The sequence below is a fragment of the Narcine bancroftii genome, chromosome 13, assembly GCF_036971445.1.
Source record: "Narcine bancroftii isolate sNarBan1 chromosome 13, sNarBan1.hap1, whole genome shotgun sequence".
In the NCBI taxonomy this organism is placed as follows: domain Eukaryota; kingdom Metazoa; phylum Chordata; class Chondrichthyes; order Torpediniformes; family Narcinidae; genus Narcine; species Narcine bancroftii.
Window position 1 is genome coordinate 34,036,984 of NC_091481.1, and position 72,089 is coordinate 34,109,072.

A 72,089-nucleotide genomic window follows, 5' to 3' on the forward strand; every position below is an offset into this window, starting at 1 on the left:
GATAGCTGTGGCAGAGTCCCTTCTGTCATTTAAGAGAAGGTTGGATGTGTACATGGAGGTGAGGGGGTTGGAGGGTTATTGGTGCAGAGCGGGAGGTTTGAGCTTTTGGAGTTGTTCTAGTGAACTGGCGCAGTCTCGAAAGGCCAACATGGCCTGTTTCCCTCCTTAAATGGTTATATGGTTATTGTATCAGAAGGCCATTTCATGTAGGGCCTCCAACTGGAAGCCAGCTACAAGAGCCCATCGAAAACTTAAAACTTACCTTTCAGACAGCAGCCATAAAAGGCTGCTCCAGCATCCCATTCATATCCAGAGGCACCTCCGGAGCCGTTGGAGGCGGGACGATTGGTGCCACCCGTCATAAATACACAGCAGAGCAATGTCCATCTTCCCTACCCATAATCCCCCACACAGCTGGAATCGCTCTGTGGATCCCAGACAGTTCCAGCTGTGTGGGGGTTTATGGGTGAGGAAGGCGGCCATTGCTCTGCCGCCTTTTGAGCCGCAGAGAGTGGCCCCGAAGGCCAAAGCGGCCCGGTGTGGCTGTCACAGCCTAGACCGGCTGCCCCCTGATGGCTCCAACTGGCTCCCGCCGCCCCACTGGTTCCCGTTGCCCCACTGACGGTTCCTGCTGCCCCGAGGGTTCCCGCCTGTTACCTCTGCCTTGAGAGGGTCATGGAGGGAGAGGGGTGAGTGGGGAGATGGGTTGCAGGCTGACGCCATCATTAGCCCGTCCCTAACCAGCCGCTTGCAGCAGCTGTATATTCAGGTCAAGCGGTGGAACGCAGCGCTCCACCGATTATCCTTCCCCAAGGAGGGTTGGAATCGGCGCCTTGGAGCCAGCTGGCGCATCCAGAGAGGTACATCTTTAGCCGTAAGGGGGGGGAAAGAACCTCCACCTTTACAGACGGGTATTTTCCTTGCTTGAAAGTGCCTATAGTCAACCACAACCCTCAGTAGGTGAAAATGTCAGTTATGTAACTCATACCTTGGTGAAGGGCTCAAGCCTGAAACGTCGGTGATGTATCTTTACCTTTGCTACATAAAGGACACTGTTGGACCTGCTGAGTTTCTCCAGAATTTTGTGTTTTTGACCCTCTGTAAGAGGATAAAAGATTTTTTTTTTAATTTTTAATTTTTCACACTAAAAACCATATTGACCAAGATACATACAGACATTTTTCTTCTTAAATATATACAGTGTCATTTTCTCCCCTTTTCCCCCCTCCCTTCCCTCCCTCCCTCACTCCTTTTCCCATTTATTTAAAGTTCAATCTATAAGATACATTTAACCTGTTAAAAACAATGTCGTCACTTAATAAAAATAAACAAGAAATTTTACTGAGTCAGTTCTTTTCGTTGTCTTCTCCTTCTGTCATTTTAGGTGGTGGAAGTCCATGGTAGGATTTCTCTATTGTATTTCATGTATGGCTCCCATATTTGTTTGAATATTGTAATGTTATTTCTTAAATTATATGTTATTTTTTCTAATGGAATATATTTATTCATTTCTATGTACCATTGTTGTATTCTCAAGTTGTCTTCTAATTTCCAGGTTGACATAATACATTTTTTTGCTACAGCTAGGGCTATCATAACAAATCTTTTTTGAGCTCCATCCAAATCGAGTCCAAATTCTTTATTTCTTATATTACTTAGGAGGAAGATCTCTGGGTTTTTTGGTATATTGCTTTTTGTGATTTTATTTAATATCTGGTTTAGATCTTCCCAAAATTTTTTCCACTTTCTCACATGTCCAAATTGCATGAATTGATGTTCCTGTTTCCTTTTTACAGCGAAAACATGTCAGATACTGTTGGGTCCCATTTATTTAACTTTTGAGGTGTGATGTATAGCCTGTGTATCCAGTTATATTGTATCATATGTAACCTCGTGTTTATTGTATTTCTCATAGTTCCGGAGCATAGCTTCTCCCATGTTTCATTCTTTATCTTTATGTTTAGATCTTGTTCCCATTTTTGTTTAGTTTTACCATTTGTTTCCTCGTTTTCCTTTTCCTGCAGTTTGATGTACATGTTTGTTACAAATTTTTTGATTATCATTGTGTCTGTAATCACATATTCAAAATTGCTTCCTTCTGGTAACCTCAGGCTGTTTCCCAATTTGTCCTTCAAGTAGGTTTTCAGTTGGTAGTATGCAAACATTGTATCGTGAGTTATATTATATTTATCCTTCATTTGTTCAAAGGATAATAATTTATTTCCCGAAAAACAATTTTCTATTCTTTTGATCCCTTTTCTCTCCCATTCTCTAAAGGAAAGGTTATCTATTGTAAAAGGGATTAGCTGATTTTTCATCAATATTAGTTTTGGTAGTGGGTAATTTGTTTATTCCTTTCTACATGAATCTTCTTCCAAATGTTGAGCAGATGATGCAATACTGGTGAATTCCTACGTTGTACCAATTTTTCATCCCATTTATATAGTATATGTTCAGGTATCTTCTCCCCTATTTTATCTAGATCTAATCTGGTCCAATCTGGTTTTTCCCTTGTTTGATAAAAATCTGATAGGTATCTTAATTGTGCGGCTCTATAATAATTTTTAAAGTTTGGTAGTTGTAAGCCTCCTTGTTTGTACCATTCTGTTAATTTATCTAGTGCTATCCTCGGTTTCCCCCCTTTCCATAAAAATTTCCTTATTATTTTCTTTAACTCCTTGAAGAATTTCTCTGTTATGCGTATTGGTAATGACTGAAATAGGTATTATATCCTTGGGAAAATGTTCATTTTAATACAGTTTATCCTTCCTATCAGTGTCAGTGGTAAGTCTTTCCAATGCTCTAAGTCATCTTGTAATTTTTTCATTAATGGATGGTAACTGAGTTTATATAGATGGCCGAGGTTTTTATTTATTTGTATACCTTGGTATCGCATTGCTTGCATTTGCCATCGAAATGGCGATTCTTTCTTAAACTTTGAGAAATCCGCATTATTCATTGGTATTGCTTCACTTTGATTTGCGTTCATCTTGTACCCCGACACTTCTCCATATTCCTTCAATTTCCTATGTAATTCTTTTATTGATATTTCTGGTTCTGTTAAGTATATTATAACGTCATCTGCAAATAGACTGATTTTATATTCCTTCTCTTTTATTTTTATCTCTTTTATTTTATTTTCTGTTCTTATCAGTTCTGCTAGTGGTTCTATAGCTAACGCGAACAGCAAGGGAGATAGTGGACATCCCTGTCTTGTTGATCTGCTTAAGTTAAATTGTTTTGATATATATCCATTTACTGTCACTTTCGCCAATGGCCCCTTATATAATGCTTTAATCCAATTAATATATTTCTCTGGTAGGCTGAATTTTTGTAGTACTTTGAATAAATAATTCCATTCTACTCTGTCAAAGGTCTTCTCTGCGTCTAAAGCAACTGCTACTGTTGGAGTTTTATTTCCTTCTACTGCATGAATTAAGTTAATAAATTTACAGATATTGTCTGTTGTTCGTATTTTTTTAATAAATCCAGTTTGGTCTAGATTTACTATTTTTGGTACATAGTCGGCTAATCTGTTTGCTAATATTTTAGCTACTATCTTATAATCTGTGTTAAGTAAAGATATTGGTCTATATGACGCTGGTGCAAGTGGATCTTTCCCTGTCTTTGGTATTACTGTAATTATTGCTGTTTTGCATGAATCTGGTATACTTTGTGTTTTATCAATCTGGTTGATTATTTCCAGAAGGGGAGGAATTAATAAGTCTTTAAATGTTTTATAGAATTCTATTGGGAATCCATCCTCTCCAGGTGTTTTATTGTTCGGTAGTTTTTTTATTCAGTTCACCCTGTGCCTGCAAGCTCACACCAAGAGAAACTTGTCCGTGAACTACTCTTTGCAGATGATGCCGCTTTAGTTGCCCATTCAGAGCCAGCTCTTCAGCGCTTGACGTCCTGCTTTGCGGAAACTGCCAAAATGTTTGGCCTGGAAGTCAGCCTGAAGAAAACTGAGGTCCTCCATCAGCCAGCTCCCCACCATGACTACCAGCCCCCCCACATCTCCATCGGGCACACAAAACTCAAAACGGTCAACCAGTTTACCTATCTCGGCTGCACCATTTCATCAGATGCAAGGATCGACAATGAGATAGACAACAGACTCGCCAAGGCAAGTAGCGCCTTTGGAAGACTACACAAAAGAGTCTGGAAAAACAACCAACTGAAAAACCTCACAAAGATAAGCGTATACAGAGCCGTTGTCATACCCACACTCCTGTTCGGCTCCGAATCATGGGTCCTCTACCGGCACCACCTACGGCTCCTAGAACGCTTCCACCAGCGTTGTCTCCGCTCCATCCTCAACATCCATTGGAGCGCTCACACCCCTAACGTCGAGGTACTCGAGATGGCAGAGGTCGACAGCATCGAGTCCACGCTGCTGAAGATCCAGCTGCGCTGGATGGGTCACGTCTCCAGAATGGAGGACCATCGCCTTCCCAAGATCGTATTATATGGCGAGCTCTCCACTGGCCACCGTGACAGAGGTGCACCAAAGAAAAGGTACAAGGACTGCCTAAAGAAATCTCTTGGTGCCTGCCACATTGACCACCGCCAGTGGGCTGATAACGCCTCAAACCGTGCATCTTGGCGCCTCACAGTTTGGCGGGCAGCAACCTCCTTTGAAGAAGACCGCAGAGCCCACCTCACTGACAAAAGGCAAAGGAGGAAAAACCCAACACCCAACCCCAACCAACCAATTTTCCCTTGCAACCGCTGCAATCGTGTCTGCCTGTCCCGCATCGGACTGGTCAGCCACAAACGAGCCTGCAGCTGACGTGGACTTTTTACCCCCTCCATAAATCTTCGTCCGCGAAGCCAAGCCAAAGAAAAAGTTTTTTTATTATCTCCTGTAATTCTTCTATTTCAAATGGTTTTATTAATTTAATTTGCTCCTCTGTTTGTAATTTCGGTAGTTCAATTTTAGTTAGAAATTCATCTATTTTGTCTTCTTTCCCTTCGTTTTCAGTTTGATATAGTTGCTTGTAGAATTCCCTGAAGTTTTCATTGATCTCCGTTGGATTATATGTAATTTGCTTGTCCTTTTTCCTTCATGCCAATACCATTCTTTTAGTTTGTTCTGTCTTAAGCTGCCACGCTAGAATTTTGTGCGTTTTTTCTCCTAGTTCATAATATTTCTGTTTTGTCTTCATTATGTTCTTCTCCTCCTTATATGTTTGTAGTGTTTCATATTTTATTTTTTTATCTGCCAATTCTCTTCTTTTAGTTGTATCTTCCTTTATTGCTAATTCTTTTTCTATATTTGTTATTTTCCTTTCCAACTGTTCTGTTTACCGATTGTAGTCCTTCTTCATCTTAGTTACATAACTTATTATTTGCCCTCTGATGAACGCTTTCATTGCGTCCCATAGTATAAACTTATCTTTCACTGATTCCGTATTTATTTCAAAGTACATTTTAATTTGTCGTTCAATGAATTCTCTACAATCCTGTCTTTTAAGTAACATGGAGTTTAATCTCCATCTATATATTCTTGGTGGGATGTCCTCTAGCTCTATTGTCAATAACAGGGGTGAGTGGTCCGATAATAGTCTAGCTTTATATTCCGTTTTCCTAACTCTCCCTTGAATGTGGGCTGATAACAGGAATAGGTCTATCCTTGAGTATGTTTTATGTCTGCCCGAATAATATGAATATTCCTTTTCCTTTGGGTGTTGTTTCCTCCATATATCCAAAAGTTGCATTTCTTCCATCGATTTAATTATAAATTTGGTTACTTTGTTCTTTCTGTTAGTTTTTTTTCCAGTTTTATCCATGTTTGAATCCAAATTAAGGTTAAAATCCCATCCTATTAGTATGTTCCCTTGCGTGTCTGCTATCTTCAAAAAGATATCTTGCATAAATTTTTGATCTTCTTCATTAGGTGAATATACATTGAGTAAATTCCAAAATTCTGAATATATCTGACATTTTATCATTACATATCTCCCTGCTGAATCTATTATTTCCTCTTCTATTTTGATTGGTACATTTTTATTGATTAATAAAGCTACTCCTCTGGCTTTTGAATTATATGATGCTGCTGTTACATGACCTATCCAATCTCTCTTTAATTTCTTGTGTTCCACTTCAGTTAGATGTGTTTCTTGTACGAATGCTATATCAATTTTTAATTTTTTCAGTAAATTTAACAGTTTGTTCCTTTTGATTTGGTTATGTATTCCATTAATATTTAAAGTCATATAGTTCAACATAGTCATTTCATACTTTGTTTATCTTTCCTTTCCGTTTCCTCATCACCACCTTCCCTTCTTATCCATTTCTGCTTTCTTTTTATGAACACATTATAAGACAATATTTCTAAAACATAAAATATTTCCACTATTCTCATATCTAAAATTCCTTTAACCCCAATAGTTCCTCTCCTTCCTGAGTTGCCCTTTGACCCTTGTCGGGCAACCACATCTCCCCTCTCCATTTGGATTTGCGAATTCACTCGCAAGCGTCAACTGATTTTGCAGTGACTGTAATTCTTCCCCACCCAGCACCCCCCAGAAAATATTTTAATCTTCATATATAACAAAGGCCACTCTCTTAATTCCCTCCTTACTTCCCTTTCTTTCCCTTCTTAGTTCTTACCTATACTCTATTTTTTATATATATACATACACACATATACATATATTATATATATATATATATATATATATATACACCTACATACACGCATACATATAGTTTGTTGTCTTTTTTGTTCTTGTTACATCTCTTCATCTCTCTGTCTGTTTTGTAGTTGTTCTGCAAATTTTCGTGCTTCTTCCGGATCCGAGAATAGTCTGTTTTGCTGCCCCGGAATAACTATTTTAAGTACTGCTGGGTATTTTAACATAAATTTATAACCTTTTTTCCATAAGGTCGTTTTTGCTGCATTAAACTCCTTCCTCTTCTTCAGGAGTTCAAAACTTATATCTGGATAGAAAAAAATGTTTTGACCCTTGTATTCCAGCGGTTTTTTGTCTTCTCTTATTTTCTTCATTGTCTTCTCCAATATATTTTCTCTTGTTGTATATCTTAGGAATTTTACTAGTATGGATCTTGGTTTTTGTTGTGGTTGTGGTTTAGGGGCTAATGTTCTGTGTGCCCTTTCTATTTCCATTTCTTCCTGTAATTCTGGTCTTCCTAGGACCCTGGGGATCCATTCTTTTATAAATTCTCTCATATTCTTGCCTTCTTCATCTTCCTTAAGGCTCACTATGTTTATATTGTTTCTTCTATTATAATTTTCCATTATATCTATCTTCTGAGCTAACAGCTCTTGTGTCTCTTTAACTTTTTTATCAGATTCTTCTAATTTCTTTTTTAAGTCATCTACTTCCATTTCTATGGCTGTTTCTCATTCTTCCACCTTGTCTACTCTTTTTCCTATATCTGTCATGATCATCTCTAATCTATTCACTTTTTCCTCTGTACTTTTTATTCTTCTTTTTATTTCACTGAATTCTTGTGACTGCCATTCTTTTACTGTTTCCATATATTCTTTAAAAAAAAATCCATGTTCTTGCCCTTCCCTTCATCTTCCATTTCTCTGTGTTCTTCCTCTTCTTCTTCTGAGTCCACTCCAGGATCTGTGTCCTTTACCTCTGTCTCTTCTGGTTTTCTTGTTGGGTTGTTTGTTTTATTTTGTGGGTATTTTTGGTCTTCTTATTTTTATTAGAAGTGTCTTGCCAGATGATAGCTCTCAGAAAACCCCTCCCCCCCTTCAACAGGACCCCACCACAGAATATCAAGCCACCTCCAACCATCTCTAACCTCTTCACTTCTGGTTACCCATAGCTTCCAAACTCATTATTTCCCATGTTTCCTGGATCTGCCCTCCTACCCAAGAAACGCAAACCTACGTATCCCAAGTCGACCCATTGTTTCCACATGCTCCTCCCCCTCTGAACCTCTACCATGAAACAGAGCATGGAACACTACAGCACAGTACAGGCCCTTTGGTCCTCGATGTAGTGCCGACCTACATATTCCTACCAAAAAAAGAAGCCCTTCCTACCTTGTAACCTTCTAATTTTCTTTCATCCACATGCCTGTCGGGGAGTCTCTTAAATGCCCCAAACATTTCAACCTCCACCACCATTCCTGGCAAAGCATTTCAAGCACCCACAGCTCCCTTTGTAGAAAACATACCTCTGATGTCTCCCTCAACTTCCCTCCCTTTACTTTGTACTGATGTCCTCTGGCATTTGCTACTCCCGTACTTATCTATACCGCTCAGCATCTTGTAGTCACTTTGCATCCTTCTTTGTTCCAAATAAAAAGCCTGAGGTCTGCAAACCTTGCCTCATAAGACTTATTTTCCATTCCAGGCCACATCCCTGGTAAATCTCCTCTGCACCCTCTCCATAGCTTCTACATCCTTCCTATAAAGAGGTGACCAGAACTGAACACAATACTCTGTGCGTTCTCACCAGAGATTTGTAGAGTTGCAACATGACCTCTCAACTCTTGAACTCAGTCCCCCGACTAATGAAACCCAGCATCCCATAGGCCTTCTTAACTCTCCTATCAACCTGTGCAGCGACCTTGAGAGATGCATGGATTTGGACCCCAAGGTCCCTCTGTTCCTCCACACTGTTAAGAATCCAACCATTTACTTGGTACTCAGCCTTCAGGTTTGACCTTCTAAAATGCATCACCTTACACTTCCCAGATTGAACTCCATCTGGCACTTTCCCACCCAACTCCACATCGAGTCCATATCCTTTTGTAACCTACTACAAACTTTAACTCTATCCATGACTCCTCCAACCTTTGTATCATCCACAAACTTACTGACCCATCCTTCCACTTCTTCATCTAGGTAATTTATAAAAATCACTAAGAGCAGGGTCCCAGAACCAATCCTTGTGGAACACCACTAGACACTGACCTCCAGGCAGAACACTTCCTGTCTAAGTCGAGTCTCTGCTTTCCACAGGCAAGCCAATTCTGAATCCACACATCCAAGGTTCCATGGTTCTCATACCTCATGACTTTCTGAACGAGTGTCTCATGTGGAACATTGTCAAATGCCTTATTAAAATCCATATGCACCACATCTACCACCCTATATTTATCTATTTATTTTGTTACCTCCTCAAAAAACCCAGGCTTGTGAGGCACAGTCTTCCCCTCACAAAACCACACTGACTATCCCTGAGAAGACTGCACTTTTCGAAATGCTCTGAAATCCTTTCCCTAAAATATCCTCTCCAATAGTCCTCACACCACTGACTTGAGACTCACCGGTCTATAATCTCCAGGATTCTCCCTGTTACCTTTTTTAAACGAGGGGACTGCTTTTGCCATTCTCCATTCCTCCGGCACCTCCCCTGTGGTCAAGGAGGATACAAAGATCATTGACAATGCCCCAGCGATCTCTTCCCTCCCATCCCACACAACCTGGGGCATATCATGTCCAAAGTTTTTTTAAGACTATCTGTCACTTCCTCTTTCTGAATCTCAAAATGCTCCAGCACACAAGCTTGTTCTATTCTGGCCTCACCTTGACCAAGGTCCTTTTCTCTGATGAATACTGAAGCAAAGAATTCATTTAGGACCTCCTCCACCTTCAGGTAAATATTTTATCCTTTATCCTTTAGCAAACATACTTTCATTCTCGTCCTATTTCTGTTCTTCATATATGCAGAGAATGCCTTGGGTTATCTTTAATCCTACTTGTCAAGGCCTTCTCATGACACCTTTGAGCTCTCCTAATGCTTTTATTCAGTTCCTTCCTGGCTACCATATAATTCTTGTGAGCCCTTCCTGGTTTTTGCTTCCTAAATCCAATGTACGCTTCCTTCTTCCTCTTAACCAGCTGCCTTACCTGTTTTGTCAACCACAGATCTCTTTTGCTACCATCCATTCCCTGTCTCACTGAGAGAAACCTATCCAGAACCCCACGCAAGTGGTCCCTAAACATCCTCCACATTACTTCTGTGCGTTCTTCGGTGAACATTTGTTGCCAATATACTCTCCCTGGTACCTTTGTAATTTACGCTTCCCCAATTAAACACTTACCAATTTTGTCAATTCCCATCCTTGTTCTGGGAACCACAGAGTGGTTCCAGCTGGTGGGGGATTATGGGTAGGGAAGATGGCCACTGCTCTGCCGCTAAAGCTCAGGTGGTTGCGATCACTATCACCAAAATGCTCCCCACCAAGAGGTCTGTCACCTGACCAGGTTCCTTACCTAGTGCTAGATCCAGTATGGCCTCTCCTCTCAGCTGGTCCACATACTATGTCAGGAACCCTTCTTGGACACACCTGACAAATTCTGCCTGATCTAGCCCTCTTGCAGTCAGAGCATGCCAGTCAACATTAGCGAAGTTGAAGTCTCCCATAGCAACAACCCAGTAATTTCTACACCATTCCAAAATCGTCCTACTTATCTGTTCCTTGGGGTCCAAAGGGCTATTTAGGGGCTGATAGATTACACCCAGTAGAGTGATTGGTCCCTTCCTATTTCTGACTTCCACCCACATCAATTCAGTGGACACTCTCTCAGGCGCCCTCATTTTGCTCATACCTTGATGAAGGGCTCAGGCCCAAAATGTTGATTGTGAATCTTTATCTTTGCTTTATGAAGCACTCTGTTTGACCTGCTAACTTTCTCCAGCATTGGGTTTTTAACTACAATCACGGCACCTGCAGACTTTCGTGTTTTACTCAAGGGAATTTGGGACTGTTGCAGAACTTTGTAATTTTCATCTGATGAGAAGATATCACATGCTCCATTTTATCATTTGCCTTCCTCAAACTTTAAATAATATTTCACGTTTAGCTGAGGTATTCAAATCTGCACTTGGGAGTACTGTGTCCAGTTCGGGTTGCCTCATTATCGGAAAGACGTGGAAGCAGGTGCAGAGGCAGGATGCAACCTGGTTTGGAGAGTATGCATTATGAGCAGAGATTAAAGGAGCTGGGGCTTTACTCTTTGGAGAGGAGGAGGATGAGAGGAGACATGATAGAGTTATACAAGATATTGAGAGGAAGAGATAGAGTGGACGGCCAGAGCCTCCTTCCCAGGGCACCGCTGCTCAATACAAAAGGGCATGGCTTTAAGGTAAGGGTTGGAAAGTTCAAGGGAGATATTACCCAGAGAGTGGTTGATGCATGGACTGCACGACCAGGGTCAGTGGTGGAGGCAGGTACATTGGGGAATTTCAAAAGATGACTAGACAAACATATGGAAGAGTTTAAAGTGGAGGGTGATGTGGGAGGCAGGGTCTAAAGGTCAGCACAGCATTGTGGGCCGAAAGGCCTGTACTGTGTGGTCCTGTTCTATTCTCTAAAGGATTTTTTTTTAATTGATCTGGGTAGAATCTCCATTGTAGTGCTGAATGAATTGCTCATTTCAGACAAAAATCAAATTTCCAGCCCTCCTCTAAGGTGATATTAAACAATCTCAAAGAATATAATTGAACTTTACCCTGTATGATATTTAACTCATAATCAGGTTCACTAAATTAGATTATATCTGGCTATTACAATGCCAGCAACCCGGGTTTTGAATCCTGAGCTGTCCGTAAGGAGTTTGTACGTTGTCTCCACGACATGTATGGGCTTCCTCCGGGAACTCCAGTTTCCTCCCACCCTCCAAAGAGCACAGGGTCGGTAATTTAATGAGAGTGTAATTGAGCAGCATGGCTACCACGGGCCAGAAGGCCTGCTACCGTGCTGTATCATTAAAATTATAGAAAGAAAACTCTTTAACAAGATTATTATGTTGTTGCTTGAAGTTAATTGTGGTGGAAATTGGCTGGTGCTGGTTTTAAAACAAAATATTTATTGGCTGTAAATATGCTTTGGGACATCAGGATGTAGAAACACTTTATAAGTGGAAGCTCTTTCTGGGCTTTGGGGCAACCCAATACCAACAAGTGATTATCCAGAAATCCACTGAGATTTGGGATCATTCCATATCATTACATGTTTCAATGAAGTTCAGTGATCTGAAAGGTCAAAACACCAACGTAGGTCTGAGGAGAACAGCAATCAGCATGGTTAGTGCTCATGGACTGTGATTGTTTTGTTAAGAAAATTGTGCATATCACAAATTTGGCTCTTGCAAACATGATGTTATCCAGATTTTATGTCACGGACTCCTGGGATTGCACGAGAACTGTTTGTTCAGTTTGAAGCAAGAATGTTTCAACAGCTGGAGCGGCTAAAATTTTTCCACTTTCTCCAGTAGTTCTCTCCTCGAGAAGCCACCATCTGATATATTCAGGCAATGTGAATTATCCAAGGGTGCCAGTGATTCAGCAATGTATAAACAACTTAAAAAAACTATCTGGAGTGCAGAAAATGCCTGGGGGTGACTGCTGAATGAACCCCTCAACAGGGGTTTGCTTGGTGATAATTGATCTCCCTTCCCCTTGTAAATCTATTCCCTGAAAATTGTGCTTTTTACTCAGCTGTATGAATGTTAGAGAATCTTCTCTAGCCAGTTGGCAGAGCACTAGATACATTAAAGAACCGCTGAAGAAATACAGCAGTACCTGGGTAGACATTCAGTGCTACGGGGTCAAACCCTTCATGAAATCTATAGGTGAAAGTATGTATGCAGGGGGAAGGTTAGGGGAGGGGTCCGGAGGGAGAATAAGGACAGGAGGTGGTAAGGAAGGGATGGGAGCTGTGAAGCTTACTGAACTATTTTCTGACAAATTAACAGACTGTTGAGGGCTAAGTAAAATGTTGGTTTTGTCTTGTTATTGCTCTAAATATAAAGAAAAATTAAGGCTGCAATGAATGAATTGACAGAGCACAGTATATTGCTAATTTTAATGGGTGCATAAATGAAGGCAAAATGTCATCCAACTCCATTCCATGTGACCTTTCTGATTTAAAGTCCCATTTAACGTGCCCTACCTCGTTCAGGCAGACGCAGCATATATTTCCTTCCTGTCTGTTCATAGTCCCGTACCTCTGTCAACAACCCTTCCACCTGGCAAAGACATTCATTATACCACGCTGGTTCAAGAAAGCAGCAACTTCTTTATCAGCGGAGATAGTGCAATTAGAACAACCCGTAAGAAAGCCATGTATGCGCTTGGCCTGAATCTGGACCACTTTTTTTTTTATTGTGACTAACTATGGAAGATTCTCATGGAATTTTTAACAGTTTGCCAAGAGTTTAAATTGTTGTCACGAGTAATGTTTGAGCCTTTGTCCTGCATATGCGTTCACAGATGTGCATCTCCAATCACTTCATTTTACCCTTTCACTGCCAAACTCCCAATAAGGGCGAAGGATTCACGTCACCTCTTGTCAAAATACAAGCTATGAAATTACTGTTGTCAGTGCTGGCAGCAAACATTCTCCACAGATGTTAACCAGTTTAATCTGAATGAGTTAATTGCTCTGCCAAAACAATAGGCAAGGAGGGAACTCCTTGCCAATACACCAGGCTTACATCCACTAATAGTTTTGGATATGTAGAGAAATAGATATAAAACTCTGAATATTACAAATATCCATGGCAGTCACAACATTTTTATATGCAAATTGCCACTGAATCACCCGAATGGCTCATAAACGCAACAAATAGTGGGGTAGGGAATGCACAAATCACCCACTTGGAAAGCAGGCTTTGTTATTTTTCATATAAGCCTTAACTATAAAGACCTAAGGAGCTATAATTAATGGCCCATAATTTGCTTTTGACGGAACAGTAAGGGTAATAACATTTGCAGTTATCGATGTACAAATGAGAAGAAAAGCAACAGACAGAGGGAGATTGGATGGTTAAAGTCCAAAGGTTCTCTAAAATAAGAGACCTTTCTGAAAATTATACCTTGTTGATTGGCACGGTACTGCACGCACTGAATGTTGTGATACTTCTGCATTTTCTCAGCGGATGTAAACGAAGCTCTCCGCAGGAAATCTTCTCCAATTAGTATTTTTTTAAACTGTACGATAAGTAGTAATTACTGCAAATCAATCTCTCTGGCACTCTACAATTGTGGAACAGAGGCAGAAAATGTTTGAAAAAACCAGCAGGCCAGGCAATATCTGTGGAAGGAGAAGCAGCATCTCTTCACAAAGAAGAGAGAACAAGATAAAAGCAAGTTCTTTCGGTTGTTACGAGCCCAGACGACCCCAAAACCCAGCAGCAATAGATATTCACCAAGACAAATGGTTACTTAAACAAAAGTTGCTTTCAATTATCTTTAAATATGAAAATATAAATTTTAACTTATCACTATTGACTTCCTTAACCTAACAACCCCCTTCTAATTCTAAGTGCACGTGTATGTAATGTGTGTGTAAGTTCAGAAAAGTTCTTTGTTTCACAGTCCAATCTCACTTCTCATTCCTTCAAGTTCATTGGTTGCAGGTAATTCTTATGCTGTGCACAGAATTTAAAATTTATCAAGTTCACCAGGCTTTGGTGCTTAAAAGGTAAATGGTTACCACTCAGGAAGGTTCTCAGTTTTCAGAGAGAGATTTGTTGTTCCAGGACATCCACAACTGATGTACGTCTGTCAGCCACTCCGTGTCTTGCTGATGAAACCTGCCCCTTCAGGGTTCTCCAGATGATAACCTCTTCCTTTCAGGTCACCATCTTTTTGTTTTTCTTATTCCAAGTGCAACATTAGAGAGTCAGTCTTCTCCTCTTGCATGAATGACAAAGATTTTGACAAGTCCGTCTTCCAAATGGAGCTTTCTACAAGCTTGCCAGATTGTCCTGTTCCAGTCCCATCTGCTTCTGCTGGCTGTAACACTGTCCAAGAAGTCTCCCCTTCTCTCTCTCTCTCTCTCTTTCTCTCTCTCTCTCTCTCTCTCACACACACACACACACACACACACACACACACACACACATACCTCTTTCTTTCTTTCTTTGGCTTGGCTTTGCGGACGAAGATTTATGGAGGGGTAATGTCCACGCCAGCTGCAGGCTCGTTTGTGGCTGACAAGTCCGATGCGGGACAGGCAGACACAGTTGCAGCGGTTGTAAGGGAAAATTGCTTGGTTGGGGTTGGGTGTTGGGTTTTTCCTCCTTTGTCTTTTGTCAGTGAGGTGGGCTCTGCGGTCTTCTTCAAAGGAGGTTGCTGCCCGCCGAACTGTGAGGCGCCAAGATGCACGGTTTGAGGCGATATGAGCCCACTGGTGATGGTCAATGGGGCAGGCACCAAGAGTTTCTTTAGGCAGTCCTTGTACCTCTTCTTTGGTGCACCTCTGTCTCGGTGGCCAGTGGAGAGCTCGCCATATAACACGATCTTGGGAAGGAGATGGTCCTCCATTCTGGAGACGTGACCCACCCAGCGCAGCTGGATCTTCAGCAGCGTGGACTCGATGCTGTCGGCCTCTGCCATCTTGAGTACTTCGATGTTAGGGATGAAGGCGCTCCAATGAATGTTGAGGATGGAGCGGAGACAACGCTGGTGGAAGCTTTCTAGGAGCCGTAGGTGATGCCGGTAAAGGACCCATGATTCGGAGCCGAACAGGAGTGTGGGTATGACAACGGCTCTGTATACGCTAATCCAACTGTACGAAAACCAACAAGGTCGGGTCAGATACAGCAATGAGCTCTCTGACAATGGCGTGAAGCAAGGCTGCGTTCTCGCACCAACCCTCTTTTCAATTTTCTTCAGCATGATGCTGAAACAAGCCATGAAAGACCTCAACAATGAAGACGCTGTTTACATCCGGTACTGCACAGATGGCAGTCTTTTCAATCTGAGGCACCTGCAAGCTCACACCAAGACACAAGAGCAACTTGTCCGTGAATTACTCTTTGCAGATGACGCTGCTTTAGTTGCCCATTCAGAGCCAGCTCTTCAGCGCTTGACATCCTGTTTTGCGGAAACTGCCAAAATGTTTGGCCTGGAAGTCAGCCTGAAGAAAACTGAGGTCCTCCATCAGCCAGCTCCCCACCATGAATCCCAGCAACCCACATCTCCATCAGGCACACAAAACTCAAAATGGTCAACCAGTTTACCTATCTTGGCTGCACCATTTCATCGGATGCAAGGATCGACAACGAGATAGACAACAGACTCACCAAGGCAAATAGCGCCTTTGGAAGACTACACAAAAGAGTCTGGAAAAACAACCAACTGAAAAACATCACACACACACAGAGAAAGCCTGTTTGACTCTCTCTGCTTGCAAAACCACATGACCCTCTTAGAACAGCGTCCTCTTGCAGACAATCTGCAGCTCCTAGAGGATCTTTCATCTGTTGCCTTTTATAAACAACAATCCATTAGTGAAGTCTCTTAAGCACTCTTCAAAGTTCTTTCAAAAGCTGTGAAGTCAATATGTCTAGCATTAGCAGAGCTCCAGTATTTCAAATAAGATCTGTTTTAAAGTGTTTGTATGTAAACCTACTCTAACAAACCTTTCCCAATTTAACTCCCAAAAACATATCTATATACTCTGTCACACTGGGTAGTAGAGAAGGTGGGGGAGAGACTGTCTAACAGCGAGAATTACCAAACATGGCCATTAAGTAGATACTTAAGCTCCTTTGACCCCTACAATTAAGAAGTTTTGCTTCTTCAGGCTTAGTTTAATATTTAATTTAGACATACTGCATGGTAACAGGCCATTTCAGCCCATGAGACTGTGCCGCCCAAGCAAAGCTCGAGGATGCAAACTGCCTCACGGACACGTCTCCTGAAACCCTCTGGGATCAGCTGAAAATGGCCATACTGCAATCCACTGAAGAGGTACTGGGCTTCGCCTCCAGGAAAAACAAGGACTGGTTTGACGAAAACAACCAGGAAATCCAGGAGCTGCTGGCAAAGAAGCGATCTGCCCACCAGGCTCACCTTGCAAAGCCTTCCTGGCCAGAGAAAAAACGATCCTTCCATCTCACATGCAGCCATCTTCAGCGGAAACTCTGGGAGATCCAAAATGAGTGGTGGACTAGCCTCGTCAAACGAACCCAGCTTAGCACCGACATTGGCGACTTCAGGGGTTTTTACGAGGGTCTAAAGGCAGTGTACGGCCCCTCACCCCAAGTCCAAAGCCCGCTGCGCAGCTCAGACAGCGAAGTCCTCCTCAGCGACAAGATCTCCATCCTCAATCGATGGTCAGAACACTTCCAATCTCTTTTCAGTGCCAACCGCTCAGTCCAAGAATCCGCCCTGCTCCAGCTCCCTCAACAGCCCTTGAGTCTAGAGCTGGATGAGGTCCTCACCCGGGAAGAGACATATAAGGCAATTGAACAACTGAAAAGTGGCAAAGCAGCAGATATGGATGGAATCCCCCCAGAGGTCTGGAAGGCTGGCGGCAAAACTCTGCATACCAAACTGTATGAGTTTTTCATGCTCTGCTGGGACCAAGGAAAGCTGCCTCAGGACCTTCGTGATGCCATCATCATAACCCTGTACAAAAACAAAGGCGAGAAATCAGACTGCTCAAACTACAGGGGAATCACTCTGCTCTCCATTGCAGGCAAAATCTTCGCTAGGATTCTCCTTAATAGACTAATACCTAGTGTCACCGAAAATGTCCTCCCAGCATTACAGTGTGGCTTTCGTGCAAACAGAGGAACTACTGACATGGTCTTTGCCCTCAGACAGCTCCAAGAAAAGTGCAGAGAACAAAACAAAGGACTCTACATCACCTTTGTTGACCTCACCAAAGCCTTCGACACCGTGAGCAGGAAAGGGCTTTGGCAAATACTAGAGCACCTCGGATGCCCCCCCCCCCCCAAGTTCCTCAACATGGTTATCCAACTGCATGAAAACCAGGTCAGATACAGCAATGAGCTCTCCGAACCCTTCTCCATTGACAACGGTGTGAAGCAAGGCTGTGTCCTCGCACCAACCCTCTTTACTATCTTCTTCAACATGATGCTGAAATAAGCCATGAAAGACATCAACAATGAAGACGGTGTTTACATCCAGTACCACACGAATAGCAGTCTCTTCAATCTGAGGCGCATGCAAGCTCACACCAAGACACAAGAGCAACTTGTCCGTGAACTACTCTTTGCAGACGATGCCGCTTTAGTTGCCCATTCAGAGCCACCTCTCCAGCGCATGACGTCCTGTTTTGCGGAAACTGCCAAAATGTTTGGCCTGGAAATCAGCCTGAAGAAAACTGAGGTCCTCCATCAGCCAGCTCCCCACCATGACTACCAGCCCCCCCACATCTCCATTGGGCACACAGAACTCAAAATGGTCAAGCAGTTTACCTACCTCGGCTGCACCATTTCATCTGATGCAAGGATCGACAACGAGATAGACAACAGACTCGCCAAGGCAAATAGCACCTTTGGAAGACTACACAAAAGAGTCTGGAAAAACAACCAACTGAAGAAACACACAAAGATCAGCATATACAGAGCCGTTGTCATACCCACGATCTGTTCGGCTCCGAATCATGGGTCCTCTACCAGCATCACCTACGGCTCCTAGAACGCTCCCATCAGCGCTGTCTCCGCTCCATCCTCAACATTCATTGGAGTGACTTCATGACCAACATCGAAGTACTCGAGTTGGCAGAGTCCTCAAGCATCGAATCCACGCTGCTGAAGACCCAACTGCGCTGGGTGGGTCACGTCTCCAGAATGGAGGACCATCGCCTTCCCAAGATTGTGTTCTATGGCGAGCTCTCCACTGGCCACTGAGACAGAGGTGCACCAAAGAAGAGATACAAGGACTGTTTAAAGAAATCTCTTGGTGCCTGCCACATTGACCATCGCCAGTGGGCTGATATTGCCTCCAACCGTGCATCTTGGCGGCTCACAGTTCGGCGGGCAGCAACCTCCTTTGAAGAAGACCGCAGAGCCCACCTCACTGACAAAAGACAAAGGAAGGAAAACCCAACACGCAAACCCAACCCACCAATTTTCCCTTGCAACCGCTGCATCCGTGCCTGCCTGGCCCGCATCAGACTTGTCAGTCACCAACGAGCCAGCAAAGCCAAGCCAAAGAACCTGAACCCACTGTACGCGTTGAAGTGGGAGGAAACTGGAGCCCCTGGAGAAAACCCACGCAGACACGGGGAGAGCATACAAACACCATACAGACAGCATCACCTACGGCTCCTAGAACGCTTCCATCAGCGCTGTCTCCGCTCCATCCTCAACATTCATTGAGTGACTTCATCACCAACATCGAAGTACTCGAGCTGGCAGAGTCCTCAAGCATCGAATCCACGCTGCTGAAGACCCAACTGCGCTGGGTGGGTCACGTGTCCAGAATGGAGGACCATCGCCTTCCCAAGATCGTGTTGGGATTTGAACCCCGATCCAGTCCCAATTGCTGGCGCTCTAAAGGCGTTGCACTAAATTGCCAACTGTCCCACCCTTCCTGTTTAGTGTTTTTGTTTCCTTTTCAAGCTCCAAGTTCTTTTTATCGTCATGTAATAATGCATAAAAGCGCTATACACACGATATACTTCAACCTTTGTCTGCTGTAAGGCAAACAAAGGGCCACCTTGAGCATTGTTATGGCACTACTAACAACAAGAGAAAGAGAAGCCAAAGCCGGTGAGTGACTGCGGATCCACCTCCAACGCTCCCGCAGTCTCAGCCAGCCGCTCAGACTCCCCTCAAATTATTGGCAACCCTGAGTTCCAGGTCCAAACCTCAAATACTATCAGGAAGCCTTTGGCGTCCGAGACCCTTCGGGAGCCCTTCTTGCTCTCAGCACCTTTTTTCCATTCCTTTCTTCTCCTTCCATTAATCTTTCTCTTCATTTCTATTTTTCTACGTAATTCTCCTTGGATTTAATGTTAAATTTATTCATCACAGTGAGAAGGGTTCTTCTGCGAGCAAACGTTCAAACAGCCAAGTAAAGTGCACATTTGCAGATTATGGAATGACAATGAGAAAGGAAGTCAATTAACACCAAGTAAGCAGCCAAGTTTGAGTTTGAGTTTAACCCTAAAGTTTATTCCTGGAGAAGGGCTCTTTTGCGAGCGGTCCAACAATCAGTCTCCACAGCCATGGGCAAGAGCATCAAGTTACAATGGAAATAAAAGGTTAATTGCCACATAGCAGGAGCAGCCCTGTCATGGGGATCATTCAGGAGCCTGTTGGCTGTGGGCAAGAAACTGTCATAAAGCCTGTTTTCACAGTCTTGAGCTTTCTCACCATGGGAGGAGGGGTAAGAGAGCGGGTCCAAAGCGTGATTGAGTCTTTCCATGTTTTGGCTGCCTCTTCTAGGCTGCAGCACATGTAGATGGAGTCCGTGGAGGGGAAGGATGTTTGCATAATGTTCAGATTTCCGATTAATTGCTTCTGCCCATCTTGAACAGTCTCATGCTATGATGTATCCAGGGAGAAGTTAACATGCTGCAGGTTGGTAATTCCCTTCTCATTTTTTGTGTTTTCCATTTCACCATCATTCTGCCTAATTAAGGAAATGCCCATTTTGAGATTTTCATCTCAAAACAGAATTAAATAGACAACAGCAAATATATAGTATTTGTTTGTTAAGTTTCTACAAAAATAATAGCTTGTTGGCAAGTGGCAAATTCAAGCAACGAATGAAGAAAATGCAGTAACATTATTTCATATCTATTTTGAAGGTCTTTCAAGCCATTGTCTTGCCTCTCATTCTCAAATCTACCTAAAGAATGCTTTCCCATGCTCAAATATACCTATGGTAGCCTAAACAGTCTGAAGCTTATTCTGCAGGTGAGACTCACCAAAGAATATTCTATATTGACTATGCCGCTATCAATTTTTATCATGGGGGGGGCTTGGGAATGGGGGTGGGGAAAGAAGGGTAGCAAAAGGGCAGCTAAATGGGGAGCAGAGGAGGTGGATCTGTGATCAGGTAAAGGGACAGGAAGGGGGCTATTTGATGGATTGGAGGTTCAAAGATTGGGAGCGAGTTGGATGTAGGATCGGATAGGGGGGTTGGCGCTGGACCAGGGAAGATGCAATGGATGGAGACCAAGCATGGGCTGCACCAGTTTAAAGGTCATCCGAGAACCCAACCATTCCCTGAGGCATGCCGTTGACTTCGAGCATCCAAATTGTTATCTCACCTTCATCTTCATTGCCAAATAAAGAAAAACAAGGAATCTAATTCCCAGTAAAAACACAAAAATGCTGCAAGAACTCAGCAAGCCTCACAGAGTCCATAGGAGGTAAGATACGTAAATAGGCGACGTTTCGGGTCTGAGCCCTTCTTCAAGGTCTTTTTACTAAAATGATAATGTCTGCAGACTTGTGTGATTCCATCTAATTCCAAGACAATGGTTTGTAACTTGACATAAAGAATTAGAAATTAGAAATAAACAACGATTCCCATCACCATCCCACAATCTCTTCTCACTGGCACATTCAGGCAGAGGGTACAGAAGCCTGAAGTCTTGCACTTCTCGGTTCAAGAACAATTTTTTCCAGATTTCAGATTTATTGTCAGAATCACATACAACCCTGAGATTCCTTTTACTTGTGGGCACAGCAGAATTACCACGAATTGGTAGAGCAAAAATTAATTGAGCACAGTGTGAACATGTAAACAATCAAAAAAATTGTAATCAGATAACAAATGTCAACAAACTGACTGTGCAATACAGGGAGAGCAAAGAAAATCAATAAAGTGCACAAGTAAGAGTCCCTGATTGAGTTTGTTGTTGACCGGTCTGATGGTGGAGGGGTAGCAACTGTTCCTGAACCTGGTGGTGCAAGTCTTGTGGCACTGATGCCTCTTTCCTGATGGCAGCAGTGAGAACGGAGCATGTGCTGGGTGGTGTGGACCCTTGATGATTTCTGCTGCTGTCCGACAGCAGTGCTACATGTAGATAACCTCAGTAGGGTTTTGCCTGTAATGTCCTGTAATGTCCTACTTTTTGGAGGGCTTTACACTCAGGGGTGTGGGTGTTCCCATACCAGTCCTTGATGCAGCTGGTCAGCACACTTGCCACCACACCTCTGTAGCTAAAAGTAAAACAACAATCTGCAGACACCGTGAGTGAAGTAAAAGCACAAAGTTGGAGAATCTCAGCAGGTCAAGGTGTCCTTTATATAGAAAAGGTTAAAATACATAACCAACAATTCAGGCTTGAGCACTTCGCCAAGGTATTTCATTATATTTTTACCTTTACTATATAAAGGTCACTGCTTGACCTGCTGGGTTTCTCCAGCTTTGTGTTTTTACTAAGGCACTGGAAGCTCCCTGCTCAGAGGAAAGCAGCATGGAAAGACCAGACAGATGGAACCCAAGGTCAGGATCGAGCCCAGGTTTGGAGCGGAGCAGCACTGCTGCGCCACTCTCCCACCTCATTGGAGTGTCTGGTTTTGTTGATGATGGCTGTGGTATAATATAAAGTTTACCATTGACTAACTGTGAACATAATAACCAGGTGAAAATGGCATTTCTCTGGATCAAGGAGTGCGCGCACACACACACACACACACACACACACACACACACCGTTTGTCATTATATATGTGAGCAGAGTGTAAAGGTACATCATTATTTTTACAAGCTGCACACAATGTTAGGTGAGATATTCCAACTATAATGGTATAAACTATACCACCTCAACGCACCATGATTCAGATAAACTGGTAACAAATATAACAAGATAGATAAGTAACTGTTCACAGTTGGAGTTAACATAAAACAAAAGTGATGCAAGGATCTTTTAGCGATCCCAGAGTAGTTTCTGGTTCAGGTTGTCCGGGAAGTTCAAGATCCAGATAGCTGTTGGATAAAATCTGTTGTTGAATCTAGAGGCGCTCGACCTCAGGCTGCCTTTTACCTGAAGGTAGCAGCGGGAAGCGGTTGCCACCTGGTTGATGTGGGTGGGGGTGCTTTGTCTGCCTTCTTGAGCTATCAGGGAGTTGTAGAGCTCGTCGAAAGAACCAAAGACTTGATAATCCAAACCAAGGCTTTTATTAGCAAAAGACAGGAGCTCTTCACAGGTGGCCGACCAGTCCGGAATGATCCGACCTGGCTAGGGACACAACCCTTTAAGGCCCAGACAGTAGGCATGGCTAAGCTCTCAGCCAATCGCTGTAAGCACAGTCATTACATACTCTAGATACTGTAACTATATACATTGGTGATAGGTCTGGACTATCACAGGAGTTCAACAAATTTTCATTTTCTCAACCAAGTTGAAGCCTGGGACGATTACAGCAGACTGGATAGATCACTTCCCACTGCTCTTTGACACTGCAACAGCTGAGTTGTGCATATAGTTATAATAATGTTTGGACTTTCAGCACCCTCTTATGCATGGAATATTAAAATCAAGGGATTAAAATGACGCAAGAGAAAATATCATTTGCTAAGTGTGAACGTACTTGAAACATTAAAGTAACTGGTGTACTTTTTAATATTTCTTATCAAAAGCCACCAAGAATACGCTGAAGCAAAAAAGTGTTGAAACTGAGGTAAGTTGTTAAACACAAACTGATTACGTCAGTCGTGCTCAACCTTTTTCTTTCCACTCACATACCATTTTAAGTATTCCCTATGCCATAGATGGTCTTTAAAGGATTGCTTAAGGTGGGATGTGGGTGGAAAGAAAAAGTTTGAAAACCACTGTTTTAACCATACCTCATTGACTCGCTACGTGCACTGTTTCAGAACTCCAAAGGAAATGGGCCAATGACAATTTTTCTCCAGAAAAATATTTCAGTAGCAATTGGGTCTAGAGCAGCGATTCTCAACCCTCCCTTCTCACTCACTTCCCACCTGTTTACTTGGAAATCAAATGTGTACCAGTAAGTGGATGGCCTTCAAAGGTGAAATTTTGAGAGTGCAGGGTTTGCATGTGTGGAAGGACTTGAAACATTAAAGTTAATCCTGTCAGGATTAAAGGCCAAGTTAACAGGCATAGGGAACCTTGGTTTTCAAGGGATATTGGCAATCTGGTAAAGAGGAAGAGAGAGGTGGACAGCAGGTATAGGCAACAAGGAGCAAATGAGGTACTAGAAGAGTATAGAAAATGTAAGAGAATAGTTAAGAAGGAAATCAGGAAGGAAATAAGAAAACATGAGATTGCTTTGGCAGATAATGTAAAGGTAAACCCAAAGAGTTTCTACAAGTATGTTAAGAGTAAAAGGCTAGTAAGGAACAAAGTTGGTCCCCTAGAAGATCAGAGTGGTCATCTGTGTGGAGCCTCACGAAATGGGAGAGATCTTAAACAGTTTTTTTTTGCATTAGTATTTACTCAGGAAATTGACATCGTGTATAAGGAAGGAAGGGAATCAAGCAGTAGTGGCATAGAACATATAGAGATTAAATAGGAAGAGGTGCTGGCTGCCTTACAGTGAATAAAGGTAAATAAATACCTCAGGGCTGACATGACATGCTCTCGAACCTTGAGGGAGAGTGGTGTAGAAATTACAGGTGCCCTGGCAGAAATATTTAAAATTACCTTAGCCACAGGTGAAGAGCCGGAGGATTGGTGGGTAGCTCGTGTTGTTTCAAAAGTAAACCAGGAAATTACAGGCCGATGAGCCTGATGTCAGTAGTGGGTAAATTACTGGGAGTGTCCTGAGAGATGGGATATACAACTATTTGAACAGCCAAAGGCTGATTAAAGATAGTCAGCATGGCTTTGTGAGTGGGAGGTTATGTTGTGCTTAACAAATCTTGCAGAGTTTTCCAAGGAGGTTACCAAGAAAGTAGATGTGGATGTTGTCTACATGGATTTTATTAAGGCCTTTAACAAGGTCCCACATGGGAGATTAGTTCAGACACTAGATATTCATGGAGAGATTGTAAACTGAATTCAAAATTGGCTGAATAGGTGAAGACAGAGAGTGGGGGTGGATGATTGCTTCTCAGACTGGAGGCCTGTGTTTAGTGGTGTGCCTCAGGGATCAGTATTGGGACTATTGTTGTTTGTAGTCTATTTCATTGATCTGGATGATTATGTGGGAAATTGGATCAGCAAGTTTGCCGATGACACTAAGATTGAAGGCGTTGTGGACAGCGAAGAAGGCTTTCAAAGCTTCCAGAGGGATCTGGACCAACTGGAAAAATGGGACAGAAAATGGGAGACAGAATTTAATACAGACACGTGTGAGATGTTGCATTTTGGAAGGACAAACCAAGGTAGGACATACACAGTAAATGGTAGGGCACTGAGGAGTGTGGGAATACAAAAGGAACTGGGAATACAGATACATAATTCCCTGAAAGTGGTGTCATATATAGGCAGGGTTGTAAAAAAAGCTTTTGGCATCTTGGCCTTCATAAATCAAAATATTGAGTACAGGAGTTGGGATGTTAAGGTGAGGCTGTATAAGACATTGGTGAGGTCAAACTTAGAGTATTGTGTGCAATTCTGGTCACCAAACTATAAGAAGGATATCAGTAACATCAAAAGAATGCAGAGAAAATTTACTTGGATGTTGCCAGCTCTTTAGGAGTTGAGCTACATGGAAATATTAAACAGGTTGGGACGTTATTCCTTAGAGCTTAGAAGAATGAGAGGAAATTTGATAGCGGATTACAAAATTATGAGGGGAATAGAGAGTAAATACAAATAGGGTCTTTCCACTTAGATTGGGAGAGACAAATATAAAAGGACATGGCTTTAAGGTGAAAGGTGAAAGGTTTAGGGGGAACATTAGGGGGAACATATTCACTCAGAGAGTGATGGGAGTTTGGAGCGAGCTGCCATCTGATGTGGTAAATGCGGGCTTTCTCTTAAATTTTAAGAATAAATTGAATAGATAGTGAATGGGAGTGGTCTGGAGGGTCATGGAATGGGTTTAGAGGAATTATGTTTGGCACAGACTAGAAAGGCTGAATGGCCTGTTTTCTGTGCTGCAGTTTTCTCTGGTTCTATGAGTTTCACTGTTCTCCAACAAGCATCCTTCTTCTTTACTTCCTCCACATTCTCTGGGGTCAGCAACTTCACATTCAGCTTCCTCATTCCCCTGCCTGCCTCTGGACCCCTTGTAGGCGACAGGAGGTGTGAAGGAGCCAGTGTTCAGAGAAGCATCAGTGGTTCTGACCACAATGGCCTTAGGCACAAAGAGGATTGAACCATCTGATCTCGACCAGGTGGGCTGCGGCTATGCTCCTCCTGCAGGGTGGCTGAAGGCGTCACACAGCTATGCGTCCTTACCATCTCCATCAAGAATATAGAGGAGCTGTCCGGTTGCGGTTGAAGTCCCCGGCCAGAATGATTGGCCTGGACGTCTTCAGCAACAGTGGGAGCTGCTGGAAGACGGCCAGCCTCTCGCTCTGCTTGAGGAAGGCGCACAAATGGATCAGCCAGAGCAGGGTGTCATGGTATTTTAGATCAAACATTTCAACTTTTTTTTTTTTCCTAAGGCCCCATTAGGAACCTACTCAAAGTTTATGGGTCCCCTTCCATGTGAAGCAGTCAAGTTTAGTTGTAGCTTCTGCGCTTCTCTCCAAACAGCTACATAAGTAACATAAAATAACATTTAAGTTACGTGAGGTGAAAAGAAAACAAAGATTTTACTCTGAGCATTACAACTGCAGCTTGTGATTTCATAAAAAACAATTAGGAAATCATTCTTGGTTTTTTTTTACCTTCAGTCCAAGGTGTTGGTTATACTCAAAGGCTAAGCTTGGGTATCCAATCTTTCCTAAATCTATATATTGACCCCAATTTTGCTTCTTTTGAACAATTATCTCTTAAATTTAAAACACCTCAACATCACATTTTCATTATTTATAGATTAGGAGCTTCTTAAATTCTTTAACGTTGAGGCTTCCCCAGGATTAAGACCTTATATATATAGTATATAAGGTATACTATATACTTGAGTATAGGAACAAGGATACCTTACTGCAGCTGTACAGGGCCTTGGTGAGACCCCACCTGAAGTATTGGGTGCAGTTTTGGTCACCTGATCTAAGGAAGGATGTTCTTGCAATGGAGGGAGTGCAGAGGCGATTCACCAGGCTGATACCTGGAATGGCAGGAATGACTTATGAGGAAAGATTGCACAAATTGGGATTGTACTCGCTGGAGTTTAGAAGATTGAGAGGGGATCTCATAGAGACGTATAAAATTCTGGCAGGACTGGACAGAATGGATGTAGATGGGATGTTTCCAAGGATGGGAAAATCCAGAACCCGGGGCCATGGTTTGAGGATAATAGGCAAACCATTTAGGACCGAGATGAGGAGGAATTTCTATACCCAGAGGGTGGTGAATCTGTGGAATTCATTGCCACAGAGGGCAGTAGAGGCAGGTTCATTAAATCTATTTAAGAGGGAATTAGATCTATTTCTTCAGTATAAGGGTATTAAAGGTTACGGAGAGAAGGCGGGGACGGGGTACTGAACTTTAAGATCAGCCATGATCTCGTTGAATGGCGGAGCAGGCTCGAAGGGTTGAATGACCTACTCCTGCTCCTATCTTCTATGTTTCTATTAATCTTATCTGGGAAGTATATAATTTTAAACCTAATCATAAAGGATTGCTTTCTGCCCTTTATGAATTCCTTTTAAGATCTACGGATAGTTCCCTGGGTGGTATTAAGAAAATGCGGGAACAAGACTTTCAACAGCCATTTTTCAAAACCAAATGGGATTCCATTTTGAAATGTGTTCACATATCTTCTCTTTGTGCTAGGTATTCGTTAATACAATTTAAAGTCGTCCATCGGGCCCACTTCTCCAGGGTTCAGTTCGCTAAATTTTATCCTAACATCACTGCTAAATGTGACAAATGAATAACTGAGTCCACGTCCTTCTCTCTTTAATTTCTGGCAAGGGGTATTTAGGTGTTCTACTACTGCAATGGATCTCAACTTTCTTTCCCTTTGCGGTCCTTTTCCCAATTATGTTCAAAACTTGTCGATTTTTTTTTTCATGACCCACTATTATTAGTAGTGGACTCCTTAACTTGTCCAGCTGCCCTCATAGGGTGGGGTCTGATTCTTAGTTTAGGAATATATGGTTTTTTATCTCTTTTCCTTTTTTCCATTTAATAACCTATGTACCTTATTCATTGCTATTTGATACTTGTAACTCGATATTAATTTACTTTATCATTAGTATGATATGTACCTATTTATTTTGCGTATGTTAAAATCAATAAAAAGATTGAAAAGGAAATCATTCTTATTGAACATGTAGGAATGAAGAAAACATGTTACAAAAGTTTACAAAGAAACCTCAATGAGTAGGCATGAAGCATAAACTCGAGGATGGGATGTGAAAACGTAATAAAAAGCACATTAAAAAATAATTCTCCAAAATGTGCAACTTTTAGTGAGATCCTTGAACTTGATGTTCCTATGCAAGTTTTGGATGTCAGGCTCCAAACTGACCATTGAAGTTCACCTTTTGTTGTGATATCAAGTCTGTCAAGGAAACTATCCCTGCTGAATGCACATTCAACTAAGTATTTTAATGAAAAATATTTCAGCCTTTTCCCATAGTTTTGCACATCTATTCAGCAGATCGCTCTAAACCCAAAAATCTTTTCTTTTTTTAAATTGATTAACTTACGACCTGAAGATCAATCAACCTCTCTTGCATCTCTGTGTCAACATCGGTGGGTTGTTCCACTAGTGGATCTAATATCCAATATGGGATAACAGGTCATTAAATCTCTCCTGCATATATGTGTGAATTTGCTTCGGGTGTTTCACATAAACAGCAATGCCATCACCCTTCAGTGCCTCTGTGTTCGTGCACAGATTTGGATATTGTTAAAATGACCGTCATCTGATATTGTTCCAATAGATGGGGCTTTTGTAAGCCGAGAAACGATGGCTTCCTTATAATCATGCAGTTATTTTGTTTACCCTGTAAGGTCTTATTCAATAAATTGAATTTGCCCAGGAGGTCTGCCAGATAAAATACGTCCGCGGGTGTTTCTCCATGTTTGTTATGAGAAAGAAAGGAAACATTCGTGTCCCAGCCACCTCACCTCGGTGTACAGCAGGAGCAGCATTTGGAAACATTTGGTCATGTTCTTCACACAGCTGCCAGAATAAATGGTTTTGAAGCGGGTGCGATCTTACAAAGTTTACAGTCTATATGACAAATTGACAGCCAAGCATTTAAACGCCCTTGTAAGTTGTTATGAATTATGCAACGAACAATAAAGTCGGAAGATACATGTGATGAACCCTCTGTATTTTTTATATTTTTATTTTTGATTTTTGTATGCTTAACAATGAACAATATATGCAAACTCAAAACATCAAGAAAACCCCACATCCCTACCCTTCCTGTGTAAGCCCAATTAAACAAAGAAAAAAGAGAAAAAGAAAATAAAAACCATAATTTTTCAGTCAAGTGATTGCCCCATCATTGAAGCGGTGCCATCAGTTGCCCAGACAACCACGTTCTCGAATGGAATACCCCGAGCTGTTCTTCTTTCTGTGATTCTTCACTTTCTCGGGAAGAGTCAGCCCCCTTAGTGTTTGTTTTAATCCTTCTGGAAAGCGTCTCTTCCATCAGCTCGTTTCCATTCCAGAGTCTGTCCTAAGCCTTGAGAAGAGCGCCGGTCTCTTGCATAGTGGAGTGACTAACAGTAAAGAGAATTTCTTTGATTGTAATGAAATGACTAATTGGCTTTTTAAGTTCACGACGTCACATGTGATTCAGCGACTTATCTCGTATAATGCAAGAAGACCCCTTTCTAATTTCTATGATGTTTCAGTGATCACCAGCATTTCTCTTGAAGGGGTTTGGAAGTAATCCAAGGCTTCCTCTTTCTTCTCTTTATGCACAGTCCCTAAATGTTGGTTCAACTTGCTATATCATTTCAAACAAGTCAAACCAATGGCCAGAGAAGGGTTTTGTAGAGAATTAATAAAACAATATGATGAGTTTTCCACCCACACTTCCTTCTTTGCCGAGAAATTGATTTTCTCAAAGTAACAAAATACAACTATTCAAAAGGAAAGCGCTTTTTTCAAGGGTTGGCACAAAAGTTGGCTCGAGTTTTATGGAAAATAATGAACAGTACACGCCTTCTTCAAGAAAGGCTGCAGAAGGAGACATACATTCACTGCCCATCATTTAAATGTGAAGCAAACTGCAGACGTGAGAAATATGAAACAAACCTTTCCATGGAATTGAAGGCAATAGGTCAAAAGAGGAAAACTATGTGAAAGGCAATTCATATCCAAAGCTGGTTTCCATTGTCAGTTGAACACAATTATGTCGACGCAAGGAACTCTCTTGTTACGAGCCCAAAGGACCCCAAAACCCGGCAGCAATAGACATTCACCATGACTAGTAGTTACTTAAACAAAAGTTGTTTTTAATTATCTTTAAACATGAACACAGAATAAAACTTTAACTTATCACTATTGACTTAACTAACCCAACTTAACCCCCTTCTATTTCTAAGCTCACCTGTATGTAATGTGTGTGTAAATTTAAGAAAGGTTCTTTGGTTCACAGTTCATCTCACTTCTCATTCTTCCATGTTCACTGGTTGCAGGCAATTCTTATACAGTGCACAGAATTTAACATGTATAAAGTTCACCAGGCTTTGGTGCTCAAAAAGTAAATGTTTACCGCTCAGGAAGGTTCTTGTAGGTTTGCAAAGAGAGATGTGTTGTTCCAAGATTTCCACAACTGAGGTACCACCATTAGTCACCTCAATGTCTTGCTGATGAAACTTGCCCTATCAGGGTTCTCCAGATGATAACCTCTTTCCTTCAGGCTACCACAGAGTTCCTTTTATTCCAAGAGAAACATCAGGCAGATAGCACTTCCAGCCATCCACCACTCTGGAGCTTCTGTTTCAGTTCCAACAAGCTTCTCCAGGCTTGTTTCAGCTGTGTCTCTTTCACTTGCAAAACCCCCTCCTTCTCCAGCCAACAATAGGAGTTAGTTTTCTAGTCCATCTGTTGTTTTTGGTAAACAAACCTCTCAATGACCTCTGAGTGAGCACTTTGCAGAGAGGTCAAAAGCCTTGCAAAAAGGTCCAACACACACAACCTGACTCTTCCAAGACAATAGTCTATTCATTTCATGACATCATTTCAATGAGCAAATGTGCATAGGATTCTCCATAGTTTCTGTAAAGTCGCTGAATATGAATTCTTCAGTATTTCAAATAAGATTTGTTTTAAAGTGTATGTATGTAACCTACTCTAATTTTACCAGCATCTCCCAAAAACATTCCCAAATATTCCATCACACTCTGAAAACATTGCTCATTTTCCACATTCATCTAGGTCATTCTCAGCTACCTCCAAATGCCTCCAACCTGGACAAAGAATATCTCATGTTGCTTTACAACTGTACAGCAAAGTCCTTTCCATTCCCAAAAATATTTAATCTGCCGCTTACACACCTTGGACTTCCCCCCATTAAGGATTTCAGTCAGTGGCGCCCCCTTAAATGTGCTGAGGCCCCCAGGGGCCTGTTGAGATTGACTGCTTTGGATCGCCAAACCACCTCCTTAACCTTGGTGATTACAAAGTTGACTCCTCAAAGTAAGATACCCAAAGTGGAGGTGTGAATATCATCCTCCCCTCTGACCATACAGACAACCCATGGGGCCATTGCCACTCATCTCTGAAAGTAACATCTTCCTTGACTTTGGCAAGGTATTGCAAGGCGTTTAAACATTGTGTCGTGCATTTGACACTGCATACATTGAGGGTTGCTATGTTAATGTTGTTTACTGGAGTCCCCAGTTTGCAGTCCTTACCAGGGTCAATCAGCCTGAACCATCATGCCCACCTCTTTGGTGAACTGCAGCACAGGATTTCCTCTCAGAGAGGGATCTTCTCAAGCAAAGTTGATGGGATATTTGCCTTTATAAGTCAAATTATTGAGTATAGGTTGTATAAGACATCAGTGAGGTCAAATTTGGAGTACTGTGTGCAGTTTTGGTCACCTAACTACAGGAAAGATATCAATAAGATAGAAAGAGTGCAGAGAAGATTTACTGGGATGATACCAGGACCTCAGGACTGAGTGAAAGGGAGATGTTAAACAGGTTTGGACTTTATTCCCTGGAGCTTAGAAGAGTGAGGGAAGATTTGACTGACGTATTTAAAATTATGAAGGGGATTAGTAGATAGGCTTTTTTTCACTGAGAACATGGGTTAAGGTTGAAAGGGGAAATGTTTAGGGTGAATATCAGAGGGAACTTCACACTGAAAAAGATGGGGGTGTAAAATGAGCTGCCAGCTGAGGTGGCGAATGCGTGCTCAATGTTAATCTTTAAGAAGAATATGCACAGGTGCATGGATGGGAGAAGTATGGAGGGCTATGGACTGGGTACAGGTCAGTGAGTCTAGACAACAAAAAAATGGTTCAGCACAGACTAGAAGGGCTGAAGGGGGCCATTTCTGTGCTGTAATGTTCTACGGTTCTATTCACCTCCAGTGGTCCCGCAGCCTCTGCAGCCACACAGATTCCATTGGCAACCTGAGCTCCAGGTTCAAACCTCTGAAATGATTAGGAAGCCCTCAGTCCCCAAGTCCCTGCGGAATCCCTTCCTGCCCTCAACACCCTCTCAAATGCAGGTTCCCATGCCTAGTTCCCATGAGCGAAGTCTCCATCCCGCAGCCTGCGTGCGACCTTCAACGGCAAATTGCCAACCGGCCGCAGCTGCTGAGTCCCTTGGCAACCTGCTGCCGTGGTCACCTTCCACATTAGGGTCCTCTTCCATGCTTCTCCTTCTCAATCAGGTGATCTATTGCCTGTTTCTGGGCACTCACCCCAAGTCTGCTACCCATCATGGTCCGCTGCCCATGATCTTGAGCATGGACCTTCGTGTTGCAGGATTTAAAAGAAAAGGACCGTCGACTCCTTTAGCATGTTGTTTAAAGCCTGTTTGGAGCCATTGGCATCACAGCCGTGTAGTAGGACCCTGCGGAGCCGCGTTGTGTCTCCGCTGCCATTACAGGAGCTCCAGGGCACTGCCGCTTTGTTTATGTATGAGGCAGAATAAGTTGAGAGTGTGCTCTTCTTCTCTATCTTCATGGCCATATTTCCTCCAAAAGCTGCCACTGTCCTGAGGTGTTTCTTCTGCAACACCTCCATACAGCCCTGAGCAATTCTACCTCAGCTTTCTTAAAACCAATACACTGAACATGTATCACATCCCAAACAGGAGTAGAACGCAAAGGTCTGCAGGCACCGTGAATGAAGTAAAAATATACTGCTGTAAAAATGCAGCAGGTCAAGCAGTGTTCTTTATGTTGCACAGATAAAGGAAAAATAACCAACGTTTCAGGCTTCAAGTGAGAGCAGCCAGATTTTGCAGCATTCTAGTAAGGTAGGCAAGGCTATTCAAAAGGACCAATTTTCACAAAGACTAACTATAGGAATTTACTCTGAACTAATCAACGAGCAGGTCTGATAAGAAGCTGTCAATCTTATGTAGCAATGGAATTTGTACTTAGTAATAATTGCATTGGATAAGAATGTATTATGTGAACTTTTGATTGGGCCAAATGTAACCTGACCCATCTGTAAACTGAACAAAGGCAAGCTGTGAAACACGAGGTCAGTCTCTGCTTGCCTTTATAGAGAAGACATCTTTGTGAGGCGAACAAATAGCTCATAATTCTGCAGAATAAAATAGTCTGACCAGGACGAAAGTGTGGGTATAGTCATTTCATGAGGTCCACCAAATGAACTGGAATCCACAAAGTCAAGTAATCTGATTGTCCAAGTACAACCTGACAAAACACCGTTCTCCAGTCCTAAGTGCAAAACACGCAGATAACAGCACCTAATATCCTGAATATACCTGAGATCATCTGATCTCAGAAGCTGGGTTGGTCAGTACTTGGAGGGGAGACCAGGTGCTGTAGGTTTCTGTGAGGGGTGCTGGACAAAGTGGTGACTCTCTGTCTGTCTTGCAGTAGAAAAAAGTCAAAGAATTTCATGTAGGTTACATTCTAAATGTAGTATCAGGTGACAATAATGGAACCTTTACATAATACACATGAAGACAAAGAATACATTTGCAGGGCAAGTATTCAGATATACAAATAAATAAATGTTGTTTCATAAATATGAGTCTCACGAATGATTAGTGTGAGCGGTTCCTTTGCTCGTTCAGTATTCTCACTCCCCTTGGGAGGAAGCTGTTCCTCAGCCTGGTGGTGCTGGCTCTGATACACCCCGGCGGGAACAGCTGAAAGATGCTGTGTGTAGGGTGGAAGGGGTCCTCAATGATTTTGTGCGCCCTCTTCACACAAGCATCCCAGTAGATCACCTCGATGGTGGGGGTGGAGGGGAGGGTGGAGTGCGGGGACAGAGCCTACAGCAGTTCTCTTTGCCCCTCTTATGATCTGGTGGATTGACTGACGATCGTTTGCCTTTCATCAGGTACGAGCAAAATGTAGGGAAACACGATAGGGCTGCAGATGCTGTGATTGTGGTAAACCCTCCGAAGTGCTGGAGGAACTCAGTCGGTCTTCACTGCATCTATAGGAGACAAAGATATATTGCCGACGTTTCGAGCCTGAGCCCGAAGCAGGATATATCAGAGAGTCTCAGAATTCAAACATTGGGGGAGGAATCCAGACCAACAAGGGACTGGGTGAGAATTGATCATACCTGTGTGAAAGGAGACAGGGAATGGAGAGGCGATGGGGAGAAGAAGGGGGTGGGTGTGGGGGAAGGAGGAGGCATGGGGTTTAGGCAGGCGCCTGAACAGAATGGCAGTGTTCTCATTCCATACACTTTGTCACTCTTGGAGCATGCACTCCAGACTAACGCACTCTGGGACATCTCTTGTCCACTAAGTTGGAACTAATCAAGATCAATTTGAAGACCTGGCAGTGTCAGCCTTTAATAAGCTCGTAAATTTTCTACTTTGAATACTGTGAGGACATGAAAATAAACAATGAGCAGCAAAATCTAAATTGGTTAAAATATCCGTTCACATCCAAATGAAGGATTTCGATGCCATTTTCAAAGATTAGCGGTCCTTTCATGAGTAATACATACAGTGATGTCGAGACAATTTGAAAAGTGCAATATGAATGCACTTAATGCGGTTAATCTACTGCCTTTTCATTCTGCGCAGCTTCAACTGAACGGGAATTCCATTTCTGTGAGAATCCTTTCCACCCGTGGGACAGGTCTTTCCTTTAATTCATAAGGCACTGTAGGTATTAGCGCGTTGAAGGTTCATTTTATTTCTCTTCTAACTCTCATTTGCTTCAGAGTTGAGCCAACTTTATTTAGTGGTTGGGGTTGAGCATCAGCTGTCAACCTCGATAAGTCGCCTCTGATAATGTAACTTTGCTGTAAGATCAGCATCGAGGTAAAAAGTGATCATTGCCAGTTTGATTCACATATATTCGGGTCTAATCGTCAAATTTTGTGGGTAAAATATAGAGGGTTGACTTTCACACGCACGGGGAGCACTTGCGTCGCCCGAGGAGTTGGGAGTTCCGATGGGTGGGCGGGCGGGTGGCCGGGTCCAGGTGGTAAGTCCCCATCTGGGGCGTCAGGAGCTCAGATGTGCGGGCGGCCGGGGCCTGGGCAAGGATCCGCTGTCAGGGCATCAGGAGATCAGATGGGCGAGTGGCTGGGGCCAAAAATAGGACTTTTACATGCGATATATCAGATTTTTGGGCCAAGGTAGGAGGAGTCAACTTTGACTCAATATCAACTATGACGCGCGTATACACAATACCTTTCGCAGAGGATGGCAGAATGAAACAGCTTTCAACAGTTGTATTTAAAGCCATTGAGCTATTTTTCATTTGGAATATTAATCTGGTAATTGATTTTTTGAATGACTTTCTTCCTTTTACAGAAATGCCAATGTATGGACATATGGTTGAGAACTACTCAGCCTCTCCAAGCTACTCCTCCATCCAATAAAATTATGGCTGATCCTATTGTGACATTTCCATCCACCTATGAACATAAGGCCAACACTCCATTTACCTGTTGTACCTGCAACCCAACTTTTTTGTGATTCATGCACAAGCTCTCCCAAGTCCTTCTGCACTACAGCACGCTGCAGTTTTTCACTATTTTAAATAATGATCTGCTCTTCTATTTTTCCTGCCAAAGTGGATGACCTCGCATTTACTAGTGTTGTACTCCATCTGCCAGACTTTGCCCACTCACCTAACTTAACTTTTATCCTTCTGCACATCCTCTGTACAATTTGCTTTTCCACTCAATTTAGTATCATCCACAAACATGGCTACACTACCCTCTGTCCCCTCTTCTAAAACATCAATGTAATTGGAGAACAGCTGAGGGCCCAGCAACAACCCCTGCGGCACTCCACTTACCACACTGACTGTCAATCAGAAAAAACACCCATTTATCCCGACTCTCTGCCTTCTGTCAGTTAACCAATCCTAAATCCACACCAATATACTTCCCCTGGCTCTATTCATCTGTATCTTATTGATAAATCTCTTGTGTGGCACTTTATTAAACGCTTTCTGGAAATCCAAATATACAACATCAACCTGTTCCCCTCCAGCAAGTTTGTCAAACAAGATCTGCCCTTTCTGAATCCATGCAATATCTGCCTGATGGAACCCCTTCGTTCTAAATGTCTCGCTATTTCATCCTTAATGACAGCTTCAAGCATTTTCCCGCCTACAGACATTAAGCTAACCGGCCGATAGTTACCCGTCTTCTGCCTACATCCTATCACCATTATTTATCTAGTATCCATCTATCTCTGCCATGGCAATATCTCTGAGGAGAATACCATAGAGTCGCAGCCCTCTGCCTCATCTTAAAAGGGAGACCTTGTAGCGGTATGAAGGTTCACGTGAAGTGGCTGACCACGAAACGGAGCAGGATGGTGCAGGTCCCAAAAGTCTGGATGCTGCTACTGTTTGCTGCCCTCAGAGCCGGGCCCAACTTCCTATAATGGGTGCCATAGGCTGGGGGGGTGGGGGAGTACACTAACCTCCTCATTCGTGTCCACCAGGACCTGAGAGTGTGTCCCAGACGTACAAGAGGCTATCTCGCTGGCCAGCCGCCTTGACCATCAACAACGGCTGGCCACGGCGTTTCCCTGAAACCCCATCGTTGGTAAAAATAGTATCAGGAGAGTCCACTTGGGCCTTTGCAGGCCTCGTTGGTTCGCTGTGTGTAGGCCCTAGCGACTTTCTCTACTGATGCAACGTTGTCCCGCTTTGCTCTCCAGAGCTCATCCGCTCAGTCTGGGGGGCGCTGAAGTCCTCATTAGGCAGCAGCAGTTGGACGTCCTCAGGCAATTTCTCCAGAAAAATTTGCCCCCCCGGCCAAAACCAGCAAACCGCTCCTGAGGATGGATGGGGCCCTGTCTCCCAGGCCGTCTATGTGCAGCAAACAGTCGGAATACTCCCACCTTCAGAGCCCGAATATGTGCATTAAATGCTCTTTTAGAACTTCATATTTGCCCTGTTCTGGAGGCTGCTGTAGCAAATCAAAGACCTTTGCAGCAGTGCCCTGGGCTAGTGAGCTCACCTCCTAGTAGTACTTCATGGAATTGGTGGAGATCTGCCCCCGTTGAAATTGAGGCTGTTCGAACCACACCGGTGGTTGCGACGTCCAAAAGGTTGGCAGTTTTAGTGAAACTGCATAGGGCAATGACGGGCCGGTCATCGTCAAGTCCAAAATCCGTTTGGACCAGTTGGGATCACCATTTAGCCAGGCGCTACTGCAGAGCAAGAGAAGAACAACACGCACACATGAGTGTAAGTCAAGACTGATTTATTGATCTCCCCAGCCCTAATTTTACAGACCCAGCTTCCTGCCACTGGGCCCGGTATTCCCACAGCTGCGGGCGGATGAGACATCACTGGTGAACTGGCCTTCGATTGGCCGTGATACCCATCGTGCTGGCTCCTGGCCAGTGAAAGGCCATTACTGTGGGCCGGCTTTCCACGCTCGCCGCATTTGTCCACCATTTTAAGCGCTGGTTCGCTTGCCAGGTAGCGGGACGCTAAAGCCTCTTATTTTAAGCTGCAACCTTTACTTCTGGAATCTGTTACACAAGATGACAAACCCTACTCATCCATCTTATCAAGAACCCAAGAGATCTTATCTGTTTCAATAAATTCCCTCTCACTCTTTTAAACTCAAGCTCAACCTACCCAACCTTTTCTTCGTAAGATAACCCATCCATTCCAGCAAGAACAGTCATTCTTCCCAGAAATATTTCCAACATATGCCTCCATATAAGTGAAGCAAAATCTCTACTTGTTTGCTTAATCGTCCTGGCAGCAAGCAATAAAATCATGTTAGCCTTCCTAATTACAAATCCTGTGCTAGTCTCGGGTGACACAGTTGGCGTAGCGGTTAGCGCAACATTGTTACAGCGCCAGCGACTGGGACCATGGTTCGAATCCCACGCTGTCTGTAAGTAGCTTGTACTGTCTCTGTGTCTGCGTGGGTTTCCTCCGGGGGCTCCTGCTTCTTCCCATCCTGCAAAAACGTACCGGGAGTGTAGGTCAATTGGGCGTAATTAGGCGGCACGAGCTCGTGAGCCGAAAGGGCCTGCTACCATGCTGCCTCTCCGTTATTATTATTATTATATACTCAGATCCATTTGTCCTTTAAGATGGATCTGGGAATCCAGTCTCTCACTGCTTAGATTAATATGCTTCTGTGGTGGCCAGCCACGGCTATGATTGAACCAGCCCTCTGGGCGGTGAGCGCAACCAAAGGCCAGCAGCCCACGCAGCGGCTCTGGCCCCAACAAGCTTACCGGCAGGTGAACGGCAAGGGTGGCTTAAAGGCCAACGACCCCAAAAATAGCTCCAGCCTTGTTGTGCAGTCAACAGACAGGGACAGTGTGTGCGGAAGATGGGCATTGTTATGCAGGAAGGTACCCGCGCACGGGAAAACCGCTTTTGTTTCACATGTTGTGACGTCATCCGAAGGGGGGGGGCCCACAGTGGGAACAGTGCAAGTATAAAAGTCGATCCTGAGCCCTAATAAAACTCAGAGCTTAACCTGACTACACTACGTGTATGTGTCTTCTTTTAAGTAGTGCACAGCTACACTTATTTATTTTTATTTATCCTGCCACAGGATGCCCAGCCATGGACCTGCACTTGTAATCTCCGCATTTGCCCCACAGGTCCAGTTGAGTTTGTAGCGTTCATTAGTAAATACAAGCAAGTTTTTTTCCCAGTGAGGCTGGGGAAGAGAAGAACCAGAAGATGGGGGTTAAGGGTGAAAGGGAAAATGTTTAAAGGGAACATTAGGGGGAACTCCACACAGAGTGGAGAGAGCATGGAATGAGCTGCCAGCTGAAGTGGTGAATGTGGGCTCAGTTTTGACATTTAAGAAGAATTTGGATTGGTGCATGGATGGGAGGGGTTATGGAGGTCTATGGTCCACCAGGGGGACTAGATGGGCCAAAAGGGTCAATAAATCCAAAAAAAAAGACAACAAATGTTTAATAATAGTGCAAAAAGATGATGTAAGAGGACAGAGAATCTCTTTGTGCTGTTGGAGCTATGATTATTGAACCAAGGTGAGGTTCAAGTTCCTGTTAACTGTTGGAAAGGAACTGTTCTTGAACTGAGAGATGCTGGTCTTCAGGATTCTGTATTTTCTACCCGAAAATAGTAGCAGGAAGTGGTTGTGACCAAGCTGCTATGATATTGCCTTCCTTCTTGACGCAGCGTCTCACCTAAATGGGATGGATGGGAGGCCAGAGGCTGCGATGGACCTGGCCAAGTTTTCTACCTTCTGCCGTCTTCTACGCTCCTGAGCAGACAAATTCCCAAAACAGGCCGTGATGCAACCGCAGGACATTTGTAGAAGTTTGATAGAGAATTCAACGTCAGGCTAAATTTCCTCAGACTCCTTAAACACAAGAGGCGAGGCATTGGTTACCTCAGTGTGCTGGTTCCAGGAGAGGTCTGAGATATATGAACTCCCAGGAATGCAGAAGGTAAACCCTTTCCACCTTTGCTCCACCAATACAGACTGGTGCATGGCCCCTCTTAACTCCCGTGAACTCTTATCAATGATTAAGCCATGATCGCTGATGTTATTACTGTCTGCATATCTAGTGCCTTGGATTATATTATTCCATATATTTACTTTATATTGTATCTTTATGTATGGAGTAAAATCCCTGTTATTCTGGCAAAATAATCATGGAAAATAAACAGGTTAAAAAATACAGAAGTTTAAAATTGGCGCACCTCGACATTCTCCAGTCACACAACAGGCAGTCTCAAGCAACTGGGAAATTCACTTATCTGGCATCTACCAATCCCCATCGGTGCCAGATTCCAGGGATTTTTACTGTGTATGTGATTATTTTATGCGCCGTGTATTATGTGTGCCTGTGTGCGCACCGGGGTCCAGAGAGATACTGCCTGTACAGGTACAGTCAGGTGAACGAACTTGAACCTGAAATGCTCCACTATATGGGGATCAAGGGGAATGCAGTTGGTGCAGTGATAGTTTGGAATATAACAAGCAAAGACCACATTCTGATTCTTCAGGATTTGCATTTGCACCCTCCACGCCCTACAATAATAATAAAAAAAATATTCGTAGCATACGATTAAAATGTATAATGCTGGATCTTAAAACGAAAGGAATAGTTTTTAGACAAATGTTAAAACAGTGCAAAGTGTGAAACCATTGGATTTCCTCTCTAATGACAATTGGAACACAAAAATAAGCAAGATTTTTAACCGCATAACCATATAACAATTACAGTATGGAAACAGGCTATCTCGGCCCCTGTAGTCCACGCCGATTTAACTGATCTCTTCTAGTCCCACCGACCTGCTCCCGTCCATAACCCTCCAATCCCCTCACATCCATGCCCTCATCCAACCTTCTCTTAAATGACAGAATTGACCCGGCTCCAACCACCTCTTCCAGAAGGTCATTCCACTCAGCCTCCACTCTCTGAGTGAAGAAGCCCCCTCTCATGTTACTTCTAGACATTTTGCCCCCTCACCCTTAACTTATGGCCCCTCGTTCCAATCTCACCTCCCCTCAACAGTCCAGAACAGGTCATTTTCCCTTGATTGTTCTGTTCAAAAATCTGTCATGAATATTACTACTGAATTAGCATAATAAAATGAGATAGCTGGACTGGCCCTCGCACCAATCATTTCTTCCTCTTCATCCCTCGCACAGACCAATCAGGGAGCAGAAGGATGCACCACCTCTGCTCCCTCTCCATGCCCTCTTCTCTGAGCTGGTCTTACTTACGGGGACACAAATTATTCACAGAATTGTAATGTGTGAGAACAAAAATGTATTTATTTTTATCTCACTGATTAATGGGATTGATATATTCCCAGACACTCATTAAGAAAATATTTCACATTCCATGAGCATTTGTCACAGAAACTATTTCAGCACCCTTCTATAATCTCCTCCTCACTGAAAGTGACACCATTGGAGATATTGTTCACAGATTATAATTCCTCAATTGTTATTGACTGTTGTACTGAACAAAATCACTTTCACATGATCGCCAGATGACTTCATCCATTCCAACCTTCAACTTCCTTCAGCTGCAAGGAATAAAACAATTAAGAAAGTTGTGAAATGCACAGTTTACCAGCCAGTTTTAATTTCTTGAATTCCAAAGATGTACAAAGACTACCTTTGCTATATGTGTGATTTATTGCAAACCGGGCTGGCTGGTCACGCCGAAACCTCTCTCTCAAAACAATTAGAAGTCTTTTAACCCCTTTCTTAACAAATTAATTTTAGTAAGACAATGCACCCGTATTTGGATCAAATTACACAGAGCGCACGCAGCAGGGAAAAGGCCAAAACTGAAATACTGAGGCACACGGATTGGTTCAGGAGCCCAAGATGACAAGAAAAAGGAGAATTGTGAATGCAGCTCATCGCACAAATCACCCTCCCCTCTATCGACTCCGTCTGCACCCCTCCTCCCCCCAACCCAATGCCTCGGAAAAGCAGCCAATGCACAAAAGAAATCCCAACCACGGCCATACTCTCTTCTCCCTTCTCCTGTCGAGAAGAAGTTTCAAGAGCAGGAAATCATACTCTGTCAGATTCAAGGACAGTTCCTTTTTCGCCATTATCAGACTCCTGAATGAAACTCAGAGCAGTGAAATAATGTGTTACCCTTACTCTGTTTGATTTGATGTGATTTGTCTATGATACGATAAAATATGATATAGGAGAGTTTATTTTCATATACATAGGTACAATGTCACTGCAATTCCTACTTGGTACAGACACACACAGATGCCACAAAATACACCAACAGTAATAGAATGCACTAAATGACCACAATACACCATGAGAAAGAAAAAGACAATAAATATAAAAGGGTAAATGATGAATAAATAATCACAGTTGCAATGAATGCAAAAAGGTGATGTGTCAATCATGTAGAGTGGGTAGACAGATTTATTTGGTGCTTCTGGAGTAGGCTGGTATTGTACGGGGAACCTCAAGACCCTGATAGCTTTTGGAAACAGTTCTTGAACAGTTGAGTCAACTAACGTGACAAGCTAAAAATGATCCTGGCAGGGATATGAGACCAGGGATTATTTTTTACCCCTGAAATGGCTTTCAACTCCATTATATTATTCTTTACAATGAAAAGTAAAAAGGTGTCCGATTTGTGTGGTTCTTTTTACATAAAGGACAGTCCGATGTAGTTCTACAGTTACTGTGGCAAAGGAAGGACTATAATGTTAGGCAGGATTCCACAAGGAGCGTATTTAAGTAGATTTTAGGAGTTGTTCGACAAGGCCCTTTTCTTCCCCCCCCCCCCCACCCCCAACACCCTCCCCCCAACCCCCTGAGCTACTGTGGAACATAATGTTGACACCATTAGAAACTTAACTGAGGTCTTCCTCAGGAGGTTGAGGCTACCAACTGTCTGTGCCTGAAGCCAGCAGCAAGGTCAAGGCCAGGGTGGTCGAGGTTGTTGACTGGCTGCTTGAGACAGCACCTCGCAGAGATGTCGGAAATAGATAGGTCAGTGCCCATGGTGGACTTGGCACAGTCCGGGACTTCTCTGAAGCCTTCTGCATTCCGCAGCGCTCGAGTTTCCAAACCAGGCCGTGATGCAAGCAAAAAGAATGGAAGTGAGAGAGTGGGACCAGAGCTGACCATTGATAGGTAAATCCAGGGGGTGGGGGGGGATAGATTGGCAGGTAGGGTCAGGTGGAGATAGCGACAGAGGCTTGGAAGTGAAGAGTGGTGGCAGCAAAGGGTGACAGATTATTCACGGCCTTCTTTAAAGACTTGAATGGTGGAGCAGACTCAATGGGCTGAATGGCCAAATTCTACTCCTACCTGTTATGGATAGAACACTAAGTAGGCATTGCTATTCTGCCTCCTAGTAATAAATGGGGTGACTGCCCTGTCCTCACTGACCCCACCACGCCCTCTTCTTCTTTCACCCTCCAGTCTCTCTCCTGTCCTAGACATCCGCTGCGACAGTTTGACAATCAACCTTTTCTCTGATCGAGGCCCCCGGACAGATTTGGGACTACCCAAAGTTTTCCAGTGTTTATTTTCTTGAAAAAGAGATATTTTGTTCTGGGTTGTTTTTATTATATTTTTATGAATATATGTGGGGTTCTTTCGATGTTTTACGTGTTTGCACTGTGGTCCGGAGAATCGCTGTTTGGTCTGGTTGTGTATGTACAGGCAGATTATAATAAACTTGCACTTCATCTTGGCGTGCTTCGATTGGAAAAGGCCACATTACAAATAGAACTTCCACTGACTCTGAAGCTAAGGACCTGATAATCTTTCCAGCTTTTAATGTCCAGATAAAACAATAGGATCAGGCCAGCAAACATGTGAGCTCTTAAGACCAAAAACCAAAGTGACTTTGACCTAGTTCAAAGAAGCTTAGTAAACATTAGGCTTAGCATCTTTTTTTGAATTGATTCTTTAGTCAACTAACTTGACAAGCTACTGGCCGATCCTGCTGGGGATATGAAAGCAGGGATTTTTTTTAACCCCTGAAATGGCTTTCAACTCCCATTATAATACTCTTCGCAGCAAAAGGTAAAAAGGGGTCCGATTTGTGTAGTTCTTTTTAGAAAAGGACAGTCTGATGTAGTTCCATAGTTACTGTGGCAAAGGAAGGAATGTAATGTAAGGCAGGATTTTAGGTGTTGTTCAACAAGGCCCACCCCCACCCGAGCTACTGTGGAACATAATGTTGATACCATTAAAAACTTAGCTGAGCTCTTCCTCAGGAGGTTGAGGAGGGCAAGGCTACCAGGTCCCATTTTGACCACTTTTTTTCCAGGAGCACATTTGAGTGTCCTGTCTGGCTGCAGGATGGAAGCTGCAAAGCATCAGACTAGAAGTTAACGCAGATCATCGAAACGGCCGAGAAGATCACTGGGGTCTCCATTTTCTCCATTGACAGCATTTACTTACATAGAGCTCAAAGAATTATTGGGGACTCTTTCCATCCAGTACCCAGTATCTTTAACCCACCACCATCAGGAAGTATCAAATCAGGACTGCAAGGTTGGGAAAGAGCTTCTTCCAGCAGGCTGTGAGATTGATGAACAGTATCCTGTAACTGAGTAAATTACATTCCAAAATTTTTATTTATATTTACTTTAAATTATATCTTTAAATTTATTATGTGCTGTGCTGTGAGATGTGTGTGTGTGTGTGTGTGTGTGTGTGTGTGTGTGTGTGTGTGTGTGTGTGTGTGTGTGTGCGCGCGCGCGCGTGGTTGTATATGTACAATCAGGTCAACATTAATTTGAAATTAAATAAGCTCTCGTCTGTCTCTGAATTGTCAGACATAGTCATGAGCTGGTCATGAGGTGGAATATTGCTACTGATGCCCTTCGGGGATACTTATAACCTGCTCTGAATTTAAACCATTTTGAACCACCTTTAGTGTAAATGTGGGAGTGGCTCCTTTGTAAATGTTGTTGGTCACTCCTACCAATGGTGTGATTGACTGATACGACCAGATAAGATCAAGTCAGTTCATCCAACAGATTCTGTTCATCCTCTGTTCATCCAGTGCAGGGGTGGCCAACCTTTTAATTTTTAATTTAGACTTAGAGTACGGTAACAGGCCATTTTGGCCCATGAATCCATATCGGGGATGTACGTTCATTGGGCGGCACGGACTCATGGGCCTAAATCGCCCGTTACCGTGCTGTGTGTCTAAATCAGTGGTTCTCAACTTTTTCTTTCCACCTACATCCCACTTTAAGTAAGCCCTGTGCCATAGATGCTCTGTGATTAGTAAAGGATTGCTTAAGGTGGGATGTGGGTGGGAAGAAAAAGTTTGAGAACCACAGATCAAAATTAAAAATTAAAGGTTGGCCACACTTGATCTAGTGACCATTGCCCAAAATGAGATAATAGGTGACACCAGACATGACTCTACTCTCAGAATCTTTTCAACCAAGACACCAACTCTTCCATTATCATTCCTGGTGTGCGCTGTCTGGGATAGAGGGTCAGAAGGGAGTAGACCTTGGAGTCCTCAGCATTGAAATCTCACAGAATTTGGTCAAACAAGAGCAAGACAGTCTTGTCCTGGTCATTGCCTACCACCCTCCTCCCTCAGCTGACGAATAAGTCATCCTAAAGGACAATGTCTCCAACTGGCAATGAACAAAAACAACACAACTGCCCTAAACGTAATCTGTGGGTCGAGCAGCATCAAGATGGCATCGCTGAGCACCTCCGCTCAGTCCACATCAATGACAGCGATCTCCCAGTGACCACCCATTTCAGTCCTGCATCCCACACCTGCACTGACATTTCTGCCTATGGCCTGGTGCACTGCCAAGCCAAGGCCACCCATAAATTGGAGGAGTTACACCTAATAATTCATCTGGGCACTCTCCAAATGGTTTGCGTTAGTGTCGACTCCTCCGGTTTCGGCCCATTCCTCCTCTCTTTCCCATTCCTCTGTCTCCTTTCCTCCAGCTCTCCACCCCCCTCCATTCACAGACTATTGCCCCTCCCCCTGTTTGCTGGTGTGCCCTCCCTCCCTTATTCACCCATTACCTCCTGCCTGTGGGCCTGTGTCCCTCCCCTCCACCACCATTTTATACAGGCATCTGCTTACATTCTGCTTTATGAAGGGCTCAAGGGTTCTGCATCTTTATCTTTACCAAATAAAGTGCACTGTTTGACCTGCTGAGTTTCTTCAGCACAATTCAGGAGCCTAAAGGCCAGTCACTTTCCAACACCTATTAGGCTCTTGAACCATCCCTTGTTACACTAATCAGGGACTGCACCCGACACCACAAAAGAACAATCTGCGCAATTGCTAAGTCAATAAAACTGTTAATATTAATTATCTATATTTTGTTTGTATATTTTCTCTTTTTCATTGAATTGTATACTATTTTTGTAGCTTTTTTTAAAATAAAATACCTGATCAGCTGCAGCAAGTAAGAATTTTTGGTGCATTTGTACATTGAACAAAGTATATGGCAATGAACTCATTATCACTGGCGTCACTAAGGGGGTGCAGGGGATGTGGACCACATCATGTGACACTATTAGATGGGGTGACACCCCCCTCCCCTCAACTACCACCGCATTCAGTGCTGCCGCCGCCATTCCATCTCCGTGCTCAGCACCGGCACCACCACCACTCCCTCTGGCTCGGTGCCACCGCCCCGGGCATGCAAGAAGCACACGCCCGTTTCTTCTACGCTCGTACGCAGAGTCCACGGTGGGGACGGTGACGCCACTGCTCATTAACATTATCAAAGGAATCCACTCCACTTGGCTGACCAGATATGGTCCACCAATACTCAGGAAGTCCGCTGAGATTCAGAACCGAAGAGCACCTTTGTTTGCCCCCCACCCCCCCAACTCCCAGTCCAGTCACCCCAAGGGGCAGAACAAGCTTCCACATGTTTCCCAGGTCTCAGAATAAAAGTGTGCCTGCTGAGCTGGTACCAGGTAAAGTCAATTGGAAGAAATTGTTGCTTGCACAATGTTCACAATAAAGGCTGCTTTTTCTTCTAAGTCAGTTATTTTAACTTTAATAGTTTCTAGATGTGCATGACTATTGTTCCAAATTTGAAAACCAAAACTGTTCGTCAACGTTAGGAAGGAAAACTCGGAAGTGTATGATCCAGTCATTGGGGGAAATCAGAGATGGAGGAAGTGAGCAAATTTAAATTACTGGGAGTCTCGGAGGATCTTTCCTGGACCCAGCGCACTAATGGCATTGCAAAGCAAGCACATCAGTTCCTCTACTTCCTCAGGAGTTTGTGGAGGTTTGGTATAACACCAGAAACCTTGGCAAACTTCGACTGCCATGTGATAGAAAGTGTTTTGACTAGCTGTATCATGGCCTGGGACGGGGACACCAATGCTCTGAGTGGAAAGCTAGTGGACACAGCTCAGTACATCACAGGCAAGATGAAAATCTGCATCAAACGCTGCTACTTGTGCGCAGCAATAACCATCCAGGATCTACACCACCCTCAACGCACTCTGTTTTCACGGGTGCCATAAGGAAAGAGATGTAGGTGCCACAAGACTTGTGCCACCAGATTCAGGAACAATTGCTACCCCTCCACCATCAGTCGTTCTTGTGCAATCAGATGATAATAAACTTAATTAAAGTTTACAATAGACTCAATCAGAGACTTGTTTCAGGAATCTTAACATTGCACGCTATTTTTTTAAAATTAAATTTCGACATACAGCACGTTAGGTTACAGGCCATTTTGGCCCATGAGTCAGTGCCGTCCAATTTGCACCGCATTAACCTACATCCCCGGTACGTTTTGAATGGTGGAAGGAAACCGGAGCCCCTGGGGAAAATTTTCCAGTCACGAGGAGAGCGTACAAACTCCTTGCAGACAGTGTAGGATTCGAACCCCGGTCCTGATTGCTGGCACTATGAAGATGTTGTTCTACCCGCTACACCAACTGGGCCGTGTATTCCTAAACATCTTAATGCCTTTCAACATTTGTGATAGATTTCACTGGCGGGTGAAACTAGAACCAGGGGATGAGATTCAGGGGAGAAGCAGTTTTGAGAAAGAGACAAGGAGGAAATCTGTGGAATTCTCTGCCCAAGGAAGCAGTAGAGGTTGCTTAATTAAATGTGTTTAAGACGGATCTTTGGAAATAGGGGAATTAAGAGTTATGGGAGTGGGTAGAGCTGTCCATGGCGGGATCATCCACAGTCTTATTGAATGGCGGAGCAGGCTTATTGGGCCAGATGGCCGACTCCCACTCCTATTTCTTCAGTTTGTCTTCTTGTGCACCCACCTCTACTGCAAATTGAAGCAACTCATTCCGTATAATCACTCCTCTGTGTGCAGAAGTTTCCCCTCAAGTCCTTTTTAAATCTTTTCCTTCTACCCTCTTCCTCCCATTTCCCGGAGCAAAAGTCTGGACTGTTGAATTTCTCTATTTACCCCCTGCCCCTCCCGATGTTATGGACCTCGATAAGGTCAACTCTGATCCTCCTATGCTCTATAGTCCCAGCCCATCCTCATGAGTGGCTTATTTTGGTGCTGTAAAACACTATAAAAACAAAATTGAAACATGGAAAGTGAACTAAAAGTATAGTGATTACGTATGGCAGGTAATTTTTATATAAATATAAACATAGAATCCTAGGAAGTGATTTCCACACACAGTTTTCCGCGCCAGAAAGTGGGCAGGACCAGGTGTTAACCTAATTTTAAGCTCCATTAACTTAGAAGCAGGATGTAAAACTGGTCCAACCTGTTACACAAAAAAGACTACAAGTTAAATGTCTCTTGTTTGCAATACACAAACATACTGAAGAAACTCAGCAGGCCACACAAGTAAAGGGTAACCATCATTTAAGGCCTGGGCCAGTTGCCAGGACTCGTGTTTACTCTTTTAACAGAATTTTTTTTATTGTTGCACCGAACTGGAAGATACATGTTCATCATTACACCAACGTCCAGATTCTTTCCTGCTGTTGTCAGTTTCCTGAATGGACCTCACACTGGCAAAGTATGATGTCCGTGCATTCCCTTTCAGAACTGTTCTTTTCTCTATTCCCCGCACTGTATTTAAATTTAAGATTTAAATTTAAATTTGGACATACATCACACCAACAAATCCACAAGCCCATGAGCCCGTGCCACCCAATGACACCTACATTCCCCCAGTATATTTTGAACAGTGGAAGGAAACTGGAGCCCCCGGGGAAAACCCAGGCAGACATGGGGAGAAGGTACAAACTCCTTACAGACAGCACGGGACTCGAACCTGATCGCTGGCCCTGAAACAGCATTGCGCTAACCTTGCCATCTGGCTCAGTTGGTAAAGTGTTTTTTGCACTTTCCTCCATATGCTACACTATGTGATGTCTGTAACGCTACTCCCACCACTGTCTTATGTATTTGTCAGTTAATTGTTATTACTGCACTCCCTAATATATGAGTTGGATTGCCTGGATAGCACACAACTAAAGCTTCAATTCCATTCAGACCCAACCTTTTCCACCACCTACTACGTGATTGCATGAGGCACGTATTCCCCTCTTCTCCCCTCTAAGCCCTATTCAGGGACCGCACCCTCCGTGACTCCCTTGTCTTCTCCTCCCTTCTCACTAATTGTCCCCTTGGGACCTACCCCTGTGTCCGCAGGAGATGCTCCACTTGAATCCACACCTCTTCCCTCACCACCATTCAGGGCCTCAAACAGTCCTTCCAAGTCAAGTTACATTTCACTTGCGGATCTGCAGGGGCCATCTGCTGTATCCAGTGCTCCCTCTGTAGTCTCCTCTACATCAGAGAGACTGGGCACAGGCTGGGAGCTCATTTTGTGGAGCACCTTGGCTCTGTCCGCCGTAATAGTGTGGATCTCCCGGTGGCCACCCATTTCAATTCCCCTACCCCATTCCCTTGCTTCATGCACCGCCAGACTGAGACCACCCACAAATTGGAGGAACAGAACCTCATCTTCCATCTGGCACCTTCCAGCCAGATGGCATTAGCATCAACTTCACCACTTTCCGTTAATCCGGCCCCGTCGCCTTTCCCCGACCAGTCTTCACTCTTTATTCTGACAACTTGCTGTTCTTTGCGTATTTCTTGAAGAAGGGCTCAGGCCCAAAACATCGGTGATATACCTTTACTTTGTAGCCGTTTTCAGGTGGCTTCGCACACATCGCGGCCGGCTCCGGAGCCGCATTCTCCCAGCTATTCCACCCGAAAGCGTCCTGTGTCTTTACTGCAATCATAACGTCTGCAGACTTCTGTGTTTCACTTTGGAAGGGCAATCATGATTTTTTTTTCTTTTTGCTGAGTCATTCCCTTGGTAAAAAAAATCCAGTTTTAAACAACTCAGAAAAGTGACACTGTTGTGCAGCTGGTCAAGGTGCACCCTCAAAGCTTCGGTGATCCAAATTCAATCCTGATCTCTGATGGAGTTTGCACATTCTTCCTCTGATCGGTGTGGGTTTCCTCTGGGTTCTCTGACTTCCTCCCCCATTGCAAAGAGGCGCAGTTTGGTTGGTTAATTGGCCATTGGCCCCAAAGTACATAGGTGAGTGTTCAAATGAAACGCGTAAGTCTGCGGATGCTGTGATTGCAGGAAAAGCAGAAATGCTGGAGGATCTCAGCAGGTAGTAAAAACACAGTCTGCTGGGTTCCTCCAGTATTTCTGCTTATACCTGGGGAGTTGTAGAATCTGGGGAGGGTTGATGGGATTGTGGCGGGAATTAAATGGGATGAGTCTAAAGGGATGGTCGATGGTCAGCATGATATTGGTGTGCAAAAGGGCCACCTTTCTCTACTGTGCTTATGTGTAATATCGTTCTACTTTGCTTATGTGTAATATTGCTCTACTGTGCTTATGTGTAATATTTCTCTACTGTACTTACGTATAATATTTCTCTACTGTGCTTATGTGTAATATCTCTCTACTTCTTGAACGTGATAGACAATGCAAGGTATAAAAATTCCATGCAAGTAATCCTTTTCACTGTGGATTAGAATTACTACTTGTGCCCATGAATGTCAGTCAATATAGAGAAGGAAATATTTTATTCGCATACAATTTAGAATTGTGCACCATAAAGTCGCGTAATCTTAGGTGGTCTTGAGCTCAAATGAATAACCTTTCCCTTCATAGATCTGTGCAACAGTGCCTCGTCGTTTTGAATAATGAATGCCACCTAGTGTTCCTACAAATTCCTGGGACTAAAATAAAGATGCAGACCAATGTTAAATAAATGATTCTTTGTCAAGATTAACAAATGTAGATTCTGTCAGAATTTCCATCACCATGTAATGTAAAATAGCCCGATTTTATCATTGGATTAGTTACATCAGCCTCCACTGGTAAATCATTTAGTAGGATACTGTTTCTTGGGAGTTGACTACATTCCAACACTCCCTCAATGTAAACAAGAAAATCAGTGTATGCCAGGGTCCAGTGCAGTACTCAAAAGTGCTGGAGGTCATGCAACGTCCAGAGAAAAATGCAGACAACACTTCAGACCTGATTTTCAAATGTTTTCTTTCCACTCACATACCACCTTAAGTTATCCCTATGCCACAGGTGCTCTGTGATTAGTAAGGGATCACTTAAGAATCCATGGGATGTGGGTGGAAAGAAAAAATTTGAAAAGCACTGTTATAATCATACCTAATTGACTCATTATGTGAACGGTTTCATAACTCCTAAGGAAATAGGCCAATTACCATTTTTCTCAAGCAAAATATTTCAGTAGCAATTGGGTTCTCAACCTTTTTTCCCACTCACATACCACCTTAAGTTATCCCTTACTAATCACAGAGTACTGATGGTATTGGGATTGCTTAAGGTAGTATGTGAATGGAAAGAAAAAGTTTGAAAACCACTGCCCTAGGGCCTAGAAACTTTGTGCTGAATTGAACTGTTTAGTTCACGTGTATTATCATCTGACTGTATATATAAAACCCAATGGAATCGCATTTCTCCAGACCATGGTGGATGCAGCACATGATAATTGACACATATGCATGAAGGTATAAATTTAAATAAACATATATAAATATTTTGGGACGATTTTTCTCAGTTACAGGATACCATTCATCAATCTCACAGCCTGCAAGAAGAAACAACTGCCCATCCTTGCAGTCTGATTTTGATGCTCCTGTGCCGTGCGTATCCAGAGACAGTGAAAAGATTTGTTTTACCTGCTCTCAAGGCAGTGGGTGGTGTAGACTAAGTCATTGGAGGGAAGGTTGATCAGTGTGATGGCCTGAGTTGTCTTCAAAACTCTGTGACGGACTGGGAACTAGACGGATCCAGCTGAGAATGCAGATTCAGCCTTAATTTAACTTCACACACCCCTCATGTCAAATTGTTGCATCTAACTTTTTTGTCAAATTTTCTGGCATTTTAGCAGCAAAATTATGGTAGTTAGTATTTGTGAGCCTGTATCAAAATAACGTTTTTGAAAATTAAGTAGTAAATAAAGGAAAAGAAGATCAAAAAAGGCTTCCGCTGCATTACTAACAATGTCAGAATCAGAATTTATGGTCATGAACAAGTCATGAAATTCAAAGTTTTGTGGCAGTATCACCAGTGCAAATGTTCATATTATAACCATCTTATGACATGACTCTAAAAAAATTAAAGTAATGGTGGACGAAAAGTAGGGCAGTACCTAGGATTCATTGATTATTCAGGAATCTGATGTAACCAATAATATTGTAATTCACTATCGAAAGATTTGATGTAGTTCTTAAATGTTTTTATTTTGAATTCTATTGTTTTCTTACTGAATTTTCACTTTAACCATTGAAACTATGTAAAGATAAATACATTTAGGCTGTGCGTATTTAAAGGTGTAATTTTAATTGTTTATCTCACTACTATTGCCATTACATTCTGTAAAATAGGGGAATTACGATTCATGAACAATATTAGTACATAAAACATTACTGAGGATTCTGTAGGGTCTGGTACAGGAGGGGGTCCATTGTGGGGGGTGGTGGGGGGAGGGAATGACACCATGACTTACCACAGGGCATGTCACCATCCTTAGTGACGCCACTGACCTGGGGCAGTAGTAAGAGTGCTGCATGCTGAGCCACAGCTAACCTGATTCATTTAGTTTTAGTTTATTTAAGAAAGATGAGAGGCAAATGACAGGAAATTAATCTTTAACATCTCCCTGAGGAGCACCGTGGCTCCAACATGCTTCAAAGCTGCCACCATTCTCCCCGTGCCGAAGAAGTCGACTGTGTCCTGCCTCAATGACTATTGCCCTGTCACACTCACGTCTACCGTCATGAAGTGCTTGGAGAGTCTCATCATGGGGCAGGTCAAGCTCCTGCTGCCCCTGTCACTGGACCCCCTGCAGTTCGCACACAGACCCAACCGCTCTACGGATGATGCCATCACCACCGCCCTCCATCTAGCCCTCACCCACCTGGAAAACAAGGACTCTTATGTTCGAATGTGCTGTTTATTGACCGGTTCGGCATTCAACACAATTATACCTCGGTACCTGATAAGGAAGATGAGCCTGCTGGGTCTAAACACCTCCCTCTGCAATTAGATTCTCGTCTTCCTGTTGGGGAGACCTCAGGTAGTCTGGATCAGTAACAGCGCTTCCAAGATCATCGCACAGAGCACGGGGGTCCCTCAGGGCTACAAGCTAAGTCCTTTGCTGTTCACTCTACTGACCCACAACTGTGCAGCTAAACACAGCTTGAAGCACATCATCAAGTTCGCTGACAACATGACCATAGTGGGCCTGATCAGTAAGAATGACCAGTCAGTGTACAGAGATAAGGTGCTGTCACTAATTGACTGGTGCAGAGCCAACAAGCTACATTTGAACATTAATAAAACAAAAGAGATGTCTGTCGACTTCAGGAGGGCCCGAGGGGGACAACGTTCCGCTGACCATTGACGGCTCCATCATGGAAGTCGTCAAGAGTATCAAGTTCCTTGGAGAGCACTTGGTGGAGAATCTTACCAGGCCCCTTAACATCAGCTCTATAGCCAAGAAAGCCCAGCAGTACCTCTACTTCTTGCAAAGGCTGAGGAAAGTTCATCTCCCACCCTCCATCCTCACTACATCCTACAGAGGATATATCGAGAGTATCCTGTGGAACTGCATCACTGCCTGGTTTGGAAGCTGTACCACCTCGGACCGCAAGATCCTGTAGAAGATAGTGAAATCAGTGGAAAAGATCATCGGGGACTCTCTTCCTACCATGAAGGACGTCTACAACACTCGATGCAGGTGAAAAGCAATAAACATTGTGAAGGACTCCAGACACCCCTCATGCAAACTGTTCTCCCTTCTGCCATCTGGTAGGAGGTACCACAGCACTCGGGCCCTTTCATCCAGATTGGGCCAAAGCTTTTTCCCCCAAGCCATCAGGCTCTTGAACTCCCAGAACAGATGTGGATAGGGTACAGTGGGCTGTTACTGTCTACATCTTAATATTTTAATGTGTTTAACTTCTATTCTAACTTATTGAGGTGAAACCACTATTGTATATGTAAATGACATGACCTTTTATGTTTGACCCTGCTCTCACTGGCCAGTTCGTGACTCCTCCCCTTTATTCCTTGTCGTGCCACAAGCCTGCCCCCAGTTCGAGTCCGGGTCAGAGTGATGCTGTCCATCTCTTGCTAATAAAAGTTCAGTCTTTCCATTATTGATCGTGCATCACTTATATTTTTGTAAATATGCTTCGTGGTCCAACCGTGCGAGCATGGAATGAACGATAAATAAAGGCGACTTGACTTGAAATTTTAGGCCAGTTCGCCTGATTTCAGTGGTTGGTAAGATTCTGGAGTCCATTATGAAGGATAAAGCACAAGATAAAATAAAATCAGGAACTTTTCCTTCAGGAGAGATCTCGCATAACAAATCTCTTCAAACTTTTGAGGAGTAATACACAAAGGAGAATCAGGGGATGTTTGTCTACTTGGAACTTCAGAAGGCCTTTGACAAGTTGTGGCTAAACAAGACTGGAGCCCATGGTATTATGGGAAAGGTACCAGCATGGTTAGAAGATTGGCTGACTGGGAGGGAATAAAGGGGGCCTTTTCTGCCTGGCTGCCATGTTATATGTTAATAATGGAATTGATGGCTTTATGGGTAAGTATGTGGATAATACGAAGAGAGGTGGAGGGGCAGATTGAGGGAAGGAAGCAGAAGTCCACAGAGGGGCAGACCGGTTGTGAGGATGGGCCAATGAAATAAAGCATCAGGAAGCGTATGTGGCCATAAACTTTGGTGGAAGGGGCCATTCATCAAGGCTTCATTACAAGCCTTGGTAAAGATTTTCGACCCGAAACCGTTGACTATATTTCTCCCACCGACGCTGCTTGGCCTGCTGGCTTCCTCCAGGAGCCTGCATTTTTGTTCAAGATTCCAGCACCAGCTGTGCCTCGTGCCTTCATCAGAAATAAACTGCTGTTGTCCCATTTCATTCGAAGGGAACGGATATTACCTGGAGAACACCTCTGAACATTTTGCATGAGTTGCGTGCCTCTGGGTGTTACTTCATGAGCTGCATGCCTCTGGGTGTTACTTCAATACAGCTCCTCAACATTTAGAAAGAAGAAGGAGTCTCGTGATGGAGTAGTGGCCGGACGGTGAACTCCAGCCCTCTCCAGAAAAGTCGGAAAAAACAAAGGAAAACACAAAGGCACAAAAATAAAAATTAAAGAAAAGTGAGTATAAAGGTGGAAAGAAGATGGCGACGAAAAAAGAAAAATCGAAATCAACGGTAAGAAGAGAGGAAGTGAAGAAAACGGAAGAAGAAGGAGAAGGCCTTACCTGTTCGAAGAGGCCCGCGGTGGAGAGAGAAACCCGCTCCCTCAGGTTGGTAGAAAGTGGACTACAAAATGGCTCGCTGAGCCGAGTAAAAATGCGCAACCGCGCATGTGCGAGGAGTCGCGCATGCACGAAGTGCATGCAAAAAAACACACCGACGGGAGGGGTGACCAGCTGGGGAGTCGATCTCCACAGCCGGCAATGACAGCTGCAGAATACCTGCAGCAAGAGGAGAACATAGAAGACAACAAAAACAAGAAAGAAGAGAAGAAAAGGGCAACAAAGAAACAACAGATGGCCAACCCAGAGGAAGAAGAAGAGGAAGAGGAAGAGTACAGTGAAATAGAAGAAGAAAAGAAAGGCAAGATAAAGGATATACTTTCTCTTATTAAAGAATACATGGAGTCATTTAAAGAATGGCAAGCGCAAGAATTTAATGATTTAAGAAGAAGAATAAACAATACAGAAGAGAAAATGAATAAAATAGATATGACCTTAACAGAAATGGGAAAGAGAATGGACAAGATGGAAGAGCGGGCAGTAGCAGCAGAAATGGAGGTAGAGGACTTAAAAAAGAAATTAGAGGAATCTAATAAAAAAGTTATAGAGACACAAGAACTGTTAGCTCAGAAAATAGATATAATGGAAAATTATAACAGAAGAAATAACATAAAGATAGTGGGCCTTAAGGAAGATGAAGAAGGCAAGAATATGAGAGAGTTTATAAAAGATTGGATCCCCAGGATCCTAGGATGTCCAGAACTACAGCAAGAAATGGAAATAGAAAGGGCATATAGAGCATTGGCCTTTAAACCACAACCACAACAAAGGCCAAGATCTATTTTAGTAAAATTCCTAAGATATACTACAAGAGAAAAGGTACTGGAGAAGACAATGGAAAAAGTAAGAGTGGGCAACAAGCCACTGGAGTATAAAGGGCAAAAAATCTTCATTTATCCAGATATAAGTTTTGAACTCCTGAAGAAGAGAAAGGAGTTCAATACAGCAAAGGCGATTTTATGGAAGAAAGGGTATAAATTTATACTAAAGCATCCAGCGGTATTGAAAATATTTATTCCAGGACAACAAAACAGACTATTCTCGGATCCAGAGGAAGCACGAAAATTTGCAGAACAATTACAAAATAGACTGAGGGATGAAGACGTGTCTTCCTTTGGCTTGGCTTCGCGGACGAAGATTTATGGAGGGGGTAAAAAGTCCACGTCAGCTGCAGGCTCGTTTGTGGCTGACAAGTCCGATGCGGGACAGGCAGACACGATTGCAGCGGTTGCAAGGGAAAATTGGTTGGTTGGGGTTGGGTGTTGGGTTTTTCCTCCTTTGCCTTTTGTCAGTGAGGTGGGCTCTGCGGTCTTCTTCAAAGGAGGTTGCTGCCCGCCAAACTGTGAGGCGCCAAGATGCACGGTTTGAGGCGTTATCAGCCCACTGGCGGTGGTCAATGTGGCAGGCACCAAGAGATTTCTTTAGGCAGTCCTTGTACCTTTTCTTTGGTGCACCTCTGTCACGGTGGCCAGTGGAGAGCTCGCCATATAACACGATCTTGGGAAGGTGATGGTCCTCCATTCTGGAGACGTGACCCATCCAGCGCAGCTGGATCTTCAGCAGCGTGGACTCGATGCTGTCGACCTCTGCCATCTCGAGTACTTCGACGTTAGGGGTGTAAGCGCTCCAATGGATGTTGAGGATGGAGCGGAGACAACGCTGGTGGAAGCGTTCTAGGAGCCGTAGGTGGTGCCGGTAGAGGACCCATGATTCGGAGCCGAACAGGAGTGTGGGTATGACAACGGCTCTGTATACGCTTATCTTTGTGAGGTTTTTCAGTTGGTTGTTTTTCCAGACTCTTTTGTGTAGTCTTCCAAAGGCGCTATTTGCCTTGGCGAGTCTGTTGTCTATCTCATTGTCGATCCTTGCATCTGATGAAATGGTGCAGCCGAGATAGGTACGTGTAACGAGAGTACAAAAGACTGAGAACTAAAAAGACACATAAGTTTTGAACTCCTGAAGAAGAGAAAGGAGTTCAATACATCGAAAACGATCTTATGGAAAAAAAAACTATTCTCGGATCCAGAGGAAGCAAGGAAATTTGCAGAACAACTACAAAACAACCAGAGAGATGAAGATAAGTAATAAGAGTAAAAATGACCACGATTTATATGTATGTGGGTAAAGAGGTATATGTGTGTATATGTATAATGTGCATACATGAATGTATCCGTATTTAGAGGAAAATATAGATAGTATAGACAAGAATTAATAAGGGAAGGAAATGGAATAGAGGGAATAAGGAGGGAACTAAAAGAGTGACCTTTGTTACATATGAAAAGTGAAATCTTTTCTGGGGGGGGCTGGGTGGGGAGGAGTTGCGGTCACTGCAAAATCAGCTGACGCTTGCGAGTGAATTCGCAAATCCAAATGGAGAGGGGAGATGTGGTTGTCCGACAAGGGATAAAGGACAACTCAGGAGGGGAAGGGGAGATTGGGGCTAAAGAAGTTTTAAATAGGAGAATAAGGAAAATGTTTGATGTTTTAGGAATGTTGTCTTATAAAGGGTTCAAAACAAGAAAACAGAAATGGATAAAAAGGAAAGGTAATGATGGAGAAACGGAAAGGGAAGATAAACAAAGTATAAAATGGCTACGTTGAACTATATGACTTTAAATATTAATGGAATACATAACCAAATTAAAAGGAAGAAACTGCTAAATTTACTGAAAAAAGAAAAAAATGATATAGCATTTGTGCAAGAAACACATTTAACTGAATTGGAGCACAAGAAATTAAAGAGAGATTGGGTAGGACACGTAACAGCAGCATCGTATAATTCAAAAGCAAGAGGAGTAGCTATATTAGTTAGTAAAAATGTGCCATTTATAATAGAACAGGAAATAATAGATCCAGCAGGGAGATATGTAATGATAAAATGTCAGATATATTCAGAGTTTTGGAATCTACTCAATGTATATTCACCTAACGAAGAAGATCAAAAGTTTATGCAAGATATCTTTTTGAAGGTAGCAGATACGCAAGGGAACATATTAATAGGAGGGGATTTCAACCTGAATTTGGATTCAAATATGGACAAAACTGGGAAAAAAATTAACAGAAAGAACAAAGTAACCAAATTTATAATTAAATCGATGGAAGAAATGCAACTTTTGGATATATGGAGGAAACAACACCCAAAGGAAAAGGAATATTCATATTACTCGGCTAGACATAAAACATACTCAAGAATAGACCTATTTTTGTTATCAGCTCGTATGCAAGATAGAGTAAGAGAAACAGAATATAAAGCTAGAATACTATCGGACCATTCACCCTTAATATTGACAGTAAAGTTAGAGGACATCCCTCCAAGAATGTATAGATGGAGATTAAACCCCATGTTACTTAAAAGGCAGGATTTTAGAGAATTTATTGAAAAACAAATAAAAATGTATTTTGAAATAAATACGGAATCAGTGGAAGATAAGTTTATACTATGGGATGCAATGAAAGCATTCATTAGAGGGCAAATAATAAGTTATGTAACCAAGATGAAGAAGGACTATAATCAGGAAACAGAGCAGTTGGAAAGGGAAATAGTAAATATAGAAAAAAATTAGCAATGAAGGAAGATACAACTAAAAGAAGACAATTGGCGGATAAAAAAATAAAATATGAAACACTACAAACATATAAGGTGGAGAAGAATATAATGAAGACAAAACAGAAATATTATGAACTAGGTGAAAAAACGCACAAAATCCTAGCATGGCAGCTTAAGACAGAACAAGCTAAGCAAATGGTATTGGCATCAAGGAAAAAAGACAAACAAATTACATATAATCCAAAAGAAATTAAGGAAAACTTTAGAGAATTCTATGAACAATTATACCGAACTGAAAACGAAGGGAAAGAAGGGAAAATAGATGAATTTCTGACTAAAATTGAACTACCAAAACTACAAATAGAGGAACAAAATAAATTAACAGAGCCATTTGGAATAGTAGAAATACAAGAGATAATAAAAAAATTACCAAATAATAAGACACCAGGAGAGGATGGATTCCCAACAGAATTCTACAAAACATTTAAAGACTTATTAATTCCGCCCCTCCTGGAAGTAATCAACCAGATTGATAAAACACAAAGCTTACCAGATTCATGTACAACAGCAATAATTACAGTTCTTTTCTTTGGCTTGGCTTCGCGGACGAAGATTTATGGAGGGGGTAAAAAGTCCACGTCAGCTGCAGGCTCGTTTGTGGCTGACCAGTCCGATGCGGGACAGGCAGACACGATTGCAGCGGTTGCAAGGGAAAATTGGTTGGTTGGGGTTGGGTGTTGGGTTTTTCCTCCTTTGCCTTTTGTCAGTGAGGTGGGCTCTGCGGTCTTCTTCAAAGGAGGCTGCTGCCCGCCAAACTGTGAGGCGCCAAGATGCACGGTTTGAGGCGTTATCAGCCCACTGGCGGTGGTCAATGTGGCAGGCACCAAGAGATTTCTTTAGGCAGTCCTTGTACCTTTTCTTTGGTGCACCTCTGTCACGGTGGCCAGTGGAGAGCTCGCCATATAATACGATCTTGGGAAGGCGATGGTCCTCCATTCTGGAGACGTGACCCATCCAGCGCAGCTGGATCTTCAGCAGCGTGGACTCGATGCTGTCGACCTCTGCCATCTCGAGTACCTCGACGTTAGGGGTGTGAGCGCTCCAATGGATGTTGAGGATGGAGCGGAGACAACGCTGGTGGAAGCGTTCTAGGAGCCGTAGGTGGTGCCGGTAGAGGACCCATGATTCGGAGCCGAACAGGAGTGTGGGTATGACAACGGCTCTGTATACGCTTATCTTTGTGAGGTTACAGTAATACTAAAACAAAGGGAAAGATCCACTCTCACCAGCGTCATATAGACCAATATCTTTACTTAACACAGATTATAAGATAATAGCTAAACTTTTAGCAAACAGATTAGCAGAGTATGTACCGAAAATGGTAAATTTAGACCAAACTGGATTTATCAAAAAAAGACGCACAACAGACAATATTTGTAAATTTATTAACTTAATTCATGCAGTAGAAGGGAATAAAGCACCTACAGTAGCAGTTGCTTTAGACGCAGAGAAGGCCTTTGACAGAGTAGAATGGAATTATTTGTTCAAAGTATTGCAAAAATTCAGTTTACCGGAGAAGTATATTAATTGGATTAAAGCATTATATAAGGGACCATTAGCGAAAGTGACAGTAAATGGACATGTATCAAAGCAATTTAACTTAAGCAGGTCAACACGGCAGGGATGCCCATTATCACCTTTATTGTTTGCGTTAGCTATAGAACCACTAGCAGAATTGATAAGAACAGATAATAATATAAAAGGAATAAAAATAAAAGACAAGGAATATAAAATCAGTTTATTTGCGGATGATGTTATAGTGTACTTAACAGAACCAGAACTATCAATAAAAGAATTATATAAGAAATTGAAGGAATATGGAGAAGTGTCGGGTTACAAGATAAACGTAAATAAAAGTGAAGCAATGCCTATGAATAATGCAGATTTCTCAAAATTTAAGAAGGAATCACCATTTAGATGGCAAATGCAAGCAATAAGATACCTAGGTGTACAAATAAACAAAAATCTCAGCCAACCATATAAACTCAATTATTATCCACTAATGAAAAAATTACAGGACGATTTAGAGCATTTGAAAGATTTACCACTAACACTAATAGGAAGGATAAACTGTATTAAAATGAACATTTTTCCAAGGATATTATACTTATTTCAGGCATTGCCAATACAACTGACAGAGAAATTCTTCAAGGAGTTAAAGAAAATAATAAGGAAATTTTTATGGAGAGGGGGGAAACCGAGGATAGCACTAGATAAATTAACAGAATGGTATAAACAAGGAGGCTTACAACTGCCAAACTTAAAAAATTATTATAGAGCCGCACAATTAAGATACCTATCAGATTTTTATCAAACAAGGGAAAAGCCAGATTGGACGAGATTAGAATTAGATAAAATAGGGGAAAAGATACCTGAACACATATTATATAAATGGGATGAAAAATTGGTACAACATAGAAGTTCTCCAGTATTACATCATCTCCTCAATATTTGGAAGAAGATTCATGTAGAAAGAAATAAAACAAATTATCAATTACCAAAACTAATATTGACGCAAAACAAGTTACTCCCTTTTACAATAGATAACCTTTCCTTTAGAGAATGGGAAAAAAAAGGGATTAAAAGAATAGAAAATTGTTTTTCAGGAAATAGATTCTTATCCTTTGAACAAATGAAAGATAAGTACAATATAACTCAAGATACAGCACTGGCATATTACCAATTGAGATCCTACTTGAAGGATAAATTAGGAAGCAGCTTTAGTTTGCCAGAGGGAAGTAACCTTGAATATGTGATTACAGATACAATGATAATCAAAAGATTTATAATAAATATGTATATTAAACTGCAAGAAAAGGAGAATGAGGAAACAAATGGTAAAACTAAACAAAAATGGGACAAGATTTAAATATAAAGATAAAAAAGGAAACATGGGAGAAGTTATGCTCCGGAACGATGAGAAATACAATAAATACGAGGTTACGTATGATACAATATAACTGGATACACAGGCTTTACATTACACCTCAAAAGTTAAATAAATGGGACCCAACAGTATCTGATAGATGTTTTCGATGTAAAAAAGAAATGGGAACAACAATTCAGGCAATCTGGACATGTGAGAAAGTAAAAGAATTTTGGGAAGATCTAAATCAGATATTAAATAAAATAACAGAAAACAATATACCAAAGAATCCAGAGATCTTCCTCCTAAGTAACATAAAAAAACAAAGAATTTGGAATTGATTTGGAGGATGCACAAAAAAGATTTGTTAAGATAGCTCTAGCCGTAGCAAAAAAATGTATTATGTCAACCTGGAAATTGGAAGATAATTTGAAAATACAACAATGGTATATAGAAATGAATAAATGTATTCCATTAGAAAAAATAACATATAGTTTAAGAAATAATATTGAAATATTCGAACAAATATGGAAGCCTTACATTAAATACAGTAGCGAAAACCTACCGGGGACAATCATTACCTAAGTTAACGGAAGGAAAAGGAAATGAAAAGAATGGACTCAGGAGAATTTCTGGTGTATTTTTATTGAATGACAACATTGTCTGACTGGTTTAATGTATCCTAGATTGTATACCTTAAATGGGCGGGAGTGGGGAGGTAGGGAGGGTGGGATGGGAGGAGGGAGGGGGGGAGAAAATGGCACTTATATGTGTGAAAAGGAAAAAGTGTGTTCCATGGTTAATGTGATTTATGGTGTGAAAAATAAAAAATTTTAAAAAAAAACATTTAGAAAGAACAGGTTAAAAACCTCCCTCAATAGCATGAGCTGCGTGCCTCTGGGTGTTACTTCATGAGCTGCGTGCCTCTGGGTGTTACTTCAATACAGCTCCTCAACATTTAGAAAGAACAGGTTAAAAACCTCCCTCAATAGCATCGAATAAAAATTTTAACGATGCAATTCAAACTTTTCATTCTTCATACATATCTTTGTCGAAATTTGTAAGTAGATGTTTGTAATTAAATATTTAATTGATGGTTTATTATTACAGTTTGTTCTCGCACATTATGAAGCAGAATATAACTTGCATACAAGCACATTGCTTTTGTTAATTTCTCCCCTCCCTTCGCCTGAGGGAGAGATGTGACTTTGTTCTTCGCTGGTCAACGATTAAAAGGGAGGACCCATAGTTTACAGCTCACACAAGTGCCTCCCATTCTTGCAAGACTTGACAACAGATGCCCCTGGGTCAATCAGGCTGATTGACAGTAGAGCCAAGCCTGAACCTGTCCCTAGCAAAAGTCCTCATAAGGGACCCAATTGACATCCTCCTCAACTCTTAATTTTTTAAAAAAATGTAGACATACAACCGTAGCAAAGCACGATTACAGGCCATTTCGGCCCATGAGCCCATGCCACCCAATTGACCTACAACCCCCCAATACATTTTGCAGGGTTGGAGGAAACTGGAGATACCCCCCCCAAAGGAAACCCACGCAGACACGGGAATAATGTACCATCTGCTTACAGACAGTGGCAGATTCGAACCCGGTCTCTGGCACTGTAACAGCGTTGCACTAACTGTTCCACCCCACCTCATTCATATCAACTTTGGTGCTGCCTTGTGCACCATGATGGGCTTCTCAACTTTATCCACTTTGCCACCAAATTCCAACCCAACATCAAATTCACTTGGGCCATCCCTAGCAATACTACCCCTTTCTCGATTTCCCTGTCTCAATCCCAGGAGATAAACTCTCAACAGACATTTTCTCCCAACCCACCAACTCCCATAGCTACCTCGACTACACACCTTCCACCCTGTCCTCTGTAAGGATTCCATTCTATTCTCTCAATTCCTCCATCTCCATTGCATTTTCTCCCAGTACGAGGTCTTCCATGCCAGAGCATCTTCTTCAAAAGAACATGCTTCCACTCTGCTACCATCAACTCAGTACCCCCCCACATATCTTCCATTATCCTGGCACCCTCCACCCCCCATGTGCAACAAGAACAGGATTCCCCTTGTCTTCACCTACCATCCCACTACTCTCCACATCCAATACATCGTCCTCCGCCATTTCCACCACGTACACATGATCCCACCATCTTCCACTCTCCTCCACCCTTCTCTGCTCTCCATAAGGACCAGATCCTCTGTGACTCCCATCCACTCCTCCCTTTCCACCAATCGCCCCCTACCCCCAGCACCCCCTCTGACCAAAGAAAGTTCTACACCTCCTCCCTCCCCACTATTTGAGGTCTCAATCAGTCCTTCCAAGTGAAGCAATGTTTCACTTGTGAATCTGTGGGCGTCATCTACTGCTCCCGTTATGATCTCATCTACATCAGAAAGACTGAACAAAGCCTGGGAGATTGCATCATTAAGCACCTCGCAATGGCGAGGATCTCCTATTTCAATTCCACACCCCATTCTCAAGCCAACATGCCTGTCCATGGTCTCAAGAAATGCCGGTTTGAGACCACCTGCAAATTGGTGGAACAACACATTGTATTCTGTCTGGCCATCATCCAACTGCATAGCATTAACAATGACTTCCATTTCCATTCACCCCAACATCCATCTATCCCTATTTCTCCAGTCCTCTAGCTCTCTCTCCCTTCCCCTTTCCCTCTGTCCTCCAGCTCTCTATTTACAGAGCCACCATCTTCCTGATCAATTCTCACCTCTCCTCTCCTGTCCTCCAATCCATGTCCAATGATCACCTTTTGCCTGTTGCCCTGTGCTTCTCCCCACTCTTTTCTTATTCAGGTGTCCGTCTGCATTTTACTCATACCTTGAAGAAGGGCTCAGGCCCAAATCATCGGTAACATATCCTCACTTCCTATGGATGCTGCGATATCTGCTGAGTTCCTCCAGCATTTCTGTGTTTTTACAAAAAGCCTAATCGTAACTTCAAATGAAGAACATCTTACAAATGGGAAAGGTTTTCAGTGAAAGGTCATTGTGGTGGAACATGGCATATCCAGACATGTTCTCACTGGGCTGGGCAGGCTGGCCCACCATCTGTAGCTGTAGCCCCTCCCCATAAGATCCCCTAATAAAGGCCTAGAGTCCTAGTCTCCACCCTCATACCTGCTTTGGATGTTGCCAGCAGCATGTTGAGGAATGTCTGGGTCTTCTGATCAATAAAGCCTTTGACTCTTGCTTCGTGTCTGCAAGTGGTCATTGATCGCGCCACAGTCATTGTCATGGTGGAGCTGGTAGCCCTGCTGACTCACAGCTCCAGTGACCTCGTAGAGATCTTGGCCTCTGCCCCTGTGCATGTGGAGTTTTCATACCTTTTTTTCGATGGCAGTTCCCTCCTGGGGCAATGGTAGATGGTAGAGAATGTGGGCTCTGTAAATCACCCCAGGTGTGTAGCAAAGTGATAGAATCAGGGGGAGCTTAAGGGAATGTGGGGTGAATTAAACAGCAGGGTAAGTGCTTGGGCATTGTGGGTGTAAGAGCTTGACTCCATTATTCTATGAATCCATCCACACACACACACACCCACACACACACACACACACACACACACACACACACACACACACACACACACACACACACGTATCCACACAGACCCACACCCACCCACCCACAAACACCCTCACACACATACACACACACATGCACACATACACACATCCGCACACACACATGCATCCACACACACCGACCCACACCCACACCCCACACACACCTGCACACATGCACACACCCACACCATACCCACAAACACACATACACACATCCACACCCACACCCACCAACACACACACCACCTCACGCACACACACACACACACACACCCACACACGCACACACACACACACACACCTGCACACACACACACACACACACACACAGGATGTTGCCAGGTGGTTGGGGGGGGAGGAGCATGTTGTGGTGGAGGGTAGTGCTAAGCTGTAGGGACAGGTTGAGCAGGCTGGGGCTTTATTCCTTGGAACGCAAGAAGATGAGGAATAATCTCACAGAGGTGTACTAAATCACAAAAGGAATAGATCTGGCAAACATAGTCTTTTGCCCGGTCTAGGGGAATCAGTGCCAAACACAGAGAGGTGGGATGAGTGTGGCTGGGAAATTCGGCTGCAGAGCCTGTTCCAGGGCTGTATTACTCTATCTATTGCCTGACCAGCTGAGTTCTTCCAGCACTTTGATCTATTCTCCATTTTTCTAGCTCCTTCAGTCTCCCTGGTTTTCCTCTGAGCATTTCAAGCATTCTCTGATTTTCAGCCACTGCACCACTTTTTCAGCGTATTCCTTCATCAAACTAAAGGTTTTGCTGGGACGGCTCCATCTCCGCAGGTTATTCTTACAAGGGAATTGTGCAGTCATCTTTGGCTGTGCCTTGCATTGGAACCAATGGGTATCAGTCAATGACTGATGTGTCCAGGTCATGACAGACCTCTCAGCTCAGGAGCACAAATCATGCAGAGAAACGCTGTGGACTAGCGATGTATTCAGTCAATTTTCAATGCAGAAATCATATGACCATAACAGATTATATACAGAAAAGAAGATGGATACAAAGGGACAAAGTCCGAGAGAAGATTTATAAAGGAAACGTTAAATGTTATATTGTAATTATCATTCTTCATTTTTTAATTTTTACTTAAAGACAGCATGGCAACATGCCCTTCCAGTCTACAAGCCTGCGCCATCCAATTATACCATTAACCTACTGACCATGTACATCTTCGGAACATGGGAGGAAACTGGTGGATGCGGGGAGAACGTACAAACACCTTACAGTCAGTGGTGGATTTGAATCTAAATCGTTGGTCATGTATTAGTGTTGTGCTAACCACCACACTAATGGTGCCACCACTCACTTCTAGATGGATTCCCTGCGTGTATTGATATCAAATAGCATTGCCACAGCATATCATCGTATTCCCTGCAGTGGATGTCTTTGGTCATTGCAGAGATGGGAACACATACAGATTGTATGTCTCAGATGCATGTTGGAATACAGATATGTAGCTCCCTGAAAGTGACGTCACAGGTAGATAGGGTCATAAAGAGAGCTTTGGGCAATGTTGGCCTTCCAAAACAAAGTTTTGGTCTTATTTGATAAAGCATTCTCCCCAGAAAACATTCTTAAAAGACATATCAAGATGTACATGGTCTTTAAATTGCTGGTTAAATTCTTATTTCAAACTAATTGTTTGTTTGCAATTGAATAAGATTTAATTACCAGAAAATATTCATTATCTCACTTTTACAGACAATTATTGTTAACTTTTAATCATTGAGTACTAAAATTCTACTGGCATAAAACAGAGAATGAGATGAATGCAGAGGAGGTTCATTGGAGAAATATCCTTTATCCGGATATCTAAAATCCAGAAAGCTCCTAAATCCAGCATTTTTTTACAGCAGAGGGAGAGAGAGACAGCAGCACAGCTAGTTTGGGCGGGGTGGGGGGGGGGGGAGAGACGGCAGTATGACTCGATTGGCGAGTGGGGAGAGAGATGGCAGCACGACTCAGGCGGGCGGGAGGGAGAGAGACGGCAGCGGAACTTAGGTGGGCAAGGGGGGGAGAGAGACAGCAGCACAACTGGAAGGGGGTGGAAACGGCAGCACAATTCAGGTGGGCTTAAATCTGGGGAAACAGGCTTTTGTTCTGAAATCCGAAAAAATCCAAAATTCAGAACACACTGTCCCCCCCCAAGGGTTCCAGATAAAGGATTGTGTACTGTATTGAGTACAGGATTTGGGATGGTGACGTTGTATAAGACATTGGTGAGGCCATATTTGGAGTATTGTGTGCAGCTTTGATCAATAAGATTGAAGGAGTACAAAGAAGATTTTCAAAGATGCTGGCCAGGCTTGTTGAACTGAATTACAGGGAAAGGTTAAACAGGTTAAGGCTTTATTCCCTGGAGTGCAGAAGAAGGAGGGGAGATTTGATTGAGGTATCAAGGTCGCAGCCAAGGGTGCTGTGCCCCCTCCCCCATAGGCTCGCGACCATCACCTGCACTCAGACCTGCCCCCACCCCGCGTCACTAGTGGGCGTCAAGCGTCACTAGTGTCTAGCTTGACACACGCCACACAATAAAACTTTCATCTGCTACATTGGAGGGAAGGAGGACTACCACGTTTATCGGCGCGTAGGTACCAGCATCCACCCACCAACCCACCCACGCTGAGTGAGTTTACGAGTGTTGGACTGGGCCCTCCGCCATTTACCTTATTGCCCCCCCCCAACACTCATTTTGGCGCCGACCCTGTCAGGTATACAAGATTATGAGGTATATAGATATATGCAAGTATTAATGTTTTCTACTGAGGTTAGGTGAGATAAGAACTGGGGAACGTGGGTTCAGAGTGAATGGGTACAACAACAACACCATCTGCACATTTGTTCATGATACTAGGGGTAGTAGGGGTAGTGTATGAAAAGGGGTGATGAGTCAGCAGGAGGGAGGGAAATTGAAAATTTGGTTGAATGGTGTACTAACAACAATGTCACTAAAACTAAGGAGGGGGTGTATGAACTAATGATTATTGGGGGATCAGAGGTGGAGGGAGTGAGCAAATTTAAATTCCTTGGTGTCATTATCTCGGAGGACCTTTCCTGGAGCCAACAGAGTAATGTCATCAGGAAGAAAGCATGGCAGCGCCTCTACATCCTCAGATGCTTGTGGAGGTTTGGTGTGACAATGGAAAACTTCGCTGTGTGGCCAGGCACAATTCCAATGGCATCTACAAGTTTGCCGATGACACCACAGTTGTCGGCAGAATCACAAACGGCAATGAGGAAGCGTCCAGGAGGGAGGTAGATCAGCTCATTGGGTGATGACAACAACTTTGTGCTCAATGTCAGCAAAACCAAGAAGAAGACTGTGGGCTTCAGGAGGAAGTCAGGGGAACAAGACCCAGTCCTCATCGAGTGAAGAGGGTCAAGAACTTCAAATTCCTGGGTGTCAACATCTCTGAGGATCTGTCCTGGAGCCTCCATGTTGATGCAATCAAGATATACTTTGTGAGGTGTTTGAGGAGATTCGGTCTATCACTGAAAACTCTCGTAAACTTCTACAGGTGTACCATGGGGAGCATTCTGGCTGGTTGCATCACTTTCTGGTATGGAGGCACCAATGTTCAGGACAAGAATAAACTCCAGAGGGTTGTTAACTCGGCCTGCAACATCACAGACACTAAACTTCACTCCATCAAGGACATCCACATGAGGTAGTGTCTTAAAAAAAGCAGCCTCTATCCTCAATGTCCCCACCATCCAGGCCATGCCCTCTTTGCTCTGCTACCATCGGGGAAAAGGTACAGGAGCCTAAAGACAAGCGCTCAGTGGCACAAGGACAGCTTCTTCCCCGCTGCCATCAGATTCCTGGTGCTGGTACAGCAGAGGGAGAGAGAGACAGCAGCGCGACTAGTTTGGGCGGGGTGGGGGGGAGAGACGGCAGTACGACTCGGTTGGCGAGTGGGGAGAGAGATGGCAGCATGACTCAGGCGGGCGGGAGGGAGAGAGACGGCAGTGCAACTTAGGTGGGCTGAATGATCGATGAACCACAGACACTGCCTTACTTTTGGGGCACTGCTATTTTTTATAGTAATGTCGTAAGATGGTTATAATATGAATGTTTGATCTGTGACGCTGCTGTAAAACATCGAATTTCATGACTTGTTCATGAAGATAAATTCTGATTCTGAAGTGCGTTGGAGTTGACCTGTTTGACTGTTTGCAGGGAGAACCCTTTTCACTGTACCAGGACTAATATGACATTTCAACCTTAGCCATGAGCCCCATTTACTGTATTTTATAGCTCATTTGCTGCTCTGCACAAAATTATCCTCAAATGAGCATCGAGGATCTTTGCATTTGTGTAGCAGCTGGATTCTAGTTTTACAATAAATGGATCTGCAAAACATATCATATTGAAAAGAAAACTTCTCAAATTATTTCAGCTTATAACTTATCAAGCAAATGATATGGTGATCCTAAAGGGTTGTAGTTAGGTCTTATTTGATAAAGCATTCTCCCCAGAACACATTCTTAAAAGACATATCAGTGGTCTTTAAATTGCTGGTTAAATTTTTATTTCAAACTAATTGATTGTTTGCAATTGAATAAGGTTTAATTACCAGAAGATATTCATTATCTTGCTTTTACAGACAATTATTGTTAACTTTTAATCATTGAGTACTAAAATTCTACTGGCATAAAACAGAGAATGAGATGAATGCAGAGGAGGTTCATTGGAGAAATAAAGTTAAAGTTTCAGGTCAGGGATAGAGTCATGTTTTATTAAAACTGAAAAATGTGAGATGTTTAACAGTGTTTAAGCAAACAGTCAGGGAAGGAAGAGGAAGAGAGGAAGAAGTAACACATGGTGATTCTAACTGAGTAGAGGCAGGAGCGATTCAATTAAACCTCCCACCGTAATCTCATTGACATTTGCTCATTCCTTGCCTGCACCCCACGGTCCCCTTTTGTTCTTTCCCTGTCTGCCAGTCCTTCTCCTGAAAGTCTCCCCTCTAACCACTGAACAGGGCAGAGCCAAGACCAGACTAAAAGCCGAGGTCCTCAGCAAGGATGGGGAAGGCGGAGATCCTGCGCTGTTTGCACCTTGCAACCACCCCCCCCCACCCCTCCCCCACTCCCCCCCAGCCAGGTGAAGTGCAGATAGCTGGTTGGAGGGTGGAAGGGAAAATGAGAGCCAGGTAGCCAGTGGTCTTGGAGGGGATCCACTAGTGATCAGGATCAGAGCTGGGTTTATTGTCATGAACATGTGACAAAAAAAATTATCGTTTTTTTGGCAACAGGGTTGTCCAGAGGAAGGTGCAAAATTTTCTATAAACTACAATTCCGTAAATGCAAGATTTTTTAAAAATATACAACTAGTGCAAAAAAAAGAGAAAAGTGAGGTTGTGTCCATAGGTTCAGAAATCTGATGGCGGAGGGGAAGAAGGTGTTTTAGTAACATTGACCATGTGTCTTCAGGCTCCTGTCCCTCCTTCCTGATGCTAGCAGTGAGAAAAGGGCACGGTCTGGGTGAGAAGGTCCCTGATGATAGAAGCTACTTCCCAGAGGCACTGCCTCTTAATGGAGTGAAGACTAATGTCCATGATGGTGCTGGCTGAGTTTACAACTCTCTGTAGCCTGTGCATTGGCACCTCCATAACAAACAGTAGGCCCTTTCAAATTGCCATGTAAAATGGGGTTGACCAGGCAATTTGCACGGGCGATTTGAATGGGTCCAACCGAGTCAACTCGGTCAGAACCCAACTGGGACCCTGACCTACCTCAGAGGTGGTCAGGGAACCCAATAATGCTTACCCGGGCATCCTGGTCCAGCGGTTTGAAAGGAGAAATGGCTGACCCAGTTACTCTCGTGACGTCAGCGCTTGCGTGCTGACAACACCAGGGAAACCCCTGGCTGAGGTGCCGCTGCAGCGATCGGGGGGGAGAGAGGTTGCTTCCAGCGGGGAGAGAGGGAGGCCACGGTCGGGGGGGGGGGGGGGTTGTCACTACTGCGGGGAGGAGAGACGGTGAGGATGCCGGCTGATGGGGTGGAGATCAACGGTGAGGGTGGCAATTGACAGTGGAGGTAGCGACTGATGGGGAGGGCAACTGGCTGGGGAGGGGGGTGGCAATTGACGGTGTGGTTGGTGACTGACGGCTGGTGGGGGGGATGAGAGAGACTAACTGCTGATAGTCCCATGAATGCATGATGTGTCACTTACCGCCGGGTCGGCAACTTAATGGGTCAATCCCCCCTGTGATTTTGCCGCAGTAATTGGTCCAAGGAGGGCTACCCAGGTGCTGCAATTTGAAAGGGGTTAGTGATGCAACATGACAGAAAGCTCTCCATGGTACACCTGTAGAGATTTGCAAGGACGAAGCCATGGCATCTCCTCCACGAG